We start from the raw sequence: 60,948 nt of genomic DNA, 5'->3' as shown, positions 1-60,948 counted from the left end.
GCACACCTCTAAATGGTGCCAAAAGATGTTTATTGTTTAAGTCTTTGTGGTGGCATAGAAATCTATTCTTATCTCTAATTATGAAATTTAAACTTTCAAAAATAATATAAATCAAATAGATCTATAAACATTTGAAAAACTTGAAAATAAATAATCTACATAATGTATTATTTTAACAAGTTGAAGTCCCTATTTTTTTTTTTTTTTTTTTAAATATCCATGCACTTGATATCAAGATGATCAATTGGAGGGTTTTGTGTCAGAACAACCTTTTCCAATGAATTTTTGAGTTGACATCTTGAATAAACTTTTTCTTATATATGTTACCCAAATCTGCATAGTAAACTATGCAACTTAGTGTACAGTTTACCTTTGGTACAAAATAGTCACAATTAATCTTGACCATTGAATGTGAAATTTGCTGGCTGCATTTATTTCATTGACCAAATTCAAAATTCAAAAGAAATTTTCTCGAACTCCATAACAATTCCAAGCTATCAGATTTCAGATCAGATGATTATAAGTAATTGTGACCTCCCAAGGTAAATGATGTATACACCCTTAAGTGTCCCAAGGTAAATGGTGTATACACCCTTAAGTGTACCACCATGGAGATTGCACCGAATAAAAGAAACTCGCGTTCTTAAGCGACGATATTATCGTTAGTCCTATTTTGGGAATGGAAAGCATCTTAACTGGAAAAACACCCCTTTGGCCTTGTGAGGAAAAGTATCCCCAAAATTATGATACTTTATTTTGCAAATAGAGGCTCTCTAGCCCACCTTACACTACATGAGTTGCACTCTAAATTAATTAATAGCAACAATAGAGACAGAGCAGTTTTACCTGACAAAAAAGTGGTCCCAAGTGACCACTCTTGTAATGCAAATTAAGAAATCATTAGCATATACATGCATATCACAATGATCGAAAACCGTGATCTGTCACATGTTGGTCTAAATCACAGATCTCGTGCATTCATGTTATTACCATAAAAAATACATGGGGGAGAAAAAATTCCAAAAATGGCCGGTACATGCACACAGCACAAAATAAAATAAAAATATCATCACCTTCAAGACATTACGAAAAAATGAAGAATGATGACAATTAGAAATCAAACTCCAAACCAAGCCATCATAATTTGTCCAACACCTTCTCCCCATGAATACAAATAAAGTGAATCAGACGGTAGTGTAGCATCAAGCAGCATTTTGTATGCTGCATTGATCAATCAAAAAAATGAAGAAAATTCACTCAGAGAGAGAGAGCATCTTCTATCTGAGCGTGATCTCTGTATTGCAGCAGCCAATGATCAACTCCAAACCCAGAGAGAGCGAGAGAGTTCTGTCCAGCTCCACCCCCACATAGAATATGGATGTCAACTCTAAGTGAAATCTAGAACTCGGTGTCGCAGCAGCTAATGATCAAATCAGAAACCATTCTGCGAGCAAAAGGAATGTAGCTCAGGCTGTACCTGGAATACGCAAGAAAATCCTAATACATCAATTCATTACAGTATTTCATGTACTATAACATCTTTTCCTTTCAAATATAGACATTTTGAGTGAAAAATCTTCTTGGTTCTGTTTAGTATCTGAAAACATGTCATCTACATAATATCGATCTACTTGTAGCGAAGAGCTTTCTCCACCAGAGGGTAAGACGCAAAGGTATAGCAAAACACACTTCCAATCAAGTTTAATGGACAGTTTAACAACATAAATTACAAATCTTAATTTTCAACATTAAGATCATGACTCATGAAAATCAATAAAGCTATTCCTTTCCTAGTTTAGACCAAATTGCCTTTTTAAATAATGGTTGCAAGCTTGGGAAGCACAGAGCACTTCCTTTTAGTCAGAGTACACCGAGAATACCCTATTTTGCCACTTCATGGTCAAACTCTTTCTTTTTAGTAGAATGCCAATTGCTCATTTCAAATTCTCTATTATCACCATGACGGTATCCATGGAAAAGAAAGGGGAAGAAGTGAAAGAATAAGAAAGAGAGTGGCCAAAACAAAAGAAAGAAAAAAGAACAAAGAAATTCGTGCAAAGGAAAACCTTTGGCGGTTGTAATCACAAAGAAATGGGAAAATGGTGAACCGTAATCCAATTTAGTTTGAGATTTTTATGATTGAATGTAGAATGATATTCATAGTCTGTTCTAGATTATAAGCAGAAAGATCTGACACCATGTTAATGATCGGCAGTTTTATCAGCTAAAAGCTAGTTTTTATTCCTTGCAACTTATAAAATAAAATACAAGATACCTGCCTAATCTTTACTGTAAGGAATCATTGTAATACTTTACTCTTAACAGCATATTAAATTTCATTAAATTGTTATCATAATACACAATACAGCAAAAGAGTCTTTATAGAATGTTATTCATATTTTTTAGAAGAAGGCAAAGGAAAAGGAAGACTTTTGGAGTTCAAAAAATACAAAATAAGCACAGCAGCATAGCATTAAATTGTATCCCACAGTAAGTATCCAGTATAGTGTGCTAATACTGCTCTCATATTGTAAAAGTAGTGATAACCTAAACCAGGGGTTAAAAAAGCGCCTATCCAGATTGGAATCAGCCGATTGGCATAGGACATGGACTTGCCGGGTTCCTTGACAGAACTGGGATTTGGTTCGATTCACATCAAATCGCCTGGTTCTATCAGAAGAACCGAGCAATTACGCGAAGAACAGGTCGGGTTCTATGGAGTTCAACAGTTTTCAACTTTTAAACATTTTAATTAGTTCTTCCTCATTTCTTGGCTATTTTTCCTAAAATTAGGCCCCAAATCTTTATCTATGAGCTCTCTACAAGATCTGCTCTATTATTTCTTGGATCAAAACCCTTTTCATCAAAATAGAGTGCTCAAAATTAGGATTGTTTTGAAAAATGGAGCACAGATCTGTGACATATTGCCTAGGATATGAATTGTCATTCTCGATTTCGCTAAAGATTTCTCTTCAGACAATGTTAGCAACGATCTATAACAGTTATTTCAGCATTTTACATAATTTTTGTTATTATTTTGAATGTTTTATGTGATTTCAAATTTTAGCAACTAATGAGTGAGTTTTTAAACAATTTCAAATTTTAGTAACTAATGAAGCGATTTTCTGAACAATTTTTTAAAGGAAGAGATTTTTTAAATAAGTAGAGATTTTTTCTTTGGATCAATTGAATCGCTAGCTTTTGTGTTTATCAAATCAAAAGAGGTTTTAAAATTAGAAATGGTGATTTTATATTCGGTAGAAAATAATTAACTGCATTGCCTTTTTTTATGTTTAACAAATCATTGATGTTTATCAAAACAAAGAGATTTTTGAATCAGAAATGGTTATCATATATGTTTAACAAAACCTTTTTGTTTGATGTTTATGATAAACATTATAGACAGTATATCAAACTCTGATTTATTAAATCATATTTAAATCTTTATTTGATTTTATTTTTGAATTTTTTCACCAATGTAAGATGGATAACACAGAATCAGACGATTGGGATTCACAATAAGCAATCCAAACCACCCTGACATGGGACTGATTCAGATCCCGATCCTGTGTTTTGAAACACTGCCCTAATAAGAGATTGATATTAGCCTGCATCTAGCATTATGAGTGAAACACTGAAACTCATCACAAGGGAAAGATTAGGTATCATGATCTGATGGCCTCCCCACCTGTTGATACAATTACTTCAAATATAAATGATGTTTCTCCAATTGAAAGTATCACTACAAAGTTTCAAAACATAAAAAGAAACGCACAAACCCCACAAATCTCTGTATGTATACTTGGTGACTCGAGACTCGAGACTTGAGTATCACATAACTTTTTTTCTTTTTCTTTTCTCTGAGAAAGTTAACGTTGTATTACTATAAATTGTTGTTAGCATCACGACTTCAGCACCATTTTTTTTATAACTCAACTTGTATTTATGCATAGGATTCACATCTACTGGCAAAACTCGGTGAAAGAAGAAAGGTCACAATTATACATTTGGAAGAGGGAAGAGGGAAGAAGGAGAGCGCCAACCCTCACAATTGCTTGAAGCAACAGCAATCTGGATTAGAGCACCCCGCAAACCCCCCCACCCCCCAACCCCCCCACCCCCCCCCCCCCCCCCACCCTCCACCTCTTTTCTCGCCAATGAATCAATCAATGAGTTCGAATCTCACCATAAATGCCCAAAAGTAACTTCATGACTCAAGCACCATTCAATTCTATGTTCTGAATTTCAAGTGAAAGATAAATGGATGACCAAATTTACTGCATTTTCAAAGCAACAGAACTAGAACAAATGGGGCGTTGACTGGCACAGCTGAACCAACACCATCACAAGTACATTCCTTGGACCAAAGCTACCAGTGTTGGTTTAATAAGCCAGTATGCAATAATTGACTTAATGAAGCCAAAAGACTGTAGGCAAACTTTAGAAGACAATGAGTCTGGAGTCCAAAATATCTCATGTTCATTTATAGACGCATTGCATATTTCCATATATTGCCATGAAGTAACAGATTACCAAATTAAAAATACTTGCACGTGAAACCCATAGTTAGATGCTCTCCAGAGAAAAGCCAAAACATGGTTCTTATGGGTATTTTAAGTAAATAAGTGTAACAAAGTCACTTTTTTGTTAGGTACATTCTCCCTTTGTGGTAAACGACCCCTTGCTTGTTTTGGGTCCAAAGAAGATATTATTAATTATAGTTAGTTAACTCGTTAATAATAGTTAGTTTCCTACTATTAAATGATGCCACTGTATGAGGGATATATTTTGTTGTGAAAAAGACCTATTATTAGTAGTTGACGGTTAGAGCTGAAGGGTATGAATTGGACGAATTATCAATAACATCGATTTAGTGAAGGGAGCTCCAATGTATAGAAAGGGCCTCACTGTGTAAGAAGTTCTTAGATATGAAGGAACCCACAATTCGAGTTGAAATGACTAGAAGAAATAACAATAGCCATTGAAATATTTTTTTATACATGGGAAGAATCCACTTTTATTAGTTAGAAGAAGGGAAAGAATTGCTGAACAAAAAAAAGGAAAAAACTAGTTATTCATCAAAGTTAATGTGAAATTAGATTCAATGACCAGAGTGGAAGACGGATATTTAGCTCGCAGACTTCGAACAAGAATTCATCTATTTGCATCAAGAATTTGAAGGAGCCATTTGAGACAATAAAACAGCCACTCAAAGTAAAGTGTCGAACAAGAAGGTGTAACCGTTGAGTTCTATTGCAGTGAACTCAATGAAGCTATAGCAATCCTGCTAATCTGAAAAGATATGCTAGACATGCCCAATTGGGCGAGATTTCTTAATTGAATCTCATGGTGATTTTCTTAGCAGTCCAAGGGTTTGTTCACATTTGGACATTGTTTGCGCCACAACACTTTATTGGACACATTTGGCAAGGTGCTAGAACCATGTTTCTTATATCTTTTGGTAACAAGTGATTTGATGGATCCAACAAATAACAGTAATAAATTCAAAAATAAATACTGTTTTCTGATAATTGAACACAATAATAGGTGGATTTAACTTCTTTACTCCCACTATTGAGGTTTGACATACAAACAAGATTTTTGGCTATCATGATTAATGGTGATAGAATGCATATTTTCACAATGGATAAACCTCTTATGGCTTGAGCAAGTACAATAGCATCCCAAGCTTCTGCAATTTCTCTCTCAACAACTTCTTTTTGTTGTTGCTTCAAAGTTAATTTCGGCTTTTTTTACCCAATCCCTAAAAATTAGTTTTTTATGATATTCTATCCAAGGGTAATAGTTGGCCTAGAAAAATGAATGGTGATGTCAATGGAGGTTACAAAGGAAGATGATAACATCTAATATTTTCTGGATTTGGCGAGAATCTAGAGTAACTAAAGAATTACAACTTTACCGCAATTGGTGCATTGATCTTTGCAGTATTAATGCCTTTTGTTGGTTGGTCCCATTATCACAAAGCTGCTCCAAAATTGGCTTGGTTAAAGATGCAGATGCCCTGTTGAAGCACCAATTAGTGGAGTTACTAGGAGTTGTGCCCCTTTCCTGGGCAAGACACCAAGTAAATGTATTTTACCCATCGACCAATTTCTAGACACTACAGTGGATTCTAAAGAGACACCATTTCCTCCTGAGTTTAACTTAAATTAGAATCTTTTGGCTCAACTTTGTCCCAGTCTTGCAGAGGGATTAACCCCATATTCTACTTTGAATAGGTCAAAATAAACTTCTTACCACACTTACAAAGTACAAAATAGTAAATGTAGTACACAACTGAGCCAAAAACCATAGATGACACATTTTATATACCAAGAAAGTGTCTTCCTACTTGTCAAAAAAAACAAAGGTGTGGTTTGGATAGAGCCTAGGCTCTAAAAAATTAAATTAGAGCCTACCTTCAAATGTGGTTTCAATAGTGGAAACCTTTGTGATAACCTTAAAATATATTTTCATATTTATTTATAAAGTTTAAAGGTGAAAAAATAGTGTAGACTGACAGATCTATGAAAACTTGAAAATCTTGAAAATTGGCGGTCCAAAAATGCGTTACAAAATACACTATTCTAAAACTTGAAATCAATTTTTTTGTCATGTCTATGCATCTTGATGTCGAGATGATTAATTTAAAGATATTTGGGCACCTCTTCTAGTGAAATTTTTGAGGTAGGCTCAAATTTGATTGTTTAGCGCCTCGGCTCTATATAAACTTTTCGCAAAAAAAAAAAAAAGTTTCTTCTTGGAGACACCTCATAGAAGTGAAATAATGTAGATCCATGTGGCATTTTAGGAGTGCAATCTATTACATGATTGATGTAACCTAAGATCAGCCACTTGATAATCTTCAATTACAACCAAATTCAAAACATTCTTTTATAATAGATAATTTGATTTTTTTTTTATAATGACAAAGTACGAATATGATGCTTTTGACACAAACAGGGAATAAAAAATATTTAGAAACTCATCCTAAAAATAAGCATGTCCTGCTCCAGGATTAGAACATTCAATGGCATTACCAGAAACTAAAGGAAAATGAAGAAAGATGATCTTAGGAAGAGCAAGCTAAATGAAGGAAATATTTATCAGTGGAGGGCCATTGAGGGTAGGAATGCAACTGCAATGTTTGTAGAAAGATGTCACTAATTCACCCAAAAAAAAAAAAAAGATTTCACTCTTAATTGGAACCTTATCAGAGGCCTCATAGAGAGAAAATAAAATAAAATAAAAACTTGAATCCCATCTCCTATAATCTACAAGGAATTCGACTTTGATTGGGTAAGTGAAAGAAATCCAAGTCCCTATGGCATTGCAGGTTGGAATCAACAATGATAGAGGTATCAAAAAACTATGTTCTTCAGGAAAAACCCGAGTTAAGTAACTCCTTCATAGCAGAAGTGGAAGGGCCTAGGCTTGTAGGGATAGTAGTTTCTAACACCATTGATAGCAGAGAGGAGCTCAGCAAATTGTTCTAGTGCAGATCACTGTAAAAGAGAAACTCCCATGGGAACCTGTAAATATCTGAGGGGAGAACTAAGACTTCAAAAAAGGGAGGGGATCTAGACATTAATCAAGTGGCAACCAGAACAACCAACACGGAATAAAATATGAGAGGACGGTATTGAGAAGGAACCTTTCTTTTAATAGGACGTAGAATTGTGTGTTCCTTGTGCATTTTAGGCTTCCATTCTGCATTACATGTACTTCATCCAAATAGTTTTTCTTACTCATCATTCAAACTGAGACAATCACTCAATTATGTTTTGTTCACTAATTATCAAATTGCTCTTCATAATAGTGACCAAAATACCCCCCCAACAACGGAAAAAAAAAGTACCATATTACCCACCAATCATGGACACGTCAAAAAAACAGAAGAAAAAAAGAAAAAACAAAAAATCTTCGATGGAGGCATAGGACACAAAATCCATCAATTTAATTAAGCACACTATGCGAAACGGTGACACAAGAATACTTGCATAGATGAATATCGTAGAATATGTGCATGTGCATGCCACACAGTTTATCTCATATGCATGCAAAACTAACCTGTAAAGGTGAAACCAAGGATCAACCAAAACAAAACACTCTCTGTCCACAATGCAGTTGATGTCAAAGGGCCAAGAGTCAAGGGGAAGCAACTTGAAAGGTGCAGGATGTCAGAACATCATTACATCACACAGAAGATGTGCAGACAGATTAATTGCCAACATTCATTTGCACTTAGAAACAAAAATTCGGTACATGGTAGATATGTAGGGTATACCTTAGTATCACATTATCTTTCAAACGATGATTTGCATATTTCTTGATCTAACAAGCACAAAATTGATGAAAATACCTTGTTCAAGTATAAGTAAGGTCATGCAGTCACTTCTGGAACTTCTAAACCATTAAAAGGAACAGAATGAAATATAAGAGAAAAAAATAAGAAAAAAGAAGAAGAAGAAGAAGAAAGAACAGTTTTCAATAATCTGTGTCCCTATACACCAATAAAATGACAAGACTTACCATATGAGAGCACAAATTTCGCTAATGATTGCCAGCAAAGTTAAGATCTTGTTATGAACCTGCTTATCATGGAGCTATAAGTATGTGCATATATATAATGATAGCATCATAGTAAATTTGGAATTCATGAGGACAAATTGATGAATATAATAAATAAAAATATGGAAAGAATAAAGAAAATCCATAGACAGCCAATAACAGCTTACCCAAAGTGCACAAACAAGAGCAAGTATAACACTCCCAATGTATATGCATGTTGCATAAACACGAACAGGATCAAGCATCATCCTTGCTTGCTGTATTGGACCAATAAGGAAGGCTGTGCTGTGAAATAGAGATTATTCAAAGTTTACTTGAAGAGAATGATCCAATAAAAGGCATTCAAACGATACACATAAAAAATTTAGGCACAGAGTAATAGCTCAAATCCATTATCAAACACCACAGTTGGTTAGAAGTATAATAGTTCAAATTTTTTATCCAACAACTATGCTAGTTAGAATTGGTTAAAATTTAATAAAAGTGCAAATGAATTATCAAACCCCCAAGTTGATTAGAATTGACAAAACAAATAATATTGAAACAAGGGTGAGGTTTGAATAAGGTATCAACCTTATACTATTGAAGTAAGGTGCACCTCAAAACTATGTTGAAGATGCAGTTTCAGTGCCGCAAAGCCTTGTGATGATATGAAAGTCTATTGTTGCCCCCAATTATGAAATTTAAAATTCCAGAAATGGTGACAATCAAGCAGATCTATAAACACTTGAAAATTGACGGTTCAAATAATGTGTTAGAAGATGAACTATTTTTAGGACTAAAAATCCCCCTTTTCATGTCTATGAATCTCGAAGGTCAAGATGATCGATTTGAGGATTTCCAGCATAGAGAACAACCTTGTCTAGTGGGTTTTTTAAGTGCACCTTACCCGTACAGTATAAGGTTAACACCTTATATAAACTTTTTCCTTAAAATAAACATGCAAGTTGACTTAAAGTTTGTATACAGTTACAACTAGATTCAGCAAGAAAAACGAAAAGAAAGGCCTATGGAAAATTGTGCTCATTTTTTTTTTTTTGGTGAGTAAAAAAGTGGTAAGTCAATGGGGATTTGGGTCCCTACCCTTTGGTGAAAAAGTCCTCAACATGGGGCTCGGCAATAATACCGCCAAGGCCCCAGGCAAAAAGTGGTAAGTCAGTGGGGATTTGGGCCCCTACTCTGCAATATAAATTGGGCCCATTTAAATAGGCATGGGACACAACTGTCAGATGCCAAATCATGAAATTATATTAGCAAATTTGGCTACAGAATGAGCCTCCCACAGATCACTATTAACGAGTTTTTTTTCTAATCATTCCTATACAATTAAGCATATGCTTACCTTCCAATTGCCAATATGTTGCCAAAGCTGAACGCAATTGCAAACTTAATGGGTCTGAAGAACACCACTAAAGACTGCAAAAAATGGACAATAGTAAAGGTCAAACACACATATGATTACCATCACAACAAACAAAAATGAACAGCATACACACATGCCCCCACACACACAAAAACCCCGGAGTGGGGGGGAGAGAGATGTGTTCATTGTGACTGTGTATTTACTATAGCATCTGCAAATGTATATTTTGGTGTTTGCTCCTAATTCCACTTTCGAAACTTCAGTTCCAATGAATTGACAAGTAGGAATGCAGGTGTACTGTTAGAACACTGGTAAGAAACAATGATTCAGTCGAAAAAAAGGGCAAATCTTGCTAAAAGAATAAATACACTACAAGCTTTTCGATAGAATGGATACAAAGTTTTCATTCAGAAACAAAGGGTGTCACGTGCGAGTTCTAAATTCATGAAGTTTCTTCACAGGAAGCACACTTGTTTTTACTTAAATAACTGAGAATATTACACAATGACAGTTCCTAATGAAGAAACATAGATCCTCGTAAAGCAGAGAGAAGTGATTAATGGTCCACAAGGTTTGTTTTTCTGTATACAGGGGTTGGTCTGTCCACCCCGTCTTGGTAACAATTGGAAATACCGGACCTTTGAAGCTGACGTTTACACAAAGCGTCAGGTCATCTGGGATCAGCTTGAATCTCCATGAATCATCTTGAAATCACCATATATCCCTACCAGCTAGCTTAGGATGCTTAGAACAGATACATGTGCACTGCAGGCATGGGTGATTTTACTTTCCCTTTGGGGTGGCAATAGTAGATACGCACCTTTCAAAGCACAAAAGTTCAATAGCGATACCCATCTCTTGAGGCTGACATTCCAAAGAGATCAGGGTCCTCTAGGTGACCTTCAAATTCCAAGAAACCACCACAAAATCTCACTAAAGTCAGAAACCCCTTTTGAACATAAGATACTTCAAGCTCTTATGAGAGGTAGATGGAAAACATGTAGCAATGCCTCACTACCTCTAATTCGAGTAATGGTGTCGATCATGTAAACACAAATTGAAGCAGAAGGAATATGAAGCAACGAACCTTAGGCTAGCCTTAAGGAGTTGCACCAATAAACATCACCTTATGTTGACCACTACTGTTCACCACTACCCTCTAGCAATGACATCCACAACACCTAAAATTCACGCAATGGCTAAGGAGTGGATTGTGAATTTTGCTCAAATTTGAGTATGCATAGACATTGTTCATCTCAGATTATTGTATTGTCTTGAGAAAAAGACAAAGAAAGGTAACCTAAACATTGAGAGGGGTCAAGTGGACACACCAAGGAGAACTATAAGGAAAGTTTAACTTTCGGTTACTATAGGTCTTACAGAGTGAGATTTCAGAGGCCTGTACATAAGTCATCTTTTTCTCTTGCATATTGTTGCTTCATAGCTAATGAAGACATTGTTCAATGTACAATGGAAGTAGTGTGAAGAGATATGGAGACTTATCATCTGAGGTATGACCCTTGATAGAGGCTAATGGAGGAATAGGATTCGTAGCCTAAATAGTTGGGATAAAGATGATGATGATAGAAATGCTTCCTTGAATATTTATTTAAATACCGGACTTACGAAAACTTAAATTTGTGTAAAATTGTAAGCCTTTATGTGCCAGTTTGTTAAATAATTCATCCACAGAAAAGAAGAAAAAAGGAACTCAGAGCATATACGTGGTTCGGCTGTACACAGCCTTCAAAGGAAAAATACGGTTTTATTTTTCACTTTTTTCTGATAGCCTCCTTACAATTTATAAGTTGATGAGAAGATCCCAAAAATAAAGGAAACACCCAGGCACACGGTTTTCACACGGTATGCCACCTCTACACGGTATGCCAACTTTTTTCTAAATTGTTTTATTTTTTACTTTTTTCTAAACCGTTTTATTTTTTACTTTTTGCTTATAGCCTCCTTACAATTTAAAAGTTGATGAGAAGATCCCAAAAATAAAGGAAACATTGTACATTGTTCAGTGTACAATGGAAGTAGTGTGAATAGATATGGAGACTTATCATCTGAGGTATGACCCTTGATAGAGGCTAATGGAGGAATAGGATTCGTAGCCTAAATAGTTGCGATAAAGATGATGATGATGATGATAGAAATGCTTCCTTGAATATTTATTTACATCCCGCACTTACGAAAAGTTATATTTGTGTAAAATTGTAAGCCTTTATGTGCCAGTTTGTTAAATAATTCATTCACAAAAAAGAAAAAAAAAGGAACTCAAAGCATATACGTGGTTTGACTATATACAGCCTACATCCACGAGGAAAGAAAAAATACGGTTTTGTTTTTCACTTTTTTCTAATAGCCTCCTTACAATTTATAAGTCGATGAGAAGATCCCAAAAATAAATGAAACAACCAGGCACACGGTTTTCACACGGTATGTCGGCTCTACACGGTATGCCAACCGTTTACTGTGTTAACAATCCCCCTCAAGTTAGTGCAAATTGATTTAAAGCACCCAATTTGCTAAGAATTTGTTTAAGCCTCCTTTTTCCGACAGCTTTGGTAAAGGTATCAGCAAATTGATTTTCATTATTGATATATGGAGTTTGAATTACTTTAGCTTGAACTTTTTCCTTGACGAAATGACAGTCAACTTCGATATGTTTGGTTCTTTTGTGAAAAACTGGATTGGAAGCGATGTGGATTGCAGCTTGATTGTCACAATACATTTTGACTGGAAAACCATGTATAAAACCAAGTTCTTGGACGAGAGCTTTACGCCATATAAGTTCACATGCAGTGGAAGCCATAGCTCGATATTCTGTTTCAGCACTAGAACGAGCCACAACATTTTGTTTCTTGCTTTTCCAAGAAACAATATTTCCACCAACAAATGTGTAGAAACCAGTAGTCAATTTTCCATCTGATGGATTCCCAGCCCAATCAGCATCACAATACCCAAGAATATCAACTTGACGATTTTTATGCATCCAAATTACATTACCAAGAGAACCCTTGAGGTATCTTATGATCTTCTCGACAGCTTCCATATGAGAAGTACGAGGAGCATGCATGAATTGGTTCACCATACTTACAGCATAATTTATATCCGGTCTTGTGATGGTTAAATATATTAATTTTCCGACCAACCGTTGATACCTTCCAATATCTTTAAGAGGTTGACCGTCTTCAATAGTTAACTTAGAATTCATTTCAATAGGAGTCTCACTAGGTTTAACTCCTAATTTGCCAGTTTCTTACAAAAGATAAAGAGTATATATCCTTTGGGAGAGAAAAATACCCTTTTTTTAATAAGCCACTTCAACTCCCAAACAATACCTTAATTTGCCCAAATCCTTTAGGTCGAATACCTAGTGGAGGTAATTCTTAAGATGAGTAATACCTTGGGCATCATCCCCAGTGACAATGATATCATCGACATAAACAAGAACAACAACACTTCCATTTTCCCCTTTTTTTACAACCATAGATAAATCTGCATTACATCTTTTAAAATTATATTTTTCAAAGTAAGAGCTTAACTTTGTGTACCAGGCCCTAGGGGATTGCTTAAGGCCATAAATAGCCTTTTTTAACTTGCACACAAGATTGGAATTTTCATGGGGAATTTTCATATAAACTTCCTCCTCAAGGTCGCCTTGCAGGATTTGCATTTTTTACATCAAGTAGATATAGAGGCCAATCATAATTAGCGGCAATTGATAATAAAACCCTGACGGTATTCATTTTAACAACAAGAGCAAATGTCTACTTATAATCTACACCGTAGGTTTCAGTGAACCCTTTTAGCATCAAGTCATGCCTTGTAACTCTCTATAGTTCCATTGTTGTTGTATTTTATTTTATAAATCCATTTATTCCCAACCACCTTTTTCCCTTTGGGTAATTCGACTAGTTCCCACGTTTTATTTTTGTCGAGGGCCCAAAGCACTTCTTCCATAACCTTTTTCTAGACAAGATAGGAAGAAGCCTCTTGGAAGCTGGCAGGTTCTTGAATGGCAGATATACAACAAAGATACGAACTATATTCTTGAGAGACATTGGAAAAGTTAACAAACTTTTGAATTGAGTAATTGGTGGAAGCAATAAAAATGTGAAAATCACGATACTTACTTGGGAGTTGAACGTTTCTTCGAGGATGACTGGGTCCCACTTGGGGATCAAATGGTGAGGGATTGGTTTCTTGAGGTTCTTCATCATTTCTAGCTTCCACCTCATTTTGAATGTTATGAATGAGTTTGTTCTCCACAGTCTTCACTTGAAATCAAAGGCATCACATGATTCTCCCCTTGAACCTTAATTTCCTCATGCATGGGAAGTTGAAGAAAGTAATGTTCATTTTCTTGAAAAATAACATCACGGGAGATAATAACAGTTTTTGAAAAATTATCATAGCATTTACATGCCTTTTGAGTGGGACTTTATCCAAGAAACATGCATTTCCTTGCCTTTGGACTTAATTTATGAGAATTTTGATTGTGAACATAACAAGTACAACAAAAAATCTTCAAGTGTGATAGAGAACTTTTCTTTCCCTTCAACATTTCAACTGGCGTTTTTTCTTGCAAAAATTTATTTGGCCATCTATTTATGAGATAGCAAGCAATTAAAACCGCATCACCAAAAACTTTTAGGGACATTGTTTTGGAACAAGAGAGACCTCCCAACTTCAAGTAAGTGTCTATTCTTGCGTTCGGGTATTCCATTTTGTTGAGGGGTACCAACACAAGAGGTTTGGTGAATAATTACATTCCCTTTGAAAAAAGTAGAAAAAGAATTGTTGACATATTCAGTTCCATTATCAGAATGTAAAATCTTAATTCTAACGCCATACTGAGTTTCAATCATCTTAAAAAATTCTCTGAAGGTAAGAAACACTTGATCCTTAGAATGAAGTAAATAAACCCAAGTATGTCTAGAAAAATCATCAATAAAGTTTAAGAAATATCGATGCCCGCGATATGAGGTAACATGAGCGGGACCCCACACATCAGAATGAATCAAACTAAAAATAGATGATTTTCTGTCTGAAGTTTTAAAGGCAATCTGATTTGCTTAGCATAACGGCAAATATCGCAGTCTTTAGAATCCAAGTGTAAACTAGGAAATAATGAACCAAGAACTTTGTCTGATGGGTGGCCAAAACGCCGATGCGACATTTGACAATCAATTACCTTCTACTTTGAAGTCGCTAAAGCGTTGCATTTTGTATCCAAAATGTATAGACCTCGTTCCAACCATCTCTCACCAATCTTAGTCCCCGTGCCCGGTCCTGAAAACTAACATTGGTCGAGTTAAAGATGACATCACAATTGTGAATATGAGTAATTTTACTGACTTAAAGAAGATTTGATGAAAATTTCGGCAAAAACAGAACATCTAAGTTGGAAGAATTAGTGAAAAATTGTATTTTTTCACTTCCTTCCACAGCTACAGTAGAGCCATTGGCAATGGTGACAGGATCATTTTTAAAAGATTTATCAAAATTGGATAAAATTGTATCAGTACCAGCCATGTGGTCGGTGGCACCTGAGTCGATAATCCAATAATCGAAGGACTGAGAGAGCAAGGATGTATTACGTAGAATGTTGATGGAATCTTGTGAATTTGAAGCAACAGAAGCCTTAATCAAAATTTTGAACAAGTTGTGCTTGCTTCTCAAGGGTTTGTTGGGCATTATTTTCAGCAATGTTGGAAGTATTCTTTTTTCCAAGAAATTGTTTTTTCTTTTCAGGGTGAAGTTTCCAACAATTATGTCCTTCTTTTCTACATTCAAGACGGTAGGGACAATTTGAATTACGTCCTTTACAGCGAGTAATAATAACCTTGGAACCAGAAACTTTTTCAGCACCTTCATTAGCTTCAGATTTCAAGGTTAATCTGTCAAGATTATCTTTTGGAGTTTTCATCATAACTTCTCTACGAGTTTCTTCTCTTGACACAATATTGCAAACGGTGTTGAAATCAGGTATGATGGATGTGAGGGGAAATTGACTCCTAAGACTTTCATATCCAGAACCAAAAGCAGACAGAAGAGCAAATGTCATCTCTTGATCTTTTCTGGCATTAAAGGTTGCAAGATCGGCAGTAGTAGGCAAATAGTATTCAAGTTGATCAAATAAACCATGTACAATACCAATTAACTCTCCAAATGTTTGCTCACCCTTTTTTAAATTCATTATTTCTTGCCTGATTTGATATATTTTGGAGGCATTATTTACTCCACTATAAACATCCTTGGCTTCAAAATTGCAGCAGCAATAGGAAGAAACTAAAGTCCTGTGGCAATTTTTCTGTCCATAGAATTTAATAACCAGAATTTGACTAAGTCATTATTGGTTTGCCAGTTTTAAGAGGATGGTTCATCTTTTTCAGGAGGTTTCTTAGAGCAGGTCAAATACCCCAACTTGCCTTTTCCACTTATACACAATTGGGCTAAATTTGACCAAAACAGATAATTTATCCCTCCTTTCAAGACGTCAGTAGTAATTCTAAGGTTTGGATTTGAGTCATTTGGGTTCGAATTTTCAGCCATGATGAAAAAAATAAATATAGGCAAAATAAAATCACTGACCTTAGGAGAGGCGAATAAAAAATAAGATTCAAAGAATATCCGTTGCTGATCTTTTTAAAATACCAAAACACCATTCAAATATGAAAAGTTTGCTCCAATATACTTTTGATATAATATGGTCCCTACGGACCACCTCTTTCCCCTTTTTGCAACAAAGTAAACCTCTTTCTCCTTTTGATATATACAGGAAGCTTTGCCTTTCTTGTGCGGAGCAACTTTATCCTGGAAGAGAAACGGAAGAGAGAGAAAGGGAGACCAAAAAAATTTTGGAGGCCAAATCGCAAATCAGAGAGAGCATAAAACCGCAAATGCCTTAAAAGAATGAGACCAAACTGCTCTACCAAAAGCTGAGAAGAATGAGACCAACTGCTCTACCAAATAAGTTCCCAGAAACTTGGCTCTGATACCATATTAAACAATTCATTCACAGAAAAGAAGAAGAAAAGAACTCAACGTACGTACGTGGTTCGGTTATACACAGCCTACATCCACAAGGAAAAGTACAGTTTTATTTTTCCCTTTTTTCTGATAGCCTCCTTACAATTTATAAGTTGATGAGTAGATCCCCAAAATAAAAGAAACACCCAGGCACACGGTTTTCACATGGTATGCCAACTCTATACGGTATGCCAACTGTATACCGTGGCCTTCAAAAATTTTCTGATCTCCCTTTCTCTCTCTTCCGTTTCTCTTTCAGAGTAAAGTTACTGTGCACAGGAAAGGCAAAGCTTCCTGTATACATCAAAAGGAGTAAGAGGTTTACTTTCTTGCAAAAAGAGGAAAGAGGTGGTCCATAGGGACCATATTATATCAAAAGTATGTAGAGCAAACTTTTCATATTTGAATAGTGTTTTGGTATTTTAAAGAGATCAGCAACGGGTATTCTTTCAACCTTATTTTTTGTGCGCCTCTCCTAAGGCAGTGATTTTATTTTGGCTATATTTATTTTTTTTATCATGGCTGAAAATTCAAACCCAAATGACTCAAATACAAACCTCATAATTACTATTGAGGTCTTAAAGAAGGGATAAATTATCTTTTTTGGTCAAACTCAGCCTAATTGTTTATAAGTTGAAAAGGCAAGTTGAGGTATTTGACCGGCTCTAATAAACCTCCTGGAAAAAATGAACCATCCTATGAAGACTGGCAAACCAATAATGACTTAATCAAATCTGGGTTATTAAATTCTATGAACAGAAAAATTGCCACAAGACTTTAGTTTCTCCCTACTGCTACTGCAGTTTAGAATAAAGCCAAAGATGTTTATGGTAGAATAAATAATGCCTCCAAAATATATCAAATTAGACAAGAAATAATGAATTTAAAAACGGGTAAGCAAACAATTGGAGAGTTAATTAGTACTGTACATGGTTTATTTGATCAACTTGAATACCACTTGCCTACTACTACTGATCTTGCAACCCTTACTACAAGAAAAGATCAAGAGATGGCATTTGCTCTTCTGTCTGCTCATGGTTCTGAATATGAAAGTCTTAAGAGTCAAATTCTCCTCACATCCACCATGTCTGATTTCAACACCGTATGCAATATCGTGTCAAGAGAAGAAACTCGTAGAGAAGTTATAATTGAAACTCCAAAAGATAATCTTGGTAGATCAGCCATAAAATCTGAAGCTAATGAGGGTGCTGAAAAAGTTTCTGGTTCCAAGGTTTCTATTACTCATTGTAAAGGAGTAATTCAAATCGTCCCTACTGTCCTGAATGCATAAAAGAACGACACTCTAAAGATAATTGTCGGAAACTCCACCCTGAAAAGAAAAAACAATTTCTTGGAAAAAAGAATGCTTCCAACATTGCTGAAAATAATGCCAAACAAACCCTTGAGAAGCTGGCACAACTTGTTCAAAATTTTGGTAAGGCTTATGTTGCTTCGAATTCACAAAATTCCATCAATGTTCTAGGTAATACATCATTGCTCTCTCAGTCTTTCAATTCTTGGATTATGGACTCGGTGCCACCAATCACATGGCTGGTACTGATACAATTTTATCCAATTTTGATAAATCTCCTAAAAATGGTCCTGTCACCATTGCCAATGGCTCCACTGTAGCTGTGGAAGGAAGTGGAAAAATACAATTTTTCACTAATTCTTCCAACTCAGATGCTTTGTTTTTATCGAAATTTTCATCAAATCTTCTTTCAATCAGTAAAATTACCCATACTCACAATTATGATGTCATCTTTACGCCGACCAATGTTACTTTTCAGGACCGGGCCACGGGGAGGAAGATTGGTGAAGGGCGGTTGGAACGAGGTCTATACATTTTGGATACAAATTGCAAGGCTTTGGCGACTTCAAAGGAGAAGGTAACTGATTGTCAAATGTGGCATCGGCGTTTCGGCCACCCATCAGACAGAGTTCTTGGTTCATTATTTCCTAGTTTACACTTGGATTCTAAAGACTGCGATGTTTGCCGTTATGCTAAGCAAATCAGATTGCCTTTTAAAACTTCAGACAGAAAATCATCATCTATTTTTAGTTTGATTCATTCTGATGTGTGGGGTCCCGCTCATGTTACCTCATATCGCGGGTATCGATATTTCTTGAACTTTATTGATGATTTTTCTAGACATACTTGGGTTTATTTAGTTCATTCTAAGGATCAAGTGTTTCTTACCTTCAGAGAATTTTTTAAGATGATTGAAACTCAGTATGGCGTTAGAATTAAGATTTTACATTCTGATAATGGAACTGAATATGTCAACAATTCTTTTTCTACTTTTTTCAAAGAGAATGTAATTATTCACCAAACCTCTTGTGTTGGTACCCCTCAACAAAATGGAATACCCAAACCCAAGAATAGACACTTACTTGAAGTTGGGAGGTCTCTCTTGTTCCAAAACAATGTCCCTAAAAGTTTTTGGAGTGATGCGGTTCTAACTGCTTGCTATCTCATAAATAGATGGCCAAATAAATTTTTGCAAGAAAAAACGGCAGTTGAAATGTTGAAGGGAAAGAAAAGTTCTCTATCACACTTGAAGATTTTTTGTTGTACATGTTATGTTCACAATCAAAATTCTCATAAATTAAGTCCAAAGGCAAGGAAATGCATGTTTCTTGGATAAAGTCCCACTCAAAAGGCATGTAAATGCTATGATAATTTTTCAAAAACTGTTATTATCTCCCGTGATGTTATTTTTCAAGAAAATGAACATTACTTTCTTCAACTTCCCATGCATGAGGAAATTAAGGTTCAAGGGGAGAATCATGTGATGCCTTTGATTTCAAGTGAAGACTATGTGGAGAACAAACTCAATCATAACATTCAAAATGAGGTGGAAGCTAGAAATGACAAAGAACCTCAAGAAACCAATCCCTCACCATCTGATCCCCAAGTGGAACCCAGTTGTCCTCGAAGAAACGTTCAACTCCTAAGTAAGTATCGTGATTTTCACATTTTTAATGCTTCCACCAATTACCCAATTCAAAAGTATGTTAACTATTCCAATGTCTCTCAAGAATATAGTTCGCATCTTTGTTGTACATCTGCCATTCAAGAACCTGCCAGCTTCCAAGAGACTTCTTCCTATCCCGTCTGAAAAGAGTCTATGGAAGAAGAAATTTGTGCCCTCAACAAAAATAAAACTTGGGAAATATTGAATTACACAAAGGGGAAAAGGTGGTTGGGAATAAATGGATTTATAAAATAAAATACAACAGCAATGAAACTATAGAGAGATACAAGGCATGACTTGTTGCCAAAGGGTTCACCCAGACCTACGGTGAAGCTTATTATAAGGAGACATTTGCTCCTATTTTTAAAATGATTACCATCAGGGTTTTATTATTAATTGCCGCTAATTATGATTGGCCTCTATATCAACTTGATGTTAAAAATGCAAATCCTGCAAGGTGACCTTGAGGAGGAAGTTTATATGAAAATTCCTCAAGGACATCCTCATGAAAATTCCAATCTTGTGTGAAAGTTAAAAAAGGCTATTTATGGCTTAAAGCAATCCCCTAGTGCCTGATACGCAAAGTTAAGCTCTTCCTTGGAAAAATATAATTTTAAAAGATGTAATGCAGATTCATCTATGTTTGTAAAAAAAGGGGAAAATGGAAATGTTGGGGTTGTTGTTTATGTCGATGATATCATTGTCACTGAGGATGATGCCCAAGTTATTACTCATCTTAAGAATTACCTCGACCATGTATTCGACCAAAAGGATTTGGGCAAATTAAGGTATCCCCAGGTGACAAGGTGATTTTGAATAGTTATGGCAATGAAAATTCTCCATGACAGCAGGTGGGGATCAATGGAAGTTGTTTAACCAATTAGTAATGTGAGAGAGAGACCAAAAATCCCTAGATGATAGCAATGATAAAATTCATTTAGCAATTTCGAGTTTACAAGAGAGAGAAAGAGGCACTTCCTATAGACTGTCATTTCATGTAACCCTCAAGACTTATTTTTTAGAGAGAGAAAGAGATGTTCGTACCAAAATCATACAAAGCAAACCACCAAGAAGACAGCCAGCAAACCCATACAGTCTCTGTCAAAAAAATTCAGAGAAATGAATCAGTAACGGACCAAATTATCCATGAGTCCTAGACCATAAACTCATAAGTGAAGAGGGAGAGATAAAATAGCTAAAAAAATGGAATAATTGAGTTCAATTTTGACGAAACTAGACTGAATTGGGCATTTTTACCTGCATTGGTGACAGAGCGCACTGACCATTATCGTAAGATTGGGCTGAAAATAGGGAGTATCCGTCCTCTTCCTCTGCAACATCAGGCCCCAAAAGAGATCTATTGAACCTGCCCATTGCTCCACTTAACTTCTCCATTTTCTCTCACTCACAAGTCACAACATAAGTGGATCGTTTCGATTGGGGCATCGTAAAAATTAAGAATGGTGCAATCATTGCGACACATAGCAAGAAGATCCCGATGAAAAGGAGAGGGACGGAGAGCAGTGAGCAGTCAACTTTACCAAGCGTTGGAGAGGGAGGTCCTGCACCCAAGTATGAAACTTTTTTATTTTAACCATGGAAGATTAGGGCAAGTAACTTGACTTTTTTTTATTTTTTAAAATTTAAAAAGGAAAAGTATACAATAAAAAATCAAATTATGGCTGAGGCCCTGAACAATCAAATTAGAGCCCGAATGTGGTTGCAATACTGGAAATTTTTTACTAGCTTTAATATATGTTTTTATCTTTAATTATAAAATTTAAAGCTTCAAAAATAGTGTAGATTGAGCATATCTATGAAAACTTGAATAACTTAAAAATTGACGCTCCAAAAATACATAACAAGATTAACTATTTCCAAAACTTGAAATCCATTTTTGTCTCAAATCCATGTATCTTGATGTTAATATGGTCAATTTGCGGATATTTGGCCATCAAAACAACCTCTTCTAGTGAAAATTTTGATATAGGCTCTAATTCAATTGTTTATACCCTAGGCTCTATATAAATTTTTTCCTTATATTTTTATACAAGGAGGTCATTATTTTAAATCCGGTGGTTACAAATGTGTCATTGACTACCCTCAAAATTCAAAAGAAATTTATAGAACTTTGTGATATACTCCAAGCCACCTAATTTGATATTTAATGATTAAGACTTAAGAGTGATTGTGACCTTTTTATGCCCATAGTAAATATTTTCGTAGTATGTCATCCTATTTAAACGTAGTCCTATATACTTTATATTTTAAAATTTTATATAAGGTTAGACTATACTAACATATAAGTCTAGGGAATATTTTATTTTATTCAAGAATGGTCGGATTTTGAATCAGTCATTTTACTCATGTATACTATGCTCCCTCAGTAGTGTAGTTTATTCTTTTTCTTCGATTGGAAGACCTACTTAGATTTTTCAATATGAAGTTTTGGAAACCATTTAAGAATTGTTAGATAACGACTTAGGAATTACTAGATAGAAAGATAAATTTAAATTTGTGTTTTCCAACCCTTAGATCTCTCCATCTAAAACTTAGATGGTCTCTATTCAATCTCACAACATTATGACATTTTTTAATTGTGGTTAATTTATACGTTAAAAATGTTAGATCTCCAAAAATTTGAGGTCCTAAGCTTAAATATGGATGGAGCTTTACCCAACAGAGTAAATCGATATTTTACTCCCGCAAGAGTAAAATATCGTTTGGCTTTAAAGGGTGAGAGAAGATATTTCTCTCTATTCAATGAATAGATTAGGAATGTACAATACCTGTATAAATATATGGCTGATAACAGTTATGGATAGATACCAATAATAGTTCTGGATAGATACCCACTGTTACTGATAATTACTAACTAGACACCTATACCCATACATATCCATAATGATGTGTATTAATATACATGATACATATGAATACACTAACACTCCCCCTCAAACTCAAGATGATTTGAAAGGAATCATTGAGAGTTTGAAAACAAGTTGTGAGAAAGGATGTGGGGGATGAGACTAGTAAAGAAGCCGGCAAGTTGAGCTGCAGTGGGTACATATGGTAAAGAAATTGTGCCTGCCATATATTATTGTCGAACATAGTGGCAATCGACTTCAATAGGTTTCATGCGCTCACGAAACTCTGGATTTTTAAAGATATAGATGGCACTCTTGTTTGCCACAATAAAGTGGAATAGGAATTGAGATAGTGACACCCATGTCTTCGAGCAGCCATCATAGCTAAACAATATCGATGGTAGTTTTTGCCATAGCTCGGTATTCAGCTTCCGTAGTTGATTGAGCAATTTGTTTATGTTTCTTACTTTTCCAATAGATAAGAGAATCACTGAGAAAATTGCAGAATCCTATAGTAGATTTTCGATCACTCGGATTTCCTACAAAATCAAAATCTGTGTAAGCTCGAAACTCAAGTGACATAGAAGAGGAGAAGAATAAGGCTTGGTGATGAGAATCCCTAATAAAACGAATGATGCCAAAACGGCAGCGAGATGGACAGAACACGTGGCACTCAAAAACTGACTAACCACATGTACTGCATAAGCAATATCGGTATGTGAAATTGTTAGATATATCAGTTTCCCAACCAGTTGCTTTTAAAAGTTCAGGTCAGGAAGAGCTTCCCCATCAGTAGCCCAAATTTTGGCATTGACCTCAAGAGGGGCATCAACTTTCTTTGAATCATTATGGAGTCAAGCTTGAGAAACAATCTCTGAAGCATATTTCAGTTGTGACAACAGATAGCCACGAGGAGAATAGGCAACTTCGAGTCCAAGGAAATACCGCAAGAAACCCAAATATTTCATTTCGAATGTGCTACTAAGCTTCTGTTTGATTTTATTAATTGTGCATATACCATTACCTGAGATAATCATATCATTCACGTATAGCAACAAGAGAACTCGTCCCGCATAAGTTTCAGAAACAAAGAGTACTGGGTCATGATGACTTTGTCGAAATCCGACCGAAATAAGTTTATTACGAAACTTCTCAAACCAAGCATGAGGTGTTTGTTTGAGTCCATATAAAGTCCGTCAAAGTTTACACACGTGGTGTTTAAAATCCACAACACCAAGAGGTAACTTTATATATACTTCCGTATCAAGATTACCATTGAGAAAAACATTTTTGACTTCTAATTGATAGAGAGGTCATTGCTGAATAGATGCTACTGAGATTGGTGTACGAATTGTAGTCATATAAGCGACATGAGCAAAGGTTTCTGTAAAATCGATGCCATATTGCTGATTGTAACATTTTGCTACAAGGCGGGCTTTGTATCGTTCTAAACTGTCATCAGCATTAGTTTTAATTTTATATACCCATCGACAAACGACAACAGTTTTTCCTTTTAGGAGAGTATCAAGGTCCCAAGCATGCATACGTTCGAGATCATTTAACTCATCCGTCATTATTTGTTGTCTTTCAGGTTGACATGCAGCTTCTTGGTAAATCTGAGTTTCATAAAGAGAATGAACAGAGACAATGAATGCTTGGTGTTGAGGTAAGAAGGTGTCATAATCTGCAAGTCAGAGAGGTGAAACAGAGACCCGAGTGCTTCGTCTAAGAGCAGGGAGCTGCAGAGGATCAACAGGTGCAGGGTTCTAATCAGGACTGTCAGCATGAGTTGGTGAAGTTCCTTCAGACTTCAGAAATATGAGCATTGGTAGAATGACTAGAGGAATGAGAAACATAATCAGAGAAGGGAACTAAAAAATAAATGTGAGAGGGTGACATAGTATTTGTGTTATTTTCAAATAATGAATTGTGCTCAGAAAACAACACATGTCGGGATACCCAAGGTCTTTTAGTCACAAGATCATAACATCTATATCCTTTTGATGATCAGGGTAACAGAACAGTTGACCATATTTGGAAATAACTTATCTCTTGCGGTTGGCGGTAACAATACAAAGCAAGTGCAACCAAATACACGGATGAGGGAATAACCGGGTGATCATTTAAACAATTTTCAAAAAAGTGTTTCGCCATATAAAATGAAAGATGACATGATGTTGATGAGAAAAATTGATGTACGAACAGCTTCTACCCAAAAGTCCTTGCGACAGATGTAGAACAAAGAAGAGATCTTGTAGTTTCCAATATATGACGATTTTTACGTTCGGCAACTTCATTTTGATCTAGTGTATAAGGATAGGTTTTCTGGTGTTGAATGTTATGGTTAACCAAAAATTGTTGAAGCAGCCCACTGATATATTCCCCTATAGAATCGGAGTGCAGAGCTTTGATTTTAGTGGAAAATTGAGTTTCTACATAAGAATAAAACTGAGTGAAGATTTTAAAAAATTCAGTTCGATTATGCATAAAGAAAACTCATGTATAACGAGTATGATCATCGATAAAGGTTGCAAAATAGCATAACCCTCATTTAGAATGAATAGGTGCAGGACCCCACACATCAGTATTAACGAGATCAAATATAAAAGGTGAAACATAAGTACTTCGAGAAAAAAGTAAAGCATGAGATTTAGCAAATTTGCAAGTTGCACAATGTTGGACATCAACAAAAATTTTATTTATGACAAGACCAAGTATATTGAGGAAAATAAGGACTGTAAGAGAGAACTAGAGATGTGACCAAGACATTAACACCATAGTAACATGTCATTAACAGAAGAAACAATACAGACATAAGAGGTTAGCATATGCAGATAGTCCAGGTAGTATAAATTGCCAACTTTACACCCAGTCCCAATCAATTGCCCTGACTGTCGATCCTGTATGTAGCAAGAAGATGGAAAAAAACAACATTACAATTGGAACAGGTAATATGACCGACAGACAATGAATTCATGGCAAGGGAAAGAACATAATAAACATTAGAAACACTTAATTTACTAGAAGGATAAGAGATAAGAGATATAAAGCCTAGTTTTTTACACTTTCATAAGTGGCTCCATCATTAGTATGGATAGTATCAGAAAAAGACTTACAGTCAATTAGAATTGACTCATTGGAGGTCATATAATGGGAAGCTCTTGAGTCAAGCAGCCAAGAAGTAGAAACATAGTTAGCTGAAAAAGGAGTGGGCTCAGAGACGAGGTGTGACTGGGAAAGCATAGACTGCACTTGTTCCAGTGTAAATGTCATAGATGGTGAAGCAGGAGTAGGATTGTGGGATCCGGTTTGAATTGGTGGTACTTGATCAATGGTAGACATGTATCAGCAACAACAACAAATATGAGTTTCTTCCTATTTGGGCGGGTGCACTTGAAGTGTCTCAATTCTTTACAATAGTTACATCAGACAAATGTCATGTTCCTGAAAGGGACATAGTACAAATTGCATTGATTTGTTTAGGCACATTTGATCTTTGAGGTTGAGATGTCGCAAAAACTGTCTCCTTTAAATACTGAACCAAGAGATTTAATCTTTGTTTCGTCTGCAATAAGCTCAGAAAGAGTTTGATTCAAAGTGGGGAGAGTACTTTTATAGATCAAGTCATTTCTAATACTCTCAAACTCTAGATGGAGTGCCATTAAAAATTCAATAATTTGATATTTCGCTCGAGATTTAGTAATTATTTATGCACTAGGGCCATCTTCAATCGCAGGTTCCTTAAGTGTTAGAGCATTCCAATGTGTCTTTATGGAAGAGTAAAAATCCTGAATTGACTGCTTTCCCTGTTTGAAGGAGCAAAATTCCTGCACTAGCTGGTACTTTCGTACTCAGTTAGTTTGATTATAATTTTTTTCAAGAAATTTCCATGCTTCTCGAGCAATTTTGAAAGTGTTAAGATTGATCCCTGTATTATTTTCGGATGATCCCATTAACTATAATTCGAACACTATTTATGCATCATTCTTTTATTTTTCATGGCTAGTCATGTTTCCTCTGGTCCCATTTATGTATCTAATGAGGCCTTTTCCATGAATGACATTATTCACAAATGAGATTATATAGTTGGTGTCTTCGAGTTTAACGAGGACAAGCCGAAAAAACTCAAACTTTTCCATTGAAAGGAAAATGAATGACAGAGAGAAAGGGATTACTATTGAGGTTTTGCCGTTTGAACAAAACCCAGTACACGAGATGGAGAGAGAATAAGGGATAAGTAGTAAACCTAAAAACAAAAGAGAAGAAACAACTGTAACAAACGAAGAGCAAACTTAGAAAGTAAAACACGGCAAAAACTAGAGAGAGAGAATCAGTGTCTGAATATAAAATAGTTTAGGTTCCAAAAGTAACGAGTCAGAAAGACAAAATAGAGAAGGGAGCGCTGCAAATTCAGAGAGAGACGTTGCGAATCGAAAATAAATGAAGCATTGAGAGAGATTTCTAGAGAGGGAGAGAAACCCCAAAAAGCTAGAGAGAGACATAGAACCCAAATACGAATTCAACAGACAGAGACGGGGGAGCAGAGCCCATAGAGACGAAGAAGGAGGCCAAAAGTGAGAGAAAGATAAAGTTGGGGTGCAAAAATAGACGGTCTTGGCATAGTGGTAGTCCTGGTTATTAGCTGCCAATGACCACAACTATCAAGAAGTAGTCTTTTTGCACTCTGTCTCCTGATACTTTCATCAACTCTATTTCCAACGGTGTAGACCCTGTCTCTCAAATTCTTCGTTTATTGATTTTTGTTATTTTTAATGTTAACCTCTCTCCCTCTTTCTCTCTCATGTCAATCGTTCTTTATTTTAGTGGGCCAACAAGAAACATGTCAACGCTGAAAAAATTTATGGTTTTTACTTTTATTTTAAATTTTTTGTTTTTTGTTTTGTTTTTGTTAAAAGGACGGCTGAGCGCAAGCTTGGAGACGTTAGTATGGAGCATGAGCGTGAGCTTGGGGATTTTGCTGTGGAGTGTGAGATTTTGCCTTACGCTTGGGATGAAAAGGAAAAGATTAAGAAGTCCGGTCCCTTTTTTATAACACTGACACGAGCTTGTTCTCTTTGCTCGTTTACCCTTATCGAGACCTAAACCATAACATGGCAAGGGCCAATGCATGGTTCTTTGCCTCTCTGACCTCAGGAATCCAAATCAGGCTTCTCGACATGGAGTTCGAAACACTAGTGACTCTTCTCTCCTTTTTTTTTTTTTTACAGTGGAGAAGGTTTAAAAGTTGCAACCTTAAAAACAAATTGAGGTGCACTTCAAAAAAATTTTATTTTGATGGTGGAAAACTCTCTAATTGATCATCTCGATATCAAGATACATGTATTTATAAAAGAAAAATAAAATTATGCAGATTGCACTTGTACCACATTATTTGGATTGTCTATTTTCAAAATTTTCATGTATTTATAGATCTATTTGATTTTCAGAGTTCAGAATTGTATAATTAGAGATAACCTCTATTAACTGCTCTGTCATAGGGCTGACTGCACGCGGTCATCTCCTGTAAACACAAGCTTTCCTTTGCAGTTTCTACCCACGAACGTGCTCTCTCTCTCACACCAAGCATTAGAAAGAAAAGTCGAAAACTCAATTTGCTTATCGGTTAGCAAAGAGTGGCTGCTTCTTGTAACAGGCACAGGCAGAGGATCGGGGGCAGCAGCAGCAACAACTCAATGGAAGTTGTTCGTATATTGTACATGTTTTCTAGTTTGCAAGTGAGAGGTTAATTCTCTAAATTCTACATTATTTTTAACCTTTTCGAATTCTTCTTAGCTTATTTGGTTATGTAAAATCCGGCCCAACAACTAAGAGAGAAAAACACCTGCTTTTATTATTAAAAGAAATATTAAAACATATTTCTAAAACCCATCCACTCCAAATACACTCTCTTCAAAACTTGCACGCGCAACCCATTACTACAACTCTCACTTAATAACACACAACAACTCAACTTCATGCTTACTTGCACGCATAACCCGTTACTACAACTCTCACTTATAACACACAACATCAATTCAACTTCATGCTTATGCGCACTAGCCCCTTTCATATGGCTAACCAACCCATTACATTTGCACTTCTCAAGCACGCCCTAAATGAAAGTTTGAAACACCCAAGCCCCTATTTATAGATCTTGTGACCGCCCTTCGATATGTTTCTTGAAGAACCTAGATGGAAAACCGCCTAAATTCCTTCTTTGCTAGGGAACAAAAGTCGGTTGTAGCTTCTTTTCTAGAACAAAAGTTGCTAAAGAACCGCCTAAATTCTTTCTTTGCCGAGGAACAATAGTCGGTTGTAGCTTCTTTTCTAGAAGAAAAGTTGCTAAAGAACCGCCTAAATTCTTTCTTTGCCGAGGAACAAAAGTCGGTTGTAGCTTATTTTCTAGATGGCCTCCTTTTGACTATTCTAGAGAAATGGAGGAGGAACAAGAGAGGGAGAGAGGATTGGTGAAATGTCTTGATGGAGAGCAACTGCATGTTGGTTTTTACAATTCTCTCCCTCAACATTGAGTTGCTTTGATCATCATTTTAGTATTTTTTTTTCCTCTTTTTCTTTTTCTTTATTTTCTTGTTGTTTTTGGGACCATCAATCTCTTCTCGCAGTGCAGCCTGCCCTTCAACGACTTCCTTTTCCTCATCAAATCAAGCTGGTTCTTTCACTTTAAAAATGCTAGATATATCACACTACACAAGTGACATTTCATGTTCATAGGTTGCTTCTACGTACTTTGGATTTGGTTTTTAAGTATGTAAAAACCTCTGCAGTCACATTTTGTTGTCTTCACTTTTTTTAATATATTATGGTTGTGATGGTTGCAACTCCTCCAGTGTAAGAGTAACTTGCGACTTACTTTTCGCATCATCACCCAACGTCATGGGTGACAACTGCAACTCACTTTTCACATCATCACCCAACGTCATTGGTGACAACTGCTGCTTCTCAGCAAAATTCAAGAGTCATGACAGATATTGTTACCTACGACATCATCACTTACTTGACCAGTGATGCTTTTTCCAACGTCACATGCAATCCCTACAGACAACTGCTTAACTATTTGTGTCCATGCATGATATGGTCACCTTCAATTTTCACTCGCACGTCCTCTCCTGTATGAGGCTCGACTTCATCTATCTCCAACTGGGTAAGAGCAAGGGATTTTTTCCCCTCATGGTGAACTTCAATTGATGTTGTGTCCACGACCTATGCAAACCTGTCACGATCATCATCTTGTGACTCTAGTTGTGCATCATCGTCCGCAAGTTCCTCGGATTCCTCCAATCGTCTTAGTTTGACTGATTCATCAGCTAGTAACTGCTGTCTAGTGGAGCTTCCTGCATTGGCCGATCGATAGTAAGCAAATTTCGAACTTATCAGTTTTGTCTTTTCAGCTACTGCAAAAGATATCTAAGCATCCCATTCTTCTTCGATCTCGAACTAGTGACATGTCGCAGCCACCATATTTCCTTCAGCGGACCTCCTTTCCTTCAGCTGACCTCCTTTTCTTTGACCAGCTGTCACGAGCAATGTGGCCTTTTGTGCCACAATTGTAGCACTCGACATCTCGTCAGGATCTCCATGGCCTTTGGTCTGCGCTAGTGTTGCATCATCTAGCTCCCCCTTGTTGGACCTCTCTCCTTCGGCTGGTCTCGACAGTCTCTCCTTTTTACTTCCGTGCAAATAGTGCCTCCTCTTCATCTTTCACAGATATGCTGGCCGCAGGCCATTTGTCTGGCCAGCGTCTTTGGTTCATCAACAGACTTTCTAAATCCAGAAGAGTTGGTTTTTTTTGCCATCCTCTGATGGTTGTCATCTTCGGATTTCAAGCCTCTACAAGATCTGCTCTATTATTTCTCAGTTCAAAACTGTTTTCATTGAAATTGAGTGCTCAAAATCAAGATTTGTATTTGAAAAACGGATCTCAGATCTGTAACATATTTCCTAGGATATGAGTTGTCATCCACAATTTTGATGGGGATTTCTCTTCAGACAATGTTAGCAAGTATCTATAATAGTGATTTCAGCATTTTTACATAATTTTTGTTATTATTTTGCATGTTTTATGTAATCTCAAATTTTAGCAACTGATAAGTGAATTTTTAAACAATTACAAATTTTAGTAAGGTTCTAATTGGTGAATTTAATATATATATACACGGTTAGCGAATTTTGTATTTTTAATCAGAAATGGCCATGGTTTGAAACACTCTACTATGCTCCATCTAGAGTATATTTTCTACTCCCTTGGTTAGAAGACTTATTTGGAAGGATTTCAATCTAAAATTTTGAGAACCACTTAAAAATTACTAGATGACAATTCTCTTAAAAAAAAAGGATTATTTATTTTTAACAATTAGATATCTCCATCTAAACACTGGACTGTATCTATTCAATTTTGAGATATAATTACGAAATTCTTCTTATTGAGGATTTATCTGTGGGTTGAAAATGTTTCAAAATAGTTTTTTGGCTTGATTTAAATTACTCTAGCAAAATAATTGCGTTTAGGAACTTGAACAATTATTCCATCTGACAATCTCATTTTATTCCTTTATAAAGCTCAAAAACTAGGTGCATTTTAAAAAACCATTTTATGTTTAAAACCTAGGTAACACTTGGTTTCCTCCCATCCAACACCTGCTCTCGTACTTGATTTGCAACATTCATAAGATATATATGTTAAAGAAGTTATCAATAGTCATGATTATGAACTTAATCCTACACATAACCTGATATTAATGTGGTAAAAAATTGCCAACAAGCATCCCTTTGCATTGTCTTGACCAACTGTTCCTTGTTAGGTAAAAGCAAACCATCAGGCACTTTTTTATAACATTCTTAGGTTATTGTTAATTGTTTTCTTGTACTCTAGGTTCAAGTATTTAGTTCAAGTGAAAGACTACAAAAGGAAACGGTTAGGGCCTAAAAGTGTATGATTCGAAATAGTGAGAAAAAATATAGGGACTTATGGCCCTATTAAAAGCTTTGCCCTTAATAGAGTAGAACGATATACCCCAATTAGTTGACAAAAAGTTTTGACGATGATGATAATTACTCCAGGTTCAATTATGATGACCAAGCATGAGTACCAATTGTTTCATGCAATCAAATTTTATTATGAAAAGAGAAGAAAAAGAAGGCCTTATTCTCTCATTCAGAACAAGTTTTAAATCAAGATTTTAAATGACTTTCTAAGTGCCCATGGGTTGTTTGGCTTTAAAAATGAAGAATGCAAAGTTTTGAAAAAAATAAAACGAACGGTTTCTATATTTCCTTTACAGCATAGAAGATCTATGCTTCTTCTACCATCCAACCATCCAATTTTGATCAAGACAAACCACGCACAGTTTGATCTTAGATCCGATGTCTCAAAGTATTTTATTTTTAGTTTTTTTTATACAAATTGTATGAATATGAAATTGGGTATGTGTCATCTTCTCATTGGGGCGCGCCTATAAAAAATATTAAAAATAAGTTTTCGATAAAATTTAATGACCAAAATACCCCTTGAAACTTTTAGAGGTATATGTTGTTTCGATACTAGGCAGCTTTGTGATGACTTGAAAAATTATTTCTATTTGTAATTATAAAAATTTAAAGCTTCAAAAATAGTATAGATCAAGCAGATCTATGAACACTTGAAAAACTTGAAAATTGACAGTAAAAAAATGCAGTAAGACACAATATTTCCAATGCTAAAAATCTTTTTTATTTTTAATTTCATTTTCATATTTTGAGGTTGAGATGATTAGTTTGAGGATTTTTGGGCATTAAAACAACCTCTTATAGTGAATTTTTGAGGTGCACCTTAATTTGATTGTTTAGAGTCTAGCTGATGTAGGTCAAGATGATATGGATTCAATATTTTTTATATTTTTCAAATTTTTAGGGAATTAATTATTTTTATTTTATTAGAGTCGAATTTTTATTTTTATTAGAGTTAATTTATTGAAATAGGATCAATATATATATATATATATATATATATATATATATATATTAGGTTAATTTGATCAATTCTATATTCTAGGAAATATGTTATGTGTAGAAGTTAGATAGAAGGCCATGTTTAGAAATACTTCTCTTTACACAGGAGGTCGTAGAAATGCAAAGAAACGTCACCTTAAGGTATGACTTGGGTGGTACGGTAGCTATCTTTTGTTTTATAAAAGAAATAAATGAATATGGATTACTTTGGGTTGAATTAAAACCAGAAACAATAATGAGTTATGTAGGTGGAAAAGATGAAGCAGCGAGTGACAGTTATATTTCAAGAAGTTAAATGGAGGAATATGGAAAAATTTAGAGAGAAATTTATTTTGGTTAATTATTATGGTTTTTAGTAAGAAGATACACTAGAGGCTATCTTTTGAGAGTCACGTTAAATGGTGATTTAAATGCATAAAAGAAAAGGGCACACACCATATAAAGCGAATTGAAATTTTTTTAAATAAAGAAATTGATTATTTACTTATGGTGGAGAGAGAGAGGCGATATATTTTTCCCGCTTGTGTTTATGGATCGTAGCAGATGACTTGAATACACATTTATTTTTTTTTGTAATTTTTTTCACAATTTTTATTTTTTATGATTTTTTTAGGGTTTTTATTTTTCTTATAATTTCCTTCACTTTTTTTATTTCCCTCTTTAACGCTTTGTCAGGTTTTAGTCTCCGGTGAATTTATACCACGTCACTCGCCCTTATACAACCTTTTTCTTTCGTAATTTTTATGTAAACTTTTTGTTTCCTAATTTCCAATTCCCATGCTCCAATTTTCAAAGAAGCCCTGGAACGCTCAAAACCCCCCGTGCTTGAACCAGTAGATGCGCTCACGAGGAAATAGAGCGGCTTGAGCGCCTCGCTGTTAAGGACTTGCAGCATGAGCCATCGATGACTAGAGAGAGATTGTTTCAGAACCATCGAGTTCGTGGTTTTGTCGATAAGATTATTCACACTACCGATGAACTCGTAATTGCTCTCTCCATTAGAAATTATGAATGAACTCATATCTGTTAACATGATGTTTTTCCTCTAGAAAATCATACCTTTTATTTGCTATCTCTTATTGTTGAGATGTTCCTTTGTCGAGTATCAATCAAAATGAAAGGTGTCGAATTTTGAAAAGCGTTTCGTTCTTGTTGTGATGCAGTTATTTGTTTCCTTCCCTCTATTCTGAATGGATATTTTATTGCTTTTTTTTGACGAATTGTTTATGCATTTCTTGCTATATAATCGATAGGGGCCTCACCTTCGGAAATTAGATAAGGGCCTCGTTCTTTTCTTTGTATTACATCAGTATGGTTTTATTCATTATCTGGAAAGTTGTAATTTGCATGTTTCTTGTATCTCCCGCTAGGTTGAGCTCTACGACGACAAGGATAATCTTAGGAAAGATGAGATTGCTGCTCTTGGAGGTCAAACTGCAAGTGGGCAGAATGTGTTCAGCTCCTTCTATGACAGATTGAAAGAGGTAATATATGACAATGACAAAAATCTCTCTACTAATGGAAGAACCGTTGGCTTTTTCATTTTTCTTTTGGCTCAATAAACTTCTTTTATTGGTAAAGAAATGTTAATGGCCAGTATCTCTCTTTGTGATGAACTTCTTTTTCATTTTTCTTTTGCCTCAATAACCTTCTTTTATTGGTAAAGAAATGTTCATGGCCAGTATCTCTCTTTGTGATGAGCTTCAACGCATTTGATTGTGCACACACGAAAACACCAAAGGGGTCTGTATTATGAGGGGTTAGTATCTCACAGGAAGATTTTCTGTCAATGATGGGATGATTATCATTTTGAATACTTATTCATCAATTTTTTTAATTGTGAAAGAAATGATAGATGTTTGTTTTCTGCAAAACTTTCACATGTTTGAGTATGTGCACATTGAATGGATTTTTGTTAGTTCTACATATTGACAATGACATCAATTTGACTTTTCTTGAGAAATCATTATTAATTTTGATTTTCAATATTTCTTGTCAGCATTTTAGTGCCTATTGAGCATGCATATTGATTGAACACGAGATGATTTGCATCTGGATTTTGGTGCATCTGGTGTTGATTTTTTAATATTTTATTTTAACTCTTAATTAATTGAATGGCCTATTGACTGGAAAGTGAAGATGTAAATATTTTTGTCTGTTATTGGTTATAATTATCTAACTTATCTCACAAGTTTTTGGTATATGAGTACCTGAAATCACTATCAACATATGTTTATGAAAACAACAATGCACATTACTCTTACTATTATGGAACCAGTGAACCATGCTAAGATTATCTGTGTTATTTTATTTTATTTTGATAGGCAAGTATCTGTTTTGTCTTATTTGATGAATAAAACAGTATTGTTTTAGTTTATGAAGGAGATATTTTTTGTATTTTATGCTAATTTTCATGCAATGAGCCTGGAACGTCGGCATTATTTTATTCCATTTGATGAGTACAAGTAAATCCAAGTAGAATTCTTTTCTCAATCCCCAAATGAGAGAAGACACATTTTCTGGTGTTTTTGTTATGGGGGATAATAAAGTGTTGTTTGATTTTGTTACTGGATTGTTAGTTTCATTTGTGCGAACCATTGGGAAAGTATACTGCCATATGGTTCACAGCAGGGTCGTTACCCATTTGTTCTCGAAAAGATGTGGTGGACATTAATCATAACTGAGTGAATGCCTGTCATTGGGAGCTGCAGTTATTCTCCACACCCTGTCACTGAGAATGCCCAGTGGATGATTTAACTGTGTAACATACGCATACACATTGTGTATGGTGTAGTTCTCCGAGTTTTATGTGGTAGACGCAGGTTTGTATGAGACATTTTCCCAAAATCAACCCCCCCATCCGCTGCTGCCCCCTCAACATAAAAAAAAGCATAAACCAAGGAAAGAAAAACTGAAGGACTGCCACTAATCAACAGAAAAAAAAAAAAAGACTGCCCAAAAAGTAAAAACAACTTTTGATTTTCATATCAGGTTTCTTAGGTTCACTAAGTGATGGATTTGTCATTCAGCCAGGGCCTGAAGCTTGAGACTTGCAAGACTTGAAGACTTGTCAGGTCCTACCTTGTCTCAACTGTAGCAATTTGAAGGTTCAAAGATTCAAGTGATACCTAAACCAACTTACTTAGAGTAGAGTATTTTCTGTTTTTTCACTTGCTTATGAAGTAATCAGTATTAGAAGTTTGATGCATTTGATAGTTATTCTGTTGAAAAAGGTTCTTACACAAGTTTCTATCTAGACAAATATTTTTGCAAAAATGAAATCCATTTCTAAGGCTGCATTTAGAGCCAAAAATGTAGTGAAAGATACCTGATTAGTTCATTGAGACAGTGTTTGTCGACTAACCTTGTGAGTAATATATGGACCTTCCATGGGCCAGTGACTGCCTTTATCATTTTATAATGTCAAGTGAATCATCTACTATCAAGGGCTGCATTATGACTCTACTTATAGGCTGATTCTGTAGAGAAGAGGATTGGGTTCAGCCTCTTAGAGTCTGCCATTGCAACTCAACATGTGGATTTCATGGTATGCAGCCCGTGCATTGCACGGGTACAAACGAGTGAGAGAGGATTGTGGATCCGTTTTTTGGTGGAGTCTTAGATTGTATAGAGTGATAAACTCAGATGGATAATCCCTTCTTTTGTGGATTGTCTGATTGCATTGACGTAAGATGATTTAAATCCCTTATTTTGTGGGATTATCTTAAAGAATTCGAGGACTGTGATATGTTGGTGCGACCCACATAAGGTGAGCAGAAGGTAGCATAGATGCTTAGTCTCCTTTACTCGAAGAGAATATATGTATACTCTTCTTTACTTAAACATTATAAATTTCGAAAGGCTCAGTCTCCTAACTTAAATAGAATAAGTGATACCTCTTATCGTTCAAGAAAATCGTAAGAATCACCTTTAATGGTCTCTTGTACCCTCTGGTATTTTCTCTGTGGCTTCTTTCTACAAAAGACTTATCCAACCGCCCACTTTCCCGCTTAATCCCCCTTCTGTAGTATCCAAGGTTTGGTCCACAATAGCACCTCCTAGAGTGCAAACTTTCAACTGGATAGCGGGGTCCCAAAGGGCTCTTACAGTGGATCAGCTTCAAAAGAAAGGGATTCTTATTCCCGACACAGGGATTCTTATTCCCGACAGATGTGTCATGTGTCTATGCGAGGAAGAATCAAATCCTCACCTCTTCATTCATTGTAACATGGCCCACGATCTCTGGGGTCAAATGTTGCAGCTATTCGGGGTCCAATGGGTTATGCCTCCGACAGTCAAGGATCTTTTATCTTCGGACTCTGCTCCTCACTGGCCGGAGCCTGGACGAATCCTTTGGAAGGCTGTCGTGGCGGCCACCGTTTGGGTTAACTGGAAAGAGAGAAATTCCAGGATAGTCCAAGGCCTTACTACCCAAGGTCCAGCATTATTCCACAAGGTTACGTGCTTAGAAACTTTTTGAGCATCCAATCAGCGGATCTTTTCGGGGTTCTCAGTAAATACTTTCCTAAGCCAATGGGAAAACATCCTGCACCACCGTCCATGGAAGACGCAAAGATCTCACAACTGGCAACCACCCCCAGAAAGAGTTATAAAGCTTAACTTCGATGGTTGCTCTCTGGGGAACCCCGGTCATACAGGTGCGGGAGGTGTCTTCAGAGACCAGCACTGCACAATCTTGTTAACTTACTCCGAGTATTTTGGCTTTCAAGATTCTCAGTATGCCGAAGCTTCTGTTCGGCATGAAAAGTTTTAATCATTCTTGGGGGCGATACCTTATAGTGGAGGGAGATGCACGTAATATTATATCATGAGCAACCGGGAGATCCACTCCTCTATGGTATCTCGCTTCGATTTTTGATGCGATCGCATACATCTGTAGGGATATGGTCGTCTTATGGATGCATACCTCGAGGACATTAAACGAGTTAGCCTATCTCTTGGCAAAGGATGGGGCTAGGGCCCAACTTGAAGACCAAACCCGGTCCATCTCGTTTTTTGCTTTGGACCACAGAGGGTACACGCAGTAGTTGCAAACTTATAAGCCCATTTTTTATAATCTCAATGTAAATCTATTGTAATTGGGCAAATCTATGAGCCCATTTTTGTATAGGGGCGACTGACCTATTTTTTACTGAGAGCCCTGTCTAGTGGGGACTCTTGGATTTAAACCAATTTTTACTCCAACTCTTTATAGCAATACAAATGTTGACTTGTATAAAAAAAAATCATTAAAAAATGGATCCAACATTGTTTTCGTGGGAAGAATGGTTTATAAGATATTTGGTGTGAAGAAAAGTAGTATAGTGGTTTATATGAAAGGGTTTTAGTCCATCTTTGTACAATATATTGCTAAAACCCTATACAGAATCGTGCACAAACACATGCAGGTAATCGAGTGGAGTTGCAAAGGCATGTCAGAAATATCTTGAAGGCATTTGGATCTCATTCCAGGATAACATACAGGGTGGGGGATGGATGGTTGCCACGTTGTGGCAGGACTCTTGGTGGTGATGATGGCTGAGTGGTGGGCTGGCTGGCTGGTGAACTGCTTGAGAATCATTCTCTTCCATTTACAAGAGTATCATTATAAGGGAATGGTCACTGATGGGTGCTTGGAGAATGGGGATAGCTAATTTCACTAGAGTATCATTATAAGGGAATGGTCACTGACGGGTGCTTGGAGTTGCAAAGGCATGTCAGAAATATCTTGAAGGCATTTGTATCTCATTCCAGGATAACATACAGGGTGGGGGGGGGATGGATGGTTGCCACGTTGTGGCAGGACTCTTGGTGGTGATGATGGCTGAGTGGTGGGCTGGCTGGCTGGTGAACTGCTTGAGAACCATTCTCTTCCATTTACAAGAGTATCATTATAAGGGAATGGTCGCTGACGGGTGCTTGGATAATGGGGATAGCTAATTTCATGAGCATTGCTAGGAGGTTTTTGTTAATAAGAGATCTCAATGAGTAGAGTTATTTGGTTTTTGGAGGAGCTTTGTATTCCAATGGGAAGTAGAAGAATGAAGATATTTGAGTTTGGTATCAGAGCCTTCTATTTAGTTTACTGGGTGATTCTAAGGAGTGTTCTAATGTATAGTTACCATGATCTCCTACTTTGGTGGGCCATCCCTTCTAGGATCTCGATTTTGTCGCTCCCGGAACGGATCTCTTGATGTTTTTTTGGGATCTCGAACTCCACTCATAGGGATCTCGATTCCTACTGTTGGGGATCTCGACACCAACCTTAAAAACCAACACAACAACAAAATTGATGATTTTCTTTGTTTATAGCCAACTAGGAACACAATTATTGCTTGCTTGCTTGCTATTAATAATGAGATCCCTACTTTAAAGAAATACATAATTCTAGATTACCATACACTTTAAGGTTGGTAACAAGATTATCATACACTTTTAAGGTTGGTAACAAAATCCCCAAAAAGTTGGGATCAAGATCCCCAAAATTGGAATCTCGATCCCTAACATTTGGGAATCGCGATCCTTAACATGTGCATTGTACGGATGGCGTTCCTAGCTATAGGGACCTTCTAGCATTTCACGATCCCTCGCTCCCGATCCCAACAACTATACCCTAATGCAATGAAAACTTGTTAAACTTACTCATTGTCGTCATCATCATCATCATCACATTTGAGCCTTATCCGAACGATTTGGGTCGATTGCATGAATCTTGTATTGCCATTTCGCTCTATCAAGGGCCATAACCTTAGTCAGAACATAGGTCACTATATATTTTTTCACTACTTCCATTCATATCCTTTGGGGCCTTCCCTTTACTCTTTTAGGGTCACCACTTGAACCAAATCACCCCTTCTAATCAATATTGTTCTAGGTTGACACGCTGCACATGATCAGACCAGCTAAATCTACTTTCTCCCATTTTATCACCTATTGGTGCTATTCTTAAGTTCCCTCGAATATCTTTATTTTGAATTCTATCCTCCTTATCTTGTCACACATCTATCTCAACCATGGATGTGTTGTTCCTCGTGCCTAACATTCCGTCCCATAAAGATAGAACTTCCCCTAAAATTTTATCAATATGCAACGATGACATAAGACTCCAAAAGCACATCTCCGCTTCATTCACCTAACTCTAATTTATGAGCAACATCTTCCTCAATCTGTACTTTGTTATGGATTATCAACCTAGATATCGAAAAGAATATATTTTAAGTACTTATTGGCCATCAATATTAACTAAATCCTTGTTTCTGCTCCTATTATTTCTAAGTCTGCATTCTATATTTATATTTGTCTTAGTCTAACTGATTTTAAAATATTTATATTCTAAAGCATCCCTTCAAAGTTCTAACTTTGTGTTTACACCCATGTTGGAAAAATCGGGCGATCTAACCGGTAACCGCCCGGTTAGATTGGAACCGGTCATTGGCCGGTTTTAGTTTTGGGAAGTTTTGGTGATCAGCTGGTATTTTAACAAAAAAATTTCAAAAAAATGTATATAAAATCCCAAAAGTAAGAAATTTGGTTTGTATGCACTTTTTAATGTTCTTTACATATTGGTAAAGATTAGAAATTGTTTTGGTCATTAATACTCACTTTTATATTTTCCCATCTTTTTTGAAATTTTTTAAAAATACTCCTAAGCACAAATTGATTATTTAAAATCCAAAATTTTGATTAATTTTCAACGTCATTTGAATGTGTTCTTATTTTAATCATTCTTTATATGCTTTTCATATTTTAGTAGATTTTTTTTTTTTTTTTTCAACAATTTTTTGACTTCTTGGGACTTGCCTGGTTAAAACGGTTGAATCGTCCGGTTTACCGGTTGAGCCGGTTAAACCGCTTAGGGCCCCATGTCCGGTTAACTGTTCCGGTTCGATTTTGTGAACACTGGTTTACACCGTCTTTAGTATCATCACAAAATTACATCTATAAGCTTACTCATCACAAAAAAAAGAAGAAGAAAAAAGTAAAAAGAAAAAAGAAGAAGCTTCTTATTGTCTGGATGGGTCCTCGCTGGGGATAGGATACTTGTTAGAAACATTTTCTGGACCAAGGCTTACTATTCTGCAATGTTCACATGAGAGAGGAAGAGATTATTGAGCACTTGCTTTTCCACAATGGCTTTTGTTCAAAGGATTTATCTTCTTTCTAAGGCTGTTTGGGTTAATTAGGTGATTAGGTCCTTGCTACTTCTGCAATAGCACGAGAGAACGCATGAAAAGAGAAACAAACCTTCACAGAGCAAGGAAGTGATTGAAGGTTGGGCATTTTTGAAGCTTAAAAGGTGTGCCCCGAAAGAACTTTTAGTGAACACCCTTTTTGCGTTGCTCTTGGTAAGCAAGCTACCTTGCATTCTAAAGCTCGAAGCTTAGCCAAGGGAAGAAAGCAACTCAGTGTGAAATGAGAGTGGAAAGAAGTGGCAGAGATGAGGGTAGGCAAGGTTCGCTGACTCATTGAGCTGCTGCTTTGATAGTAGAATAAGAGGTTACTTAGCTTAGTATCTTAGCTCGATAGAGTTAAGGGAAGGAGAAGAAAGCGGCAACTGCTTCTTGCTTTCCTGCTTCTCGCTGAGTGACGTGCTTACTATCTGCTTCTAGCTTCGCTTATGCCTCTCGTTTGGTTTGCTAGCACAGCTTTGAAAGTAGAAGACAACGAACAAGTAGAAGGAGAAGCAAGGTACAAAGCTACAACTAGTTCTACACCTTTAGCTTTTTAAGCTAAGATAGAAAGTTTATAATCTTGTTTGGTACGCTTAAGATTGCTTTTTTGCTTTGGCTTTACTTGGTATGCTTAAGAGTGCTTGTACTCGCTAGAGGGCTTTGACGCTCGTTACTTTGTTTCTTAGCTTCAACGATTTCCAGCTTTGCGCTTTGCTCACTTACGTTAGTTTTAGGGCATCAACAACCTAACTCCTCCTTTCGCTACGCTTTGTGCCTTCCACGTCACTTTGTTCCTTCTACCAACAAGCTAAGGAGCTGAGTGAAGACATACGCTTTCGCTTCGCTCACTTACGTTAGGGCAACCTCTATACCTTTGCTACGCTTGCTTTGTGCCTTTGCTTTGCTTACGCCTCTCACTGACTCATTTGCTAGCACAGCTTTGAAAGTTGATTTACTACCTGTAGCTTTTTTCTTCCCAATGCAGTGGGTCCATTGCTTGATTCTATTTATGTATCTGTTAGCCTGCAGAGTAATGGCCGGATTTTAGAGGATTGGCTTCTTCATAGCAGAGTATTCATGATAGAATTTTGTGCGCTGTATCACTCATGCTCAAGCTACAGGTTTTTTTTTTTTTTTGTTTTTTTGTTTTTTTGTTTTTTGCGGGGTGGGGGGGGAGTGGGGGGCAGGGCTGTTACTTCAAGAAGGAGTGCGGATTTAAATTTCACTGGGAGCTCAAAAGGTAATCCCTGTCTGGTGGGTGCAGTGTTTAAACAGCTGGTCTAACTCGACTCAAGTTGGTTTAAGGGTGTTGACTTAAAAACAGCATCCCTGTTTTCTGGATACTTTTGTTATATACAAAATGTGAAAATTCGGCAACTATTTTGTCGACTTTCAACTTGATTTGCAGACTCAATTTGTTTTTTTGAAGACTGATTTTTGACGCAACTTCGTCTTTTTCAAGCCAGAGCTTAGTTTGCCCTTTTAGGATGATAGGCAAGATTGGTAGATGTTATGTAATATTGGGGGGGCAAGCGAACACTTGTAATGTATGCTGTTTTAGGGTTCAAGTGTGTTTCTCTATTTCTTCAAATGAGGTTTCCATTAATGTCACTGGATGGGTTAGGGAGGACTTCCTCCTGTTTACCTATTAACTTCAAGATTTATGTGGTACTTTACCTTGTCCTTCCATACATTCATCGAGAAGCAGAGGTTGCTGATGCATTCACAAACTATGACTATGTTTTGACAACATAGATGTGAAGTGGGATTTGCTTTGTGGTGACCTGAGCTTTTAATTTGGATTAGGGCCATTTCTGTGTTTTTTCTTGCCTTAAAAAGGTTCTCTTTGTACAATTTTTAAGTAGGAGAATCCTCCTATCGCAAAACTTGGATGTACATGGGCTCTCTCTATTATTTGGGAGGTAAGCTGGGTTGTACTTGCAGCCACCAAATAAGATGAACATGATTCTTCTGATGGAGTTGTGGGCTCAAATGCCACATGCGCTTTCTCTTGGGCGCACACCCCCTCTCCCATGAAGTTATTCATTGCTCCAAACATAGCTGTTAACATAGGGAATTCATGCTTTCTTGCATGCATGCATGCTTGTATGGATAGTTTGGCTTAGAGGACGGGAAAATCCAAGGTCAGAAATCTTAATTTTCCTCATGCAAACCTGGTGCCTCACAATATTGATTTGTGACTGTATTAAGCAAGTAATGGTCTTAGGTTGCTGCGTTTTCTGTTGGCATTTTTGACATCATACGAGTCAAATTGCATGCATCACTACTGAGATTTTTGACATTTATAATATGAATGTTGTCCTCTTACTTTTATTTCTCAGCACCTACATGCATATTTATCTGTTACAGGGTCCCTGTCTGTTCTTGTATTGTTATTTTTTCAATTGGCATCTTTTTGCTCTGAGGGAAGGATTTGCCAGCACAGGAAGTTTTTTAAATCAAGCTACGACATTGTGTAAAAATTTATTGCAATTAATGTGTTTAAATATATCCTTTGTTGCTGTTTGTTGTCAGTGGCTCTGCGGGAACTTGTGCTGATATAAATCTGGTTTCTTATGTCTCAAGAAGCTTTTGGTCGATACCTTGACATGCATGGGCTTTACAATGAGTATATAAACTCCAAGTTTGGCGAGAAAATTGAGTATTCTGTATCTAGATGTATTTCCACAAACTCATAGGATTCCCCTCAATTTGAAGCTGACCAGGTGAGCAACAAGCACAAGTATATTTCTGGAAAGGTTGAATTTGTATGGAAAGTACAGTTTTTCTGTTTAGTCAGAAAAAATAACTCCAGTCAAATAATCCTGAATTTCACCCACCTACACTCATGTTTGAAGTTTGCATGTCATGAAAACCAACTTACTGACCCAAAAAGAAATCTCAAATTTTATATTTCTGCAGACAGTACAGAGAGTATTTGGATCATGTCCTTGATTACCTGACAAGTTTCTTTCAGCGCACTGAACCCTTGCAAGACGTTGATAGAATATTTTAAAAGGTTAGCTTTTGTCTTTTACTTATGCTTTTTCTATTTCAACTTGTGACTTTTTTTTAATTACACAGGTTTGTAATCTATTTGCGCTGCTAGATTATATATTTTTGTTTTCTGGGCCTTATCATTTACATCTTAATCTTATTGTTCCCAGACCACTGGGCTCCCTCCAGAGGGTCTCTCTTTGATCTATCTTTGTTTGATGGAGGGCATTCTTGAGTATTTTGTTTTGGCCTCGACACTCCATCCTGATTTTTCGAGGTTTTGCAATTGTGTGACCTGCCTGGAACGGCGAGTGAATCTAGAACATTAACATCTTCCTTTCATTCTGGAACAGGGAGTGTTCTAGACCACTAAAGATCAACTCATCTCGGAAACTAATATGATGAAGGCATGAATAGTACCCCAATGATTAAACATGATGAAGGCATGAATAGTACCCCATTGATTAAACCCACTGACTATTGTGTAGGAAGGAAGTTCATCTCATACACTATTCCCCGCAGGCTACTGTGTCAGTGGCTTAACATGCCCGCATTCAAGTTTTCTTGCACATAGACTATATTCCATTGATTTGTTTGTTTGGGTGTTGTACCTGTATCGGACACATGCTGGTGCGTACAACGATACATATTCTTCTGGATTTCTTTTTGTGTACTGAACATTGACTACATCATATATATAGTTTATGAAATTTGATCATCTGTTTTTAATTGGGTAGATTCATAAAGCTTGATATTTATATGAATTCATCCAACAAGGCATAAATTCTTTTGGCTTCTCATAATGAAATGGAATATTAGTAAGCAGTGTTGGAGCTTGTCTTCTCTTCATAACATGGCTGTGAGTTGGTGTAACCTGGGAGAACTAATCCAAAATGTTCCAAAAAGGAACACTTGGGATGAATTATTGAATCCCGTGATGTGTATTTATGTATAAAAATATTTAGAGGGTAGCACCAAAGTTGGAACTTGGGCTTCTATTTCTACCTGCAACTGAAAGATAGAAACTGGGGTCAGATGAAATGAACCTTGAATGAATGGTTATGTAGGGCCATTTTTCAAAAATGTTTCTCTAGCCATTTTATGCATTCAAACTATAAATGCTGCCTAAACAGCTTTATGACTGCGTTTAATTGAAATTCCTTTTAACCTTCTGTGGTCAATATATTTATATTGAACGCCCCTAAAATAATGTTGTGTTTGACTCCTAAGCTTGCCAATACAAAAATGCGAGGGTATATCTTATGTCTCCTCGCTGATAATTTGGGTTTTTTGCATCGGGTTTTGGCAGGTTGAGGCTGAATTTGAAGAGCGCTGGGCAGACGGTAAAGTGCATGGATGGGAAGGCAAAGGTCTGGAAAATGGGAACTCCACAAATCAAGGGGCCATCATTGATCTTGATTATTATGATAATGCAGATGAGCTTGTTTCACTAGGCCCCGAAAAATTAAAAGAGGTTGGTATCTTTTATGCTGAAATTGTGATTTCTCCTCACAGGCTTTGTGTACAGTATGATATAAATGTTAGAGCGTTTATTCTTCTAATTGCTGGGATATTTTGGGTTCATCTGTAAAGTCTTTTTGTTTTAATGAAAATATGTTAACTTTTGTATTGAGTTAAAGAAAGGAGTACAAAGGTGTATGAGAGGGAGGCACCAAAACAACCAGGGGCCCTGTACAAAACCCTCACAGGTCCAAAAAATGTGCGCCTCTAAAATGCTTCTCATGTACAACTTAGTAAACAATAGGAAAAGAGAAGAAAATGAGCTAGGATGATAGTCAAGCTTCCAGTTGGAAAAATTGTGGATTGGGTGGCTCCGGCTTTTGCAAGAGCATATGCGACGGAGTTAGCTTCCTGCTGTACTTGTCTCCAAGAGGCTTTGCAAATATGGGATATCTCGTCAAAGAGGTAGGTGAGGTGCGGTCTCGGAAGGCCGTCCTAAAAAATTCTTGTTGTCCCCTTCAATGATAAGGAAAGGTTACCAAGAGGGTTTGAAGGCTCTAAGGCCTTTGAGAAGGGCGGCGGCTTCAGCTGTAGTAAAGTCTCCGACACCTATATGTCTAGAGTAAGAGAGCAGCGTGTGCCCCTCTTTGAATCTCTAAAGAGGCCTTCAACACCTGTTGGTCTTCGGTTTCCCAGGGAGCTGCCATCGAAGTTAAGTTTAATTTGATCTCGGTTGGGTGGTTGCAGAAGGGAAGAGTGAGGAATTATTGTATGGCGCCAATTGATGAGGGTCTGCCAGCTTTGGTAGAAATCAAAGTTAGAACCGAGCTGAAGAACTTGCTATTCTTGGCCCAACAAATAATGGAGGATCTAAGCAGGTCCATGAGGTAGTTGAGTGTCTTGTGCTTCCCTTGGAAGATCCTTCGATTTTTCTTTGTCCATATAGTCCAAATAAGGGCAGACATCGTTTGTTCTCCAGAGGAGTAGCCCCGGTTTTGGCCAAGGGGGGAGAAAAGGTGCTGAAACTAGGGTTGGCAATGGGTTGGATCCAGTTAGACCCGGACCCAAACCCGGATCCGAATAGTGTTCGTGTCTAATATTTGGACCTGGACCCTACTCGTTGGGTCCATTTTTGGGACCCATATCCGGATTGAGGTTGGGTCCGGACATCGGGTCCCGGGTCGGGTTGGGTCTAGGTCCATTGCTAGCCCGAATAATATACATATATTATTTAAATATTATAACACAAAATATATAATTATATTTATTTAAATATCAATTAAATATTATTTAAATAATAGCACATGGACCCGAACCCAGACTTGGACCTGAATAGTGTTCGGGTCCAACATTTGGACTCGAACCCGACCCGTGGAGTCCAATTCTTGGACTCATACCTGGAGCCAGGTTGGGTCTAGAAGTTGGGTCCTCGGTCCATTGTCACCCATAGCTTGAAGATATGAGGAATGGATGGAGGGGTAGTCCACTACAATCCAAAGAGGCTAAAGATGTCGGCCCAGAGGACTTGAGCAAGAGAGCAGTGGACAAGGAGGTGAGGAGTTCGATTCCTATCATTAAGATGCATGATGCAATGGTTTGGTAGTTGTAGGCCTCTCCGCTGCAAATGGCCCACCGTAAGGGCTCTTTTCGAGCTCGCTATGTTAGTGAACCATTTAACCTTAGGGGGAGATAGGTTGGACCAGGCTTGAGCTGAAGTGGGCGGGATATGGCTTGGGCAAGGATCACCCGGTAAAAAGATGAGATTGAGAGTCCTCGAGGGTGTGGCAGCTCAGACTGGAAGTCTTGGCCCTGACTAGGGAGGAAGAATTAATGAACAAGGATGAGAGAATAGAGAGAGTAAGGAAGTTGGCTTCCTCGTTGTCCAAGAACGGTCTTTTAAACCTACGGCTTCAGACTCTGGTACCCCCAACCATGTCGAAAAGCTCCACAACAGTGGCATCTTGATTGGTGGCCAGGTGGTAAAGGTTATGAAACCTCTCCCTAGGAGGGGTATGTCCAATCCACAAGTCCAACCAGAACTGGATTCTAGTGTCAGCTCTGGCTCAATACCGGGAGTGCGTTTTGAAAAGAGCGAGGGAATGGTTTATAGCTTTCCAAAATCCAAAGAGGAATTACTTTGCATTCCACCTTGTGGAGCCAAACGGAGGTTAGGATGCGGTATTTAGACGATAGGACCTCCCTCCAAAGGCGGTTCGCCTGGGTCGCGTAGTGCCACCACCATTTCCCTAATAGAGCGAAGTTGCAAAGCTTAAGCCTACGGATGCCCAAGCCCCCAGCCCATATAGGCCTACATACTTTGTCCCAAGAGATCAGGTAAAACTTTCAACCATAGAAACTGCCTCCTGAGTTGTACCATCCCTCGACCATAGAAACTGCCTCCTGAGTTGTTCTAAGTGGGCGACGACCAAGGCAGGCATTAGGAAAGGGCCATTTGGAAGACAGGGACATTGAGAGTGGCCTTGATGAGGGTGGTGTGACCTGCGGGGGAGAGGAACTTGGCCTTTCAAGCTGCGAGGTGTGAATCGAACTTATCAATAAGATGGCTCCAGGGACAATGCTCCGGCTTCCCTAAGCAATTTGTTCGTGCAATTTGTTTTGTGATAGCTTTAATATGGCTGGGGGCATAATAATGGGGAGTATGTTATTCTTGAAGAGAATCACTATTTTTCAGAATGTTATTGTAATGTTAAAGTTTGGATATTGTGTTGTTTTGAATTTCTATGGTGAAGTACAGTAGAATCCTCATAATCATGACAAATGTTATGGTCATAGGCCTTCATCATGAGCCAATGAATGGGTTGGCAATTATGGAGGGAAGTGGGATATAGGCACGAGTTAAGGACATGTTTCATGCCACCTACTCTTCATCCATCGCCTTGCTATCCACTGGTGGGATAATGACGACCCTGCAGCCATCTTGTTGCCATGATCATATAGGCTATACTATGCCTTCAATTTTATTTAGAAAATACTGGAAACAATGTGAGCTTATGTCTTAAGTTGAGGCTTAAAGTTTCCATTGTCTTATCTAATGCCAACTGGAATTTTCGATTGGGCTAGTGGTGAAGCAGCTGATGGCCCAACCTATTGTGTTAACAGAAGTGGAATGCTCAAAATATATGTGATGTTCTTTTCACTTTCTTACTGGTTTAGTATTCTGGGTTCCTTTGGTGATGTGGCTATGGGGCATTAGTCGTTTTGGTTACATGTACTTTGTTGCTTATACATATCTTTGTGCACGTTCCTTAGGAAAATCTTTGCACTTGTTACGTACAGCATGAATTATCTGTCCAGGATTGAATGATCCCAGGACTTCTGATCATACAACATAAGGTACTCGTTCAGTTTAGAAGCTAAACTGCCTTTGAACTACATTGAGATTTGATGTGGCTCTGTTGATATTTTTTTTTTCAGTTACTTGATTCATGAATAGGCTGGTTAGTAATAACATCGTTGAATACCTTGAGTCACATCTGCTGAGGGTTAAGGGGGTGTTATGATGTAGGATCAAAGGGGCTTGGCTCCTATACAAACACAACATGCAAGGTGGTCACAGAGAAAGAAGTTTGGGTGCGATTAGGATTCTAATTAGGATAGGGTTTAGGAGTCTTAAAAGGCTTTGGGTCCCTACAAAGATTAGGATGTCTTATGAAGGCTTCCTAATTGGGACTATAACCTTCCCGGCATAGTTCATCAATAGTTCTCCTCTCCGGTCGAGTGCTAAAGTCCTATTCTTTCAGTCCAGAGCTTCGGTACCTCTCCTTTGTAGTTGAGTGTCTTTGTGACTATCCTGTGTTGGGTAGGGCTTCAGTACCTCTCCAACGCAGTCAAGTAGCTTTGCACCTGGTCGTGACCTTCGGTTAAGCGTAGGGCTTAAGCACTATCTTGTGTTGGGTAGGGTTTTAGCCCTCGCCAGTGTAAGCACGTGGAACACATGCACCAGCACGTAGGTCCCACTCCAGTCGTTACTTTTCTTTCTGTTACTTCGAAAGTAGCTGCTTCAGCTTTAGCCACTCGAATTTTCGATATTCCTTTCTATTTCTCATTGAACGAATGGCATCTTTTTTGAGTCAAAGGCCCCCGCTTCTAGCAAGTGATCATAGGCCGTAGGCGCATAATTGCCTGTACCATCCGATGAATTATATGATGAGTGGGCACCCTTCGGCATATCTGAATAAAGGTATGGCAGATTTGCCAAACTTGGGCAGATGGTAGAATTCACTAATACGGGGTCTAAATGAAATAGAACTAAACTTCGGTTTGTGGACAAGGATTTATTTGGGTCACGATATGTTTTAGGGCTCAGTCCAGCAGGAATAAGGGCGGTGAGGAAGGTCTATGGTTGAATCAGGGTAAACCTAGGGGCTCGAGGATGTAGGGGTATGGTGGATGGGTTTTGGGAGGTGTTGGCTAACTTATCAGGGCTCAGGAAGGCTGGTTTTGGTAGAGTACAGTAAGCATGACAAGTTTTGTGAAGAAGCCTGGATGGGTGGAGGGATTGAATTGGAAAAAGAAAAGAAAGGATGAGGGGGAGGGATGTAGACCTAGGAGTACTTCAATTTTGCTAAGCATCAACTCCTAACAAAATAAAGAATCCATGGTTTCAACTCCATGGGAGAGGAATCAACACCTCGCTTAGAGTCAATAGCACAACTTGAAACACAAATTGCTTTTCTTCAACTTCAATCTCTGCAATGCGTCTAGCCTAGAGCCTTTCATGGCATTTATAAAGTTTGGAATTCCTGTTAATTTGATTTATCTTAGGATTCATGCTACCTCTACTTGCCTAAACTTCCTAGTCTACTAGATTCTTACAAAATTAGCTAACTAGTTACTTGTGTAGTTTTTGGAAACTAGACCCCTACAAAATGTGGAAAGAATTTTTTCCAGAACTCTCAAACTAAATAGGATACTGTCCTCTATTTGCAAATCTGAATAACATCTTACTAAAAATTAAAAAGGATTCTAACATGCGTTTGTATATGACTTGACAATGCCATGGTCATGGTGTCATTTTGTGTTGATATGTTGAACATTAAAATCCTTTGCTTTTATTTTGTGTTCGACTGTTATATGACATAAAAAAATGATTTTTGCAGCCTACACTCTACAAATACCTTAAAATGTCGATATTCTAATCATAGTTACTGGAATCTCTTACTTTGGTAGGTGATCCCTTCTAGGATCTCGATTCTGTCGCTCCCAGAACAGATCTCTTAGGGATCTCGATTTTTAAATTTTGGGATCTCGAGCTCTGCTCATAGGGATCTCGATTCTTGCTGTTAGGGATCTCGATCCCAATAACCAAACTGACGATTTTCTTTGTTTATATCCAACTAGCAACACAACTATTGCTTGCTTGCTATCAATAATGAGATTCCTACTTTAAAGATTAACATAATTCTAGATAATCATACACTTTAATGTTGGTAACAAGATTTCCAAAAAGTTGTGATCAAGATCCCAAAAGGTTGGAATCTCGATCCCTAACATATGCATTGTACGGACGACGTTCCCAACTCTAGGGATCTTCTAGCATTTCACGATCCCGATACCAGTACCGATTGCGCTCCCGATCGCAACAACTATGATTTTAATGTTCAGGCCAAAGTCAAACAGAGGCTCCTGGAATGCATACAATATGTGTACACATGCTTACATATACAATTTAGAACATCCTTGTAGTATGATTCTTACTAATAATAGGCTATTGTTCTAGAATTTTTTAGCATTTACTAAATGCTGATATTTGACAATTGGTCAGGTGCATTTGACACGATGTCTGTAGTTATTTATTCATTGGCTTTCTTTATGTGATATGTAGAAATGTAAATGCTGTTTAGATGTTATTTTACGGTTGCATATCGCCTATATTTTATTTTTCCTCTGCTTGTTATTGCATAATATCATGCAATATGCTGCAAGCATGATTTCATTATTACTATTGCGGTCACATAGAGCAGCGAATGCTAAAAAGGCAAATCTTCCTGCCACCTAAACATAGCTACAGTTTACTAATATCAAATAAATGTTATAGCAAGTCACAGACCAACTCCCAAAGCATTTATCGCTTCTATTGTACCTATGCTATATCTTGCTAGTTCGTCATTAGTTATGAAATTCATGTGGTATGCTTGACTATTTATCTGTATTGAGATGATCGTCTTCCTGTTAGATCTGTGTTTGCATTATTGTGCACATATGCTCTGGCTAGGTATATACTTTGCCAGGATAGCGCTTGGTTGGATGTTCTTGCCCTTCCATGGGATTTTGACTCTCTTTTTACCTTCATCATTCCAGAGTGAAAATTTCTTCTGCTCTCTTTAGCTAAAATAGTAGCACTTCTTTTGTAGGCATTAGCAGCTTTCAGTTTGAAATCAGGTGGGACGGTTCAACAACGTGCAGAAAGGCTTTTCCTTACAAAGGTATTTTTTAGCCCATATGCTTTAAGGAAAGCTTTGCTAGAACCTCAAGATTGTGGGTTCATAATTGAAACCCAGCTTACACATCAGAAAAAAAGATGAAGTGGAAAAAAAAAAAGAATTGTCTTGGGGCATCCAATTTTCTATATGGTGTTATACTTGAACAAAAAAATTAACACTTTGCTTATGTATGTGTCCGGGATTTATATGCTAAGAGATGCACATGAATCAAAATTTGTGGTGCAATAGTATTTAGACTGAGAAGAAACTTAGGAAAAATGGAAATGTATCCATAGTGCTAAACTCTGAAGAATATAGAGATGCCTTTTTTTTGGTGATTAAATTACTAGCCTTGGTAAAAAGTTCCTCACTTGTAATTTTTTTTTTTTTTTATTTCTCTATAATCCAGTGTTGTTGGAAGTTACAGGTCATGCTAATCATGACATAATTTCTATGCAAGTGGGTTAGTCTTGTGCACATGAGCCACATTTGAACTTGTTATCCCTTCAGGTATCACAGTGGCATAAGCAAGATTATAGAGAAAAATGGATAATGATAGTGAACAAAATTTGGCTGGCTTGTATAGCAGGGCCTCAAATCAATGTTGACATGCAGGCCTGAGCTTCATAAGGTGAGATTGATGGGAACATCCAAAGCTGAGCATGGAAATTGTTGATCATTCAAATAGGCAAGATTTAGTTGCTAATACAAGGACATGCACTCTCCGTGTCTTACACAACTCCTTGAACAATGCTGTGGACATTCTGTACAGTAAAAGATGTTGATGTGTCGACATGTACACTACTTATATGTTTATGCAGTAAATTCAGATTTATTTTAAGTCCATGGCCCCCAAAGTTATGTTATTATAAACAGTTTCCCGTCTTTTTCAGGTTCACACCCTTTTTATTTTCTTTTTTAATTTTTCCTAAGATGTCCCAACTTCGTACCTTCATGGTTTGAAGTGAGAAGACAATTCATGGCTTCGGATATTGAAGATCTGTAGTTAAGACGCGGTGATGACTTCGGATCTTCAACATCTAAGCCACTTAACTTAAAAGAAGTTGAGCAAGTATTGACTTCAAACTTTCGAGGTCTGAAGTCAAGACTTGTGGAAATGACTTCCGACCTTGAAGTTCCGAGGTCATTTCGACAAAACCTGACCTTTGATGATGAAGGTCTGTAGAAATAGTAAGAATGTTGTTTGGAACTTAGATTTGGAGTTGTCACATTGGACCTTGGAAGGTTAGAAGTTGGGGCATTTTGGGAAAACATTTTTTTTATAAAAAAAGGGTTATGAATTTAAAAAAGAAAAACTTTGAGAAATTTATAATAACATTACATTGCTTGGGACATAAGCGTAAATTTCACTAAGATTTAACATATAAACCAAAATTAAAGTTATTAGATATGCTTGAATGTCCAAATCATTTACCAGAAAAGCTTACGACCCTGACCAGATTATACAATTTCCAGTTCGTAGCATGTGAATTTTTCTTGTGTGCTAAATCTAAATTGTCCAGCTTTTGTCGAAGTTCTTGGATCGCAATACATGTGCCTTTCAGTTCTTATCTTGTGCAATCCAGTTTCCAAATACTGTTAAAAAACATCCAATAAGATGTGCAAGCCATATATGTGTTTTCAAATCCTGTTAAAAAACACCCAATAAAATGTGCAAACACCCAATAAGATGTGCAAGCGACGCACAGTTTTTTCTCATATATGTGCATGTACAGTTTTTTCTCTTTTGTATTTGAATCTCTTGTACTTGTTCGATTCATCTTCTTCTTGCTTGTGTGCAGCATACACCCCTAGAGAAGCTTGTTTGAAAGCATTTTGCAAAAGGTTCCACCCATGTCATAGAACAGAATAATGTGGCTACCCATTCTCAACACATTAGCACCTGTAAAGATATTGACGGAAGTCAAGATGCAACGGCTCTGTGAATTGTTGGATGAGGTTTTGGCTACCTTTACTTTTTTTATATATAATGGGAATTTAAAAAATATATAAGTTTTGCTTTTGCTTTCTACTTTCATTATTTAGGATTTCAGAACCAGCCATTTGTTATTCACTGTCTGCATTCTGGATTCTAAACATGATGTCTTCTTTTCACTTGTCTATGCTTTAGACCATTGTGCGGACCAAGGAAAATGTGGAAAAGAAACAGGCCCTGACCTATGAAGAAATGGAGGCAGAGCGTGAAGAGGTGAGGTTTACAGCTGGCCAAATGAATGATTATTAAGAAATTAAAATAGTATGGTATAGAAGTTAGAGACGGATAAGGTTTTTTGATACAATGAATATCTACATTTTATTATAATAATCTGAGTTGTATTTTACTATTTGTGCAGGAAGAAGTCCAAGCTGAGAGTGACAGTGATGAAGATGAGCAACAGATTTATAATCCTCTAAAATTGCCCATGGGTTGGGATGGAAAGCCCATTCCATATTGGTTGTATAAGCTCCATGGTCTTGGGCAGGTGAGCCTTTACCCCTCTCATGTATCCTTCCTTTAAAGAACTAGTAACTGTCCATGCAATGGCATACTGAAAACTTTTTGTAATGTGCTATTAAAAAAGTTCTCCGCATTCTCCATCATTCATTAGATCAACATTTTTCCCTATTTTTTTTGTTTGATAAATTAGATGTATGTTGCCCTTTTAAGATGCTGATTATAAATTTTCTCTTTTATCAATATATTTATATGTATTACATTTTGATATATGGGGGTTTTGTTTTGTTAAATAATTATTGCCTAACCTTTCATAGTTTTATGTTGTATTTCTATCGTAAAAACATTAATCAATAATATATGGGTGCTGTTTATTTAAGGTGGCAAGTAAGTTTGCAATGTTGTATATTGTCTATTTTAGTTGGACGGTATAGATTTGACATGTCTCTTAAGATGATGTCCAGAAGTGACATCTTTTAAGACAATTTCAAATTTACTCCATTCAAATAAATGGATGATATAGATTAAGGTTGCAACCTCGTGAAACTTTTTCCAGAATATATCTTCTACATTTGTTTATCATGGGCATGGTGTTAAATTTAATGTTGCGTTTCACTGTAAGAAAAGAATAATTTGTGTCATGATTTCATTAAGTTGCGGACAATGTGGTTATGCAAATGCAACTTTAAAGTAAGTACTTGGAATAAGAAGAATTGCATGTCATTATGACTAGTACGTGAAATCTTGTGTTATTGTTCACTTGCAGGAATTCAAATGTGAAATATGTGGGAACCACAGCTACTGGGGACGTCGAGCATTTGAGCGACACTTCAAAGAGTGGCGCCATCAGCATGGTATGCGTTGTTTCGGTATACCAAACACCAAGAACTTCAATGAGATTACATCAATCAAGGTATTCTCTCTCTCTCTCTCTCTCTCAGGCCATTCTATTGTCTTGGATTGAAATAGATGGATCAAACCAGACTGAACTATTCTCTTTCCTGTTGCTCTAGTAATATTCTGTGATTTTGATTATGTTTTCTTCAGGAAGCAAAGGTTCTGTGGGAGAAAATACAAGAGCGGCAAGGCGTTAACAAGTGGAGGCCGGAACTTGAAGAGGAGTACGAGGATAAAGATGGCAACATATACAATAAGAAGACATTCACCGACTTGCGACGCCAGGGCCTTATATAACAACTGACCACCCTTACATAATGGTTCATATTAGATCTCATATACTTGTTTAATCTTTGGACTTCCGCTGCCATTTTTGTATTGGAGGATCTCTCTCTTTCTCTCTGTATAAATGGTAAGGAACGCCTATTATACAAGGAACTCCAATTTTGTACTATGCAGTGAAGATTAGCCTGCAGTCCATGGTGTTGTAGAGAGGATCAAGTATTGGCATGGAATCAAAGATGTTCTTGTTTTTTTTTTTTTTGAACATTAACACAACCAAATATAATATGTTTTTATTTCAGGTTTTTTCTTGTGATTTAGAGATCAAGATTGATCAATAATGTTTTCTTCTTGTGATTTAGAGTTCAAGATCGATATTTCAATATGACAACATACTCGCTTAGTTGGTTGTCATGGAACTCAGTCTGTTAAGGATCCCAGTGATTTGATTTGGCCAAATCAATGGTTCCCACCTATCTTATTGTTAATTATTTCATTATTTTTAATTTTTTAATATAAAAACAATGTTCAAAATTTTGTTTTTTCACTGATTCCCCTCAGATAATTGATATACCTATCCAGGTTATAAAATATTGTTTTATTCAAAGTAATTTTCTAAAAATCACATGTTTTAGGTGAGAAGTAACTAAAATAAGCTGAAAAATAACGTTGTATAATTAAAGGGAAAAGTTTATATAGAGCCGGGGATCTAACATTAAGATTAGGGCTTACCTAAAAAGTTTCACTATAAGAGGTTGTTTGGATGCCCAAATATCCATCAAATTGATCAAAAGATGCATGGACATGAGAAAAAAATAGATTTTAGATTTTGAACATTGTGTAATTTGTAACATATTTTTGAACTATCAATTTTCAATATTTTTAAGTTTTCATAGAAATGTTGATATTACACTATTTTTGAAGCTTTAAACTTTGTAAATAAAGATGAAAATATATTTTAAATTTATAACAAAGATTTCAAGTATTGAAACCGCATTTCTCGACACTATTTGAAAGTAGGCTCTAGTTTGATTGTTTGGAGCCTAAGCTCTATACAAATCGCACCTATAATTAAATAATGTACCAAAAAGGGACAAAATAGTATTAACTAGAATATATTAATTTAAGATAATATAACTTATGCCTTATGAGATAAATTGTGATCTTGCTCGGTTAGATCGGAACCGGCCAATGGTCAGTTTCAGTTTTGATGATTAATCGGTATTTTAAACTTTAAATAAAATACTACTTCAAATTTATATCAAATATACTAAAATGGTTTGAATCTTGCCGCCAACAATGTTTTTTTTTTATGACTTCATTTTCTCTTGTCGGAATCAAACTAGAATTATAAGAGACCATTTAATATTAGGCACACTAACCAATACACCATTTACTATTTGGTTGATAAAAAGAAGGGCCTATATTAAACTTAATATATTTTTTATTTTCTTTTTTAAAAAAGGAGTTGGTCAAGTTGATTTTTTTAACACCGTTTTACTATTCTTTATATTATGTTAAAATATTAAAAATTGTTTTGGTCATTAATACTGACTTTTATATCTTCCCATCTTTTTCAAATCTTTATAAAAATACCTCTAGACACAAATCGATTTGTTAAAATCCACTTTTTTATTTCATTATTTTTCAATAGTGCGTTTTGTTTTAAATATTCTTTATATGTTTTTCATATTTTAGTAGATTTTTTTTTTTATCTTTTTTTTTTTAAATACTTTTTTAACCGTCTGGGACTTGCTCGGTTAGAGCGGCCGGTTTACTGGTTAGGCTGGTTACATTGCTTCAGGGCTCATGTCTAGTTAACGGTTTTGGTTCGATTTTACGAACACTGAGTACAAGAAGGGAGGATACAAACAACTTATGTAGCATATTAAATGGGATACAATGAGACTATTTATCTATTGTACAAGGAGGTCACAATTTTTTTATAACCATTCCGATGTGAAATTTGATAGCTTTAGTGTGTCACAAAGTTCTAGAAAATTTCTTTTGGACTTTGTGCTTGGTCAATGGAATAAATGCAACGACACAATTTCACATAAAGGTCAAGATTAATTGTCACCACGTTGCACAAAAAAATTCATTCTATACTTTTCCATATTAAATTTTGGGGTGTGAAAGTTAAAGCTTAAAAAAATACAAGTTGAATACATCTATAAATACTTAAAAGGAAATTTCAAATAATATACGACAAGATGCATTATTTTTTAAAAAATTCAAGATGATCAACGGGAGAGTCTACCAATTGGTCAGAAAAATTCTCGAGTGGGTTTTTGAGATGTCTTATTTCCTTATATTATAAAGTCTCATTCTTATAATATAAGGTTGACACCTTGTATACAATAAACTAATATAAACTCAACGTTATACAAACATTGTCCTAAACTTCTTCGAATAAAGATAGCGATTATCCGCAATTCTACATACCCCTCCACTCCAACTATTCAACCCAATTGACACCAAATCCTCTCCGGATCATCCCTAAATTCGTTTCCTTCTCCAAATCATCTCTGAATTCTTTTCTTCTTCGCTTGAACGGCTGCAGTTGAGAACATAGTAAGTGGAAAAATAATAATATATCAACAAATAAAAAAGCCTTGCAATAAACCAGGTTTGTCCAAAGGGCAAAATTTCAGGGCAAACATAGAGATAATAAAAAATTAGATAACAGACAAATAGCTAATACTACACATTTGCCTAAACCAAAAGAGAAAAATTAATAATTATACATATAAACATGAAATAAGGAAATGATTTCTAGTTAGTGTAAGGATACAATTAAGTTATTGAACACTAATTTTATGTCATGAATTCTTAGAATTTAAGGTCCATGACAAAAAAATTTGTGCAAATTTTCATTAGGTGATAACACGATATACGTCCCCAATATCATTTCACAAAACATATAATGATCTTATTAAGCGCATAAACATATAATGATCTTATTAGGCATATAAACTGAGAAAGATTGAAAATGGTGTTTCTATTGATTTTTTTGGGATCTTATCATAGACAGATTAATCACATATAATGTGTTGGTGGCTCACGAGTGTGTTCGTTCTAAAGTCTCGAGTGGGATGCTTAGGGTAGTGATCAAGCTTGATATGGAAAAGACGTATGACAAGGTGGAGTGGAGTGTGTTGTTAGAAATCATGAAAAATATGCGTTTTGGATAAAGATGGAGAAGCTGGATCTATGGATGCCTGTCATCGGTCCATTTCACCATTCTTTATAAGGAAAGTCATGCGGGCTTCTTTAATGCCTCTCGAGGACTACACCAAGGTGATCCCCGATCGCCCTTTCTTTTTACAATTTATGCTGAGTGCTTCAACTTTCTAATAAAAAATGTGGAGAGTAGGGGTAACTTTTAAGTATTCAGGGTATCTAATAGAAGGCCTTGTATATTGCATTTACAATATGCTGATGATACCCTGATATTATGTTGAGTAGAAGCTGCTAAGATAAATAGTATAGCCACTTTCCTATGTTGCTGCGAGGTGGCTTTGGGGCTTAAAGTGAATTTTAATAAAACTTCTATGATAGGGATCAATTGTGATGACAATCTGGTTTTGGCGTTGGCTAACATGTTGGAGTGTAAAGTGGATCAATTTCCAATTACATATCTTGGAATGCCTATCTCTGATGGAAGGCTTCCGTTAGCCGTGTGGGATAAAGTAATACAAATAATCTAATTTAAGTTGGATCTCTAGAAATACAAATACTTATCTTTGGGGGGACGAATCACTTTGTCGCGATTGTGTCTGGCGAATTTATCTAGATACTAGATGTTTATTATATAAGTTCCATTTTTTGTGGCTAAAAAAATAGAAGGGGTGATGAGGAACTTTTTGTGGGGCTCCTCTAATGCTTCATGAAACTTCCATCTTTTTAGATGGGATAATGTTTGTACACCAAGAAAGAAGGGGAACTAGGGTTACGGAAAATAAAATTGCTGAACCAAACCTTATTATGTAAATGGTGGTGGTGCAACTTGCATATGAGAGATCATTTATGGCTATAAGTACTTGTGGCCAAATATGGTATAAATCGGTTTGGAATGTGGATTGGTACGAGGTGTGTTAGTAGGGATATGTCGTTTTTCTGGAGGTCGATCAACTTATGCAAATCCCTAATTCATTGGGATGTGCGGTGGAATATAGGGAATGTCACCAATATCTCCTTTTGGCACTACTCGGTGGAACAAAGGGAATGTCACCAATATCTCCTTTTGGCACTACGAGTGGATAAGTTTGTGTCCTTTAAAAATTACTTTTCTTAAGATCTTTGCTAAGGTGGATAACCTAAATGCATTGGTGGCAGATATGTTTGAGGCTAGGGTGGGCAGATAGTATGGAATATTAGTTTGTCTTACAATTGGATATTTGGAAACCTCTTTTCTCAATTAAATTCATTGTTGGAGGCTCTAAATCAGGTTTATATTCCAAGGATGGCTGAGGACAAGATAGTTTGGGAGATCGAGAGTGATGGGTTGTTCTCTGTTAAATCTATATATCGGCTACTGTTCCATGACAGGTGGCAGTGGTCGCTACCTGAAGTGAATCATGTATAGAAATGACCAATACCTCACAAAATCCAAACCTTTTTGTGGTTGGTGATACATAATAGAATTCTGACAGTTGATAATCTTATCAAAAGAGGGAATATATTATCAAATATGTGCTTGATGTGCAAAAGTGATGCCAAAACAGGTGCTCACCTGTTTCTTTACTGTGCCTTTGTGTCTAGAATATGGTACTGGTTCTTCTCTCAATTAGGGTTGAGTCTGGCGCTTCCTCAAAATGCCTTTGGGATTATCTCTGATCTATCTTTTCAGGGGATGCCTCAAATTGGGAAAATAATAGGGTAGATTGGCAGATGTGCACTGATATAAGAGGTATGGACAGAAAAAAATAGAAGAGTTTTTGAAAGAATGTCTTTATCCTTTGAAGAGTGTTCGAGAAGATTCTTCATTCATTGTGGCTTTGGTTATTTGTGGTAAAAGAAGGTACGAGCTTATTTGAAATGGACGTAAGGTCAAATCTACCCAAACTATTTCAACTAGGCCTTGTAAAAAGATTAGGCCTAAAGGTCACTGGTTCCTCCTGTGGTGGGGGTTTACAAACTTAATTTTAACGGTAGTTCATTAAGAAATCCGGGGATTGTGGTGTTGCGCAAAATTGGGAAGGGGCTATACTGTTGGGCTTATAAACTTAATTTTGATGGCAGTTAACTAAGAAGTTCGGGGATTTTTGGGTTTGGTGGTGTTGTGCAAAATTGGGAAAGGGCATAATGTTCTCTTATGCTGGACATTTGGGCACGACTGTGAATAAGGCAGAGTTCTTGGCTCTTCTTCATGGCTTGAAGCTTTGTGCATCTAGGAAGTTAGAGAGAAATTGTGAGAT

The 60,948-nt window shown here is 36.6% G+C and overlaps 1 protein-coding gene, 1 long non-coding RNA gene and 1 pseudogene across 12 annotated transcripts; 2 read left to right on the top strand and 1 right to left on the bottom strand.

The window, feature by feature from the left end:
* Positions 1-951: 951 nt before the first annotated feature.
* Positions 952-21,646, bottom strand: LOC18442389 (uncharacterized). Of its 10 annotated transcripts, none has more exons than XM_088870084.1 (9): positions 21,208-21,522; positions 20,995-21,048; positions 15,135-15,232; positions 14,074-14,255; positions 9,914-9,987; positions 8,739-8,856; positions 8,533-8,591; positions 5,921-6,022; positions 952-1,477 (listed from the first exon to the last, which is right to left on the bottom strand). In XM_088870084.1, exons 4-9 carry the CDS (start codon positions 14,176-14,178, stop codon positions 1,399-1,401), a joined length of 537 nt encoding a protein of 178 aa, XP_088726210.1. In that variant the 5' UTR covers positions 14,179-14,255; positions 15,135-15,232; positions 20,995-21,048; positions 21,208-21,522; the 3' UTR covers positions 952-1,398. The 10 variants fall into 10 exon arrangements, 9 of the variants coding, with proteins under 9 accessions (XP_088726210.1, XP_088726197.1, XP_020527870.1 ...); XM_088870071.1 differs by lacking the exons at positions 20,995-21,048; positions 21,208-21,522 and adding exons at positions 9,655-9,750; positions 16,535-16,595; XM_020672211.2 differs by lacking the exons at positions 14,074-14,255; positions 15,135-15,232 and adding an exon at positions 9,655-9,750 and having other exon boundaries at positions 21,208-21,640.
* Positions 21,647-27,193: 5,547 nt separating this feature from the next.
* On the top strand, positions 27,194-28,180 carry LOC148783896 (uncharacterized). The gene is made up of 2 exons (XR_016058049.1): positions 27,194-27,538; positions 27,734-28,180. It is a non-coding gene; the product is annotated as an uncharacterized LOC148783896 (long non-coding RNA).
* Positions 28,181-33,599: 5,419 nt separating this feature from the next.
* On the top strand, positions 33,600-55,829 carry LOC18442387 (splicing factor SF3a60 homolog; annotated as a pseudogene). Its single transcript, XR_016058047.1, has 11 exons — positions 33,600-33,804; positions 34,193-34,306; positions 43,583-43,719; positions 43,916-44,012; positions 45,300-45,464; positions 51,826-51,897; positions 53,697-53,853; positions 54,026-54,103; positions 54,249-54,377; positions 55,116-55,262; positions 55,397-55,829. The product of XR_016058047.1 is annotated as a splicing factor SF3a60 homolog (transcript).
* Positions 55,830-60,948: the final 5,119 nt, after the last annotated feature.

This window comes from Amborella trichopoda, chromosome 1, assembly GCF_054954075.1.
Source record: "Amborella trichopoda isolate Santa Cruz 75 chromosome 1, AtrichopodaSantaCruz75HAP2 v2.0, whole genome shotgun sequence".
Classification (NCBI taxonomy): domain Eukaryota; kingdom Viridiplantae; phylum Streptophyta; class Magnoliopsida; order Amborellales; family Amborellaceae; genus Amborella; species Amborella trichopoda.
This window is presented reverse-complemented; position numbering and strand designations above follow the sequence as displayed.

Bases quoted from the DNA above. Each gene is read 5' to 3' on its own strand.
- LOC18442389 (XM_020672211.2), bottom strand. From the start codon at position 21,345: ATGGAGAAGTTAAGTGGAGCAATGGGCAGGTTCAATAGATCTCTTTTG. The intron at 8,592-8,738 runs GTAAGCTGTTAT...CATGATAAGCAG, and splicing joins CTCTTGTTTGTGCACTTTGG to GTTCATAACAAGATCTTAAC. The intron at 1,478-5,920 runs GTAAAGTTGTAA...TGCGTATTCCAG, and splicing joins AGATCAATGCACCAATTGCG to GTACAGCCTGAGCTACATTC.